A 72,089-nucleotide genomic window follows, 5' to 3' on the forward strand; every position below is an offset into this window, starting at 1 on the left:
TTTGGTGCACCTTTGTGATCTACCCAGTGCTTGATTACATTTAAACCCTGGTTCACACTGGTGCGGCTTTGCAATCCCACTACTAAAGCGCCATTTCAAAGTCGCAGATCAGTGCAATTTGCATCTCCAATTTCATTGCGGCTTGTAACTTCATTTAAAAGAAGTCTATGAAACTCGCAATGAAAGCCCAAAAAAGTAGTGCAGGAAACCATTTTAAAATTGCTGCTACTTGAGTCGCAATCATTTGAAAGGTTTCATTGCCAGCAACGGGGTGTGACTTGTCATGCGATTTTTGAACTGTCAAATCACATGACAAATTGCACCAGTGTGAACCAAGGTTAAATACATATTTGCAGTAACTCTTGTTCTCCACAAAGCACACAAACACAAATAAAAAATCTGACATTGTAATGTAAACATATTAGTAAGCTTAGGCGTGTTGCCTCGAATTTTACATCAACGTTATGGCGATACATGTGAATCACAACCCCTGGTTTGTTTTACAGAAATGACTGGGTGGTGTTACTATAGCAACCAGGAATAGTTTAAAGTGGAACTTTAGTCAGAAAATTAAGTCCGGATAGATCAGTTTAGGCTAACCCCTTTTGCAGGTATAGCTATGTAAAACCTTAAGGGTCTATATGGTTTTAAAAATCAGTAATGCTCTGTGTCACCCTGCTCTGCACATGCTCAATTGCTCTCGATTCTTGCCTAAAATCTGAGCCACTACAGATCGATCTGCTAACAGCTTTAAGATTTACTGTTCCTGGAGGGGGGAAGAAAGCAACAAAAATGACACAGACTGTGTTGAGGGAACACAGATTAGGGAAAGAGAAAGGAAATACAGGAGGAGAGCTGACAGGACAAACTGCTAGGGAAACAAGGGATGTACACACGGGTCGAATGATGGGCAAAATTGTCCAATTCAATAAAAACTGGATGACATTCAGTCCGTGTGTATGGCAGCTGGTCCGACGGCATGCTGAAAAACCACCACCCGTCCGTCTCCTGATCGGCGCTATTAGCCAATGACTAAGTCCAGCTCCAGACTTTATTTTTAAATGGACCCCCAGGTAAAAAAAAAAAAAAAAAGGGGGGGGGGGGGGAAGACGCTTAGGTTGCAATACTCACCTTTAAACTGTCTGCACTACTATCCTGCCCAAAAAAAAAAGCCAAGGCAGCGATTTAAACTCCTACCCTATTCATAGTTAAAAAAAAGGAAAAATTTACTTTTTTTTTTTTTAATATTCTCTTTTATGCCAATAAAATACAAATTATAATCTTGTTTGTAGATAGCTTCACCTTTAAGAGTGGGTCATCTTTAAATAAAAGGTTATGTCTTCTTACGTATATTAACCACTTGCTTACTGGGCACATATACCCCCCTCCTGCCCAGGTGAAATTTCAGCTTTCGGCACTGCATCGCTTTAACTAACAATTGCGCGGTCGTGCGACGTGGCTCCCAAACAAAATTGACGTCCTTTTTTCCCCACAAGTAGAGCTTTCTTTTGGTGGTATTTGATCGCCTGTGCGGTTTTTATTTTTTGCGCTATAAACAAAGAAGTGAGACAATTTTGAAAAAAATACAATATTTTTTACTTCTTGCTATAATAAATATCCCAATTTAAAAAAAAAAAAAAACATTTTTTTTTCTCAGTTTAGGCCGATACGTATTCTTCTACATATTTTTGGTAAAAAAAAAAAAAAAAATCGCAATAAGCGACTGGTTTGCGCAAAAGTTATAGCGCTTACAAAATAGGGGACAGAATTATTTTTTTTTAATTATTTTTTTTTACTAGAAATGGCGGCGATCTGCGATTTTTAATGGGACTGCGACGTTATGGCGGACACATCGGACACATTTTTGGCGCCATTCACATTTATACTGCGATCAGTGCTATAAATATGCACTAATTACAGTATAAATGTGACTGGCATTGAAGGGGTTAACACTAGGGGGTGAGGAAGGGGTTAAATGTATCCCTGCTTAGTGTTCTAACTGTAGGTGGAGGGGGGGGTGACTGGGGGGGTGACCGATCTGTGTCTCTATGTACAAGAGACACAGATCGGTCTCCTCTCCAGAGACAGCACCGCTGTCTCTGTGTAAAACGGCAATGAGAGATGATCTCATATGTTTACATATGAGATCCTCTCTCATTGGCCGCACAGATCGCCTCGCGAACGGCCACTCTGATTGGCCGTTCGCGGCGATCTGTAATTGGCTGTGTCCGAGGGACACGGCCAACACAGATTTTCCCCGCAGCGCGCTCTGGAGCGCACGCGGGGAACGCCCAAAGGGGCGGCCGTCAATTGACGGCAGTTTGGAAATTGGGATCCGCACTGTAGCCGTCAATTGACGGCAGGCGGATCCCAAGTGGTTAAGAAAATCATTACATACAGATTATTTTACATGAAAACCAATATCTTAAAAAAATGCCGTGTATACAAACACCACGGGAACAAAATCTCTAAACAGATGCCTGCTTTAAGTTAACAGAGGCAATGGTCATTAAAAATATAAAGGTCTCTCTGCATATCTCCTATGCATATAAACAGCAACAAGCACTGCCACGAACATATAAATCGGAACTCTACATGCCCATCTGCATGTCGGCAAAATTGTAAAAATTATCCACATCTTGAGAGGCCGATGACTTGCTTTCTGAAACAAACACCTGTTAAAATAAAATAAAAAATTAACATGACTATAGAAATAAAACATTAGACACACATTAGGCACATTGTAAATGTTGAGTGTTACACTATAAAGAAGAAAGCAGAAAATAGCGTTTTAAATTGGTTTAGAAAGACCAATCGGAATAGGACTAATAATGTTTAAAGGGTCACTAAAGGAAAAAAATTTTTTAGCTGAAATGACTGTTTACAGGGCACAGAGACATAATAGTTAACTGATTCCTTTTAAAAATGATTAAAAATAGATAAAAAAACAATCATATAACGTACCTGCAGTGTAGTTTCGTTTTTGCTGTTGTTTGCTGGTTCTCTGATGTACAGAGAGCCACTAGAGGGCAGTCAGCCAATAGAGAGCAGTGATACTTTGTCTAAAACTCCTCAGCACCAATCCAGTTTCGTTTTACACACAGCTCCTTGATTAGTGACCACCGTGAGAAATCTCCCAGTACTGTGGTTATCAGGAAACAGGCAACCAGGAAGTGTCCAGAACAGAGAGGATTTACAGCAACATCAAAGCAAAAACGAACCATGAGCACATGAAACCAGGACTGCAGCAAGGTAAAGGAAGCTATTTAGCTAAAAAAAAAAATTCCTTTAGTGACCCTTTAAGTATGTGTTTAAGTATGTCTAAAGTCTAACAGAATGTAATTCTTGAGAATCAAATAATTGAATTTTTTTTTCCATGACAGTAGTTCTTAACCACTTAAGACCCGGACCAAAATGCAGGTAAAGGACCAGGCCCCTTTTTGCGATTCGGCACTGCGTCACTTTAACTGACAATTGCGCGGTCGTGCGACGTGGCTCCCAAACAAAATTGGCGTCCTTTTTTCCCCACAAATAGAGATTTCTTTTGGTGGTATTTGATCACCTCTGCGGTTTTTATTTTTTGCGCTATAAACAAAAATAGAGCGACAAATTCTGAAAAAAAATCAATTTTTACTTGTTGCTATAATAAATATCCCCCAAAAATATATAAAAAAAAATATTTTTTTTCCTCAGTTTAGGCCGATACGTATTCTTCTACATATTTTTGGTATAAAAAAAAAAAAAAAAAAAAAAAAAAAAAAAAAAAATCGCAATAAGCGTTTATCGATTCTTTGCGCAAAATTTATAGCGTTTACAAAACAGGGGATAATTTTATTGCATTTTTATTAATATTTTTTTTTTTACTACTAATGGTGGCGATCAGCGTTTTTTTTCATGACTGCGACATTATGGCGGACACATCGCACAATTTTGACACATTTTTGGGACCATTGTTATTTTCACAGCAAAAAATGCATTAAAAGTGTGACTGTGAAAATGACAATTTCAGTTTGGGAGTTAACCACAAGGGGGCGCTGAAGGGGTTAAGTGTGACCTCATCTGTGTTTCTAACTGTAGGGGGGTGTGGCTGTAGGTCTAACGTCATTGATTGTGTGTCCCTATATTAGGGAACACACGATCGATGACAGCGCCACAGCGAAGAACGGGGAAGCTGTGTTTACACACAGCTCTCCCCGTTCTTTAGCTCTGGGGACCGATCGCGGGACTCCAGCGGCGAATGGGTCCGCGAGTACCGCGGCCACCAAGCTTTCGGACCGGGTCGTGGGCGCGCGACCCACGGCTGGGCTTTAAACAGGTACGTGATTGTGCCCAGCCGTGCCATTCTGCCGACGTATATCGGTGTTAGGCGGTCCTTAAAGCGGAGGTTCACCCAAAAATCCACTTTTTGACATTAGCTGTAGCATACTGCTAACATCTGCAGTATGCCGTTTTTTTTTTTTTTTTAACTTGTACTTATCGTTATATGAGCCCTTGCTTTCCGGCTCCGAGCGGGGAATCCTGCGGGGAATGGGAGTTTCTAAGCGAAGAGGAGTTGATTGACGGCTGCTAAGGCGCGTCTTGGCCTCTGTTTAATCTTCAACTGCCATGATGCTGCACATGTGATCAGTTATGACACCAGCCATTGGATGGTTTGACAGTTTGGTTGAGAGCACAACCAATGTGACAGTTAGCATTCCCGGCATGCCAGGAATGTAACTGCTTTTTCAAACTGTTAAATTGATGGGTTTACTTCCGCTTTAAGGATGCTGGAAAGTTCATTTTGAGGGTGAACCTCCGCTTTAATCAGAGAGAAAATTAATGTGCATTTTTTTTAACAATAAACAAACAGGTTATACTTGCCTGCCCTGTCCAGTGGTTTTGTACAGATCAGCCCGGATCCTCCTCTTCTCGGGTCCCTTACCAGGGACCCAAGCAGCTTGTTATGGGGACACCCAAGCTGAGCCACAGCTCTGGGTCCATTCGGCCCTGCCCTTGTTTCTCTCCTCATTGGCTGCTTGATAGCAGCAGGAGCCAATGGCGCGGCAATGCTGTTTTAGCCAAAGAGGAGGGGAGTCCAATGCAGCCGAGACACTCCTGCAGCATCATTGGATCTAGATGGGGCTCAGGTAAGTATTAGGGTGCTTCTGCACACAGAAGGTTTTTTATCCTAATGCATTTTATGCATTAGGATTAAAAACCTTCTCCATTTACAACCACTTTAATGAATTAGGAAAGAGATTAAGTACATATCTGCTCAGGGTAGGAAAGACGCAGCAACAGTGGAAAACCTTTCTGCCTGGATTTCAGCTTTAAGAAACTGAGAGACATAATGCCAAATAGACTGAAAATTGCTTTAGGGTTAATATACACTTTAAACCTTGAATACTTGTCTATCACTCCCATTATGTTTATTCATGAACAAAGACAGCAGGACTCAGACCTCAATTTCTATACTTACCATGGTGCCACTGAAGATGTTGCCAACTACTGACTGGCATGTCTGTACAGCTTCATCCCCATTAAACTCCATTGCAACAACAGGACCTATAGATAATAAAGAAATAATTAAAACTCAAGTGAAAGGGTATTTGCACTCAAATGGTTTTCATTTCTATGAGACAAATTCTTACTTTAAAAGTGCACAATTGTTTAATATTATTTTGACTGAATATTTAAATATTTGAGTGCTTTAAAAAACGTTATAAATAAATGTAAATTAAATCATGTTCATACCGTGTTCTATTCTAATCAGACAGTAGTAGCAATACTGGATTTAAAAAAAAGGGACAAAATCATGACAAATCAGCAGTTAGTCCCGTGTTATGCAACTCCTAATTTTAGCCCAGGGATACATAAAAAAAGACTGCTGAGCTTCCACCCACTTTCCATCTCTGGTACAATACCGTACTAAATTTACGACTTCCAGAGAAACAAGGTTTGCATATGAAGTCAGAAAACTGGTCAAGCAATCTCTGCTCAGCTTTTGATTAGCCAACTAAATACCTCTAGGCTAACTATAAGCTATAACCATAGGCCAAGGCAAGCCATACATGTTAAGATTTATCCTTAACGAGAGAAACCACCAAGGATGGAAGAATCTGCCAACTATTGCATTCAGATGGAATACCTGAGCAGTGACTGCATCTGACAGGCTGTCAAATTTTCTAACTGGCTCCTTCCATGTTTTTAGGCAAAATTAGTCAAGCCAATTTTGGGCAATTCAGCAGTAATTCTGAAAAATTGGAGCATTGTATTGCCAACTTAACCTGTGCTTTCAAATGTACTAGGTTTATATAACAGATACTTATGCACCTAAGGCCCCTTTTACATGGGCGGACCGATTAGATCCACCTGTCAGTTTTTTAGGTGGACCCAATCAGACTATCCATTGCCCTCTATGGAGCGGGGGGAGATGTCAGTTGACATCCAATCTGATCTTATACACCAAAAACATTCCCCATCTGTCTGGCGGATCAGATCGGATGATAGCTGGATGTAAACCAAGTTGTCATTTTACATCCGACCACCCATAGAGCACAGCGTGCTCTGTCTGTTCCCGCTTTGCCTAAGCTGCTGAGTGAACACGGACTAGCCAGCCACCTGCTCAGCAGGGATCAGCAGACAGCTTCCAGTTCTATCAGACACAGACAAGTAAATGTGTGTGTGTGTTTCTTCTGCTGCATTAGGAGAGTTTTTTCTCTCCCTCTCTCTTTTCACATATACAATATCTCACAAAAGTGAGCACACCCCTCACATTTTGTAAATATTTTATTCTATCTTTTCATGTGACAACACTAAAAAAATGACACTTTGCTATAATGTTTTGAGTGTACAGCTTGTATAACAGTGTAAATTTGCTGTCCCCTCAAAATAACGTAACACACAGCCATTAATATCTAAACCACTGGCAACAAAAGTGAGTACACCCCTAAGTGAAAATGTCCAAATTGGACCAAATTAGCCATTTTTTCTCACCGATGTCATGTGACTCGTTAGTGTTACAAGGTCTCAGGTGTGAATGGGAAACAGGTGTGTTAAATTTGGTGTTATTGCTCTCACTCTCTCATACTCGTCACTGGAAGTTCAACATGGCAAATTATGGCAAAGAACTCTGAGGATCTGAAAAAAAAGAATTGTTGCTCTACATAAAACCGAGCTGCAGCACAGTGGCCAAGACCATACAGCGGTTTAACAGGATACGTTTCACTCAGAACAGGCCTCACCATGGTCAACCAAAGAAGTGGAGTGCACATGCTCAGCATCATATCCAGAGCTTGCATTTGGGAAATAGACGTATGAGTGTTGCCAGCATTTCTGCAGAGGTTGAAGGGGTGGGGGGGGGGGGAGGGGGTCAGCCTGTCAGTGCTTAGACCATATGCTGCACACTGCATCAAATTGGTCTGCATGGCTGTCATCCCAGAAGGAAGCCTCTTCTAAAGATGATGCACAAGAAAGCCTGCAAACAGTTTGCTGAAGACAAGCAGACTAAGGATTACTGGAACCATGTTCTGTGGTCAGATGAGACCAAGATAAACTTATTTGTTTCAGATGGTGTCAAGAGTGTGTGATGGCAACGAGGTGAGGAGTACAAAGACAAGTGTGTCCTGCCTACTGTCAAGCATGGTGGTGGGAGTGTCATGGTCTGGGGCTGCATGAGTGCTGCTGGCACTGGAGAGCTACAGTTCATCGAGGGAACCATGAATGTCAACATGTACTGTGACATACTGAAGCAGAACATGATCCCCTCCCTCCAGAGACTGGGCTGCAGGGCAGTATTCCAATGACCCCAAACACACTTCTAAGAAGACCACTGCCTTGCTAAAGAAGCTGAGGGTAAAAGGTGAGGGACTGGCCAAGCATGTCTCCAGACCTAAAATCCTATTGAGTATCTGTGGGGCATCCTCAAATGGAAGGTAGATAAGCGCAAGGTCTCCAACATCCACCAGCTCCATGATGTCATCATGGAGGAGCAGAAGAGGACTCCAGTGGTAACCTGTGAAGCTCTGGTGAACTCCATGGTGGCCACACAAAATATTGACAGTTTGAGCCCAATTTGGACATTTTCACTTAGGGGTGTACTCACTTTTGTTGCCTGCGGTTTAAACATTAATGGCTGCGTGTTGAGTTATTTTGAGGGGACAGCAAATTTTCACTATTATACAACCTGTACACTCACTACTTTACATTGTAGCAAAGTGTCATTTCTTCAGTGTTGTTACATAAAAATATATAATTAAATATTTACAAAAATGTGAGGGATGTACTCACTTTTGTGAGATAATTTATGCAACAAGTGTCAGAAAAAGATTTGGTCTTCAAGTGGTTAAAGCGAAACTCAAAGGATCTGTAATTTTGTCCAGCCATGTGTGCGATTCATACACTTTTGCCAGAAAGCATAGCAAGGAGGGTGAAACCACTTTATCAGAACAAAGTGGTGGCTCCTTCATGCTGCAGCCTGCTGACTGGACAATGAATCAGCAGCAACCTCCTGGTAAGTCACCAATTCTTCTCACTCTCCTCTCTTCCTACCAGCATATTTCTTGTCAGTACATCTGTATAGCAAAGCCTAATTCCTAATGCTGACCTCCCTCCCTCTCGCATTCTCAGTACTTCTGTATACAGGAAGATAGAGCCCGATATCAATGCAGATTTAGGTACTTTACTAGCTGTACATAAAAGCACCTTTAACCCTTTTGCTGCCAGGTCTATACGGCATACGAACCTACAGAACCGCTTTCAGCAGACTAGGTCAGTATGCCATACATACCCAACATTCCTCCATCTGCTATAAGCTCATGGTCACTTTTGGGCTGGTAAACATGTGTTTACAAGCCCCCTTCCTTTCCCGAGTGAACACAGTGAGGGAACAGTACCGATTTCTACTGTGTTCATTCATCACTTAAAGTGGAGTTCCACCCATAAATATAACATTACATCAGTAGTTTTAAAAAAATGTCATTAGTCCTTTAAGAATTTTTTTTTTTTTAGATGCCTTCAAAGTGTTGTTGCTAGGCAGAATAGTTAATCTTCCCTCTTCCTGCACCTAGGTGCTTAAGCTTCCTAACCTACACCGCACAGACTCCTGGGAATGTAGTGGGTGTAACTTTCTCGAAGAATCATGTGACTTAGGTTTCAGATCAGGTTTCAGCACCTGTACTGTCCATTACACTGCTTGTGCAGCACTGAGCATGTGCGAGATCTGCAAGGCTGAAATCCAGGAAGTCATACAGTCTGGCTTCATGATGCCCACACTTAAGATGGCACCCGGTCAGTTTCTATTTTATAAAGTGTCAAAATGCTGTAACAACCTAACAAAACGGACCTTAGTTTACAGACTAACTTTACTAGAATACATTAAGCTTGTGTATTACAGGGGTATTTATATATAAAAAGTGAAATTGTGGCCGGAACTCCGCTTTAAAGCGGGGGTTCACCCTAAAAAAAAAAATTCTAACAATACATGGAGCCGACCTATGAGACCGACAGTATGCTGTTTTTTTTCCCCCCGTACATACCAGTATAGGGCTATTTTCACCCCCGGCTTTCCCTCGGGAGTGGGCGTTCCTAATCACAGGCTGTGATTGACGTTCTTCTGACCGGCGCATACTGCGCGTCACGAGTTGCCGAAAGAATCTGAACGTCGGTGCGCATGCGCCGTATAGAGCCGACGTTCGGCTTCTTTCGGCAACTTGTGACGCTCAGTATGCGCCGGTCAGAAGCACGTCAATAACAGCCTGTGATTAGGAACGCCCACTCCCGCGGGGAATATTGAGTGACAGGGGAGAAACTGCTGCGGTACTAAGGTAAGGATCGCCATTAAAAACAAACAATGGATTAGTTATTGTCTCTGCCTGCTAGTTTACTTGAGCCAAAGTCAAAATTTCGGGTGAATCTCCGCTTTAAGCACTGTAAACCATATTTACTATGCTTCTGTTTTTAAATGCATAGCAGCCTCTGTACAGAGACTTCTATTCATTCATTTGTGGAACAGCTGAGGCTGTAGACAAAGGGACCCATTCCTTTTCTCGGTCTTAAAAAAAAAAAAAAAAAAAAAAAAAAAAAAAGCAAAAAAAAAGCGGGATATACTACAGAAAGGCTGCATTTACTGCATGGGGGATGCACAGGTGTTCCATCCATCACTGTGCAGGCAGCCTTAGTTGTGTCAAGTGGGACACAGCCGCTGCCAATTTTGTTGATGTGTGGGTGCATGTCCCTGACCACACGGTCTGCCTTTGGGACTGTGCACCTGCATAGATGTCTGATGGAGGAACAGTGGCTCTGTCCATGCAGCTGCTGCGTCACAACTGACATAAGTGAAATTGACTGAACAGGGATACACAGAATACCTGTGCATCCCCATGTACGTTTTAGTACGCCCCATCTGAACTAGGCTCCAGTAGGAATTTGGCAGGAATTTTGTCAGTTATGTTGCGTTTATGTGCCCCAATAAGGAATTTAGGGTTTTTTTTTGTGAAAATTGAGGTTTGATAAACATTTGTACAGCTACTGTTGGCCCTAAAAATCATAGCACACTTTATTTTATACAGGTCATGTGCTTTTAAAAAAAAAATATAGTTTGGGGGCTCTTTTACAAACTCTGATAGCGATAAGTAAAAAATAAAAACCTCCAGATTTTTTGAGAAAGTCGTTTACAGTTTTGTGTACCTTTCATTTTTACCATTCCACAAAACATTTAGCAATGTACTTTTTTTTTTTTTAGGGGAGATGGAGAGAGACTGGTTTATTTGTGTAAACAAGCAACTGGATCGATTCCTGAATTCCACAAAATTCATTCAGGGTGCTACAGTACATATAAAACTGGATCAAATGTTTTACCATTCTCCAATAATGGAATGAATTCTGTGGCTTGGTCTCTAAAGACTCTTCTTGCATCTTCTGGTTTCATTGCAACTTCCTTTGTCTGGATAAGTATGAAACTTTTGCCAACCATCTGTAATTTAAGGAAAATGGTTAATAGAAGACAAAGAAATCAGTTATTTTTTATAATACACACACACACACACACACACAGAAAGGGGCAGAGCGTGTGTTTAGGGCCAATTCACACTGCAACACAGAGCAGAGATTCACCGCTTTGGCTGCGCTAGGGGGGAGTGTGGTGCGCGATTCATTGCACTGCTCCCTTTTTTTGGTATGAGCTTTATTTGAAATGTACAAAACGTATACTTCATTCACTGTCACACAGTGTGCTGTGCAACATTACAGTGCAATTCTGGGGGGTGTGCTGCGATAAAACGCAGCAGGTCTGCATTTTATCACAGCGCTAAGCTGTGTTGCATTGTCAATGGGACACATAGGAACCAATTGTTTCCTGCGGTGACAGAAGTTCTACCACTGCGCATAGTGTGTATTGGCCCTGAGGGTATTACAAACATGTCAGAAAAGTTCACAATCCACACAGAACTTTGTTGTGGGGCTTAATCATTTGAAAGCCTTCCCATAGGAGTGAATAGGGAATCCACTGCACTTGTGCTGCCAAACCAGGAGTGTTTCTGAGAAAACACTGTTCAGCAAGCAGCAGTCCCATGTTAAAGATCTTGAACAGGTAAATGGAAAATAAAGCAACATGACTGGGTGAAGCGCTGCTCCTACCAAACACATGAAAGTTGAAACTAACAAATAAACACTTTTTATTTCATAGGATGCCCAGATCTATCAAATCATATAAGATTTTGTGCAATCCAAAATAAATCACTTTATGCAATACCAGAATCCCTGTGCTGCATGTCTTATATGTGCACAATACAGAATGTGATGAATAAAACTTCACAAAATTATGGTTAGACTTTAATGCCACAACCTTGGTACTAAAAGTCCAAAATATAAGTATAAAACACTACAACTTATTAATGCGAGTCAGTGTATATAAATGTTTAAAAACCCATTCCACTTGTGACAAGTCTTCCAATGTGTCAAACAATGTCCATCCAACAGATGTTTCACCACCATGCACCCTATAAGACTGGACCCATATAATGTATATTATAGCCCAGATTATTGTGCTCTTATCCAGCCAATATATTGCTCCTTTCTCTCATGAACCTGCGATTGGCAATTTATCTATGCTTTATTTGGAGCACTACCCTATATATGGAGAGATGGCTAGGACATTTCAAAGGGTTCCATAAATTACATTTATACATCCTAAATAATAACCCGTGAGAGGCAAACCCACCCCGGACTGAAAAAAATAAAAAAAAATAAATAAAAAATCAAGCCTCAACAGTCTGTCTGGTTTGGAGTTAAAGTGGGCGTTCACCCTAAAAAAAAAATTCTAACATTACAATGAGCTGACCTATGACACGGACATCATGCTGGTCTTTTTTTTTCCGTACATACAGTTTTATCTGTATTTTCTCCCCGGATTCCCCGTGGGAGTGGGCGTTCCTATTCACAGGGTAAGTGATTGACGTTCTTCCGATCGGCGCATACAGCGCGTCGCGACTTGCCGAAAAAAGCCGAACGTCTGTGTGCAGGCGCCGTATAGAGCCGACCCGACGTTCGGTTTCTTTCGGCAAGTCGTGACGCGCTGTATGCACCGGTCGGAAGAACGTCAAATCACTTACCCTGTGAATAGGAACGCCCACTCCCGCGGGAAATCCGGGGAGAAAATGCAGATAAAACGGTATGTATGAAAAAATAAATAAAAAAAGACCAGCATGATGTCCGTGTCACAGGTCAGCTCATTGTAATGTTAGAATTTTTTTTTTAGGGTGAACCCCGCTTTAAGCGTCTATGACCTATATCATATACATTATATGGGTTCATGGTGGTGGAACATCTGTTTTATAACCACTTCAGGACATTGACACTTTGGAAGCGTTGTCACAAGTGGAGTGAAGAGGGTATCCAACAGATGTTCCACCACCATGCACCCTATAAAACTGGACCCACGTAATGTAGATCATATATTATAGGTCATAGGCGCTATGAGAAGAGAAGACCAAGACCCCTTTCACACTGAGGCGGTTTTCAGGCGTTATAGCACCTGAAAACTGCCTCCCATTCATTTCAGTGTGACTTTTCACACTGGGTCGGTGCGCTTGCGGGACATTAAGAAAAGTCCTAGAAGCAGCATCTTTGGCGCGGTTTGGGATCGCTGTATTTAGCGTTCCCAAAACGCTCTGCCCATTAAAATGAATGGACAGTGCCTGAAAAGCACCTCGGAAGTGCCGCAACACGGGTGCTTTTGATGCGTTCTTAGGGAAAAAAACACAGCTTGAAAAGCGTCGCTAAAGTGAGCAGCACTTTACCACTAACGCCCAGCGCTTTGAGTGTGAAAGCAGCCTTAGGGAAACTCTTCCTCCTGTCTGAAGCAGATTGCTGACATCATCTCAGCCTAGGCAAAGGCACTTGATTCCTGTTCAAAGATTGCGTTTTAATGATTACATTTTAAATACAGAACTTTTTGGGGGAAATACCGTAATACACAGCGGTGTCATTTGCTACACACTGATTACTATGAAATGTAGAAACTATAGCAAATGTTTGCATAAATATCCAAGCTGCCGGATTTAGTTGGCATTTCCCCAAGATCCTTTAGTAGCAATACAGAACATTCTAGGTGCTTTTCTAGTGAAAACTTCCTCATTACCTCATCAATCATCTTTCTGGCATTGGCTATGGTGTAATCTCCAGCAAAGAAAACCACCAAGCAGGACTCGTCACTTTTTTTCAGACGCTGTCCCCAAGTGACTGGCACTATGCTCCGGTTACCATCTGTAGAAATGCGCACTGCTTTCAGTTCCTCGGAGTCCGGGAGGGGCACACAATCTTGCACCGCACAGTCACTTGCAAGAAGACTCCAGTTTGTCTCTCCCGACACGGGGGTGAAGTCGTGGATGTTGCTCCAAGTGTTGTTGAAGATGCTCAGCCCCGCATCCTTGAACTGTGCTGCCAGTTCTGGGTAGTAGAACTGGAAACATCCAAACTTCATTCCAGTGGAGGACTCTATGATTGGCTGTGTGGTGCAGCATAAAAATATATCCATTTTCCTGCAGTCTCTAGTGCGGAACTGCTGACAGGCCACAATGCATTTGCAATCTTTACAGTCACGAAAGAACACGCTGCCCTTTACAGGCCCTAAGAAGATGCGGCAGTTTGTACAGTCATCAATAGTGATGGTTGCAGAATGGTCCAGTATATAGATGTTGCAGTTCTCACATTCCTGTATTACAAATTGTTGGCCTGCGACTTTATCTGGCAACCGTCCTACTGTCTGGTCCTTTAAGCCATTAAACATGTAGTCCTTTGGATCTACCTGGAATGCAAAAAGACAAAACACAAAAGTCAGTGAAATGTTATCAGTAACATAATATATCCACAGGACATAGTGGAGCAAACAGCTTTTTCCCTTAGAAGAGAAACAGGCAGGAATTGGGAAAAAAGTTTGTTAAAAATGACTGAAATGCATACTGATCACCTACAGGAGGGTTGTTCCCCTTAGTGTGGAACACTTAGGCCGGGTACACACGAACAAACATGTACGGTGAAACCGGTCCGTCGGACCGTTTTCACCGTACATGCCTGCCAGAGGGCTTCTGTACGATGGTTGTACTAACCATCGTACAGAAGTCCGCGCGTAAACAATACGCGGGGCGTGTCCGCGTCGTCGCCGCGACAATGACGCGGAGACGTGGGCGGGCCTGCCATTTAAAGGCTTCCACGCATGCGTCGAAGTCATTCGACGCATGCGAGGGACGGCGGGCGCCTGGACATGTACGGTAGGTCTGTACTGACGACCGTACATGTCCGAGCGGGCAGGATTCCAGCGGACGGTTTTAAAACACGTCCACGAATATTTGCCCGCTGGGAAAAGGCCCGGCGGGCAAATGTTTGCTGGAATTCGGCCCGCTCGCGCCTACACACGACCGAACATGTATGCTGAAACTGGCCCGCGTACATGTTTGGTCGTGTGTACGGGGCCTTACAGGTCCCGTCTTCCCCCCTTTGATTGGACAGTGAATGGAGAAGCAGTACACTAATAAACTGATCTCTCACTAAGCTGGTCACGCTACTTCTCCTCTTGGTTTGCACAAGGGTGACATCAACTTAAAGTGTTACTAAACCCAGGACCCTGCATTCACTATATCTGGTCTCCCACAGTACACAGAACATGGAAATGCAATTGAAGTAAAACCTTGGATTGCAAGCATAATTTGTTCTGGAAATGTGCCTGTATTCTAAAGCACTTCAAAGAAGTGGCGGACACATCGGACAATTTTGACACATTTTTGGGACCATTGTCATTTTCACAGCAAAAAGTGCTATAAAAATGCATTGTTTACTGTGAAAATGACAATTCCAGTTTGAGAGTTAACCACTAGGGGGCGATGAAGGGGTTAAGCGTGACCTCATATGTTTCTAACTGTAGGGGGGCGGGGCTGGACATGTGACATCATTGATCGCCTTTCCCTATATCAGGGAACAGACGATCAATGACAGCGCCACTGTGAAGAACGGGGAAGGTGTGTTTACACACACCTCTTCCCGTTCTTCAGCTCCTGTGACCGATCGCGGGACTCCGGCGGCGATCAGGTCCGCGGGTCCCGCGGCCTCGGACCGGGTCGCAGGCGCGCACCCGCGACCCACAGCTGGACATTTAACAATCACGTACAGGTACGTGATTGTGCCCAACCATGCCATTCTGCCGACGTATATCGGCGTTAAGCGGTCTTTAAGTGGTTTAACGGAATTTTATTTGGAAAAAAAAAATACACTTTTTTAAATTTAAATAGAAAACAGTAAAGTTAGCCCAAATTTTTGTATATTGTGAAATTGTTACGCCGAGTAAATAGATACCAAACATGTTACTGTTAAAAATTGCGCCCACTCGTTGAATGGCGACAAACAACGGTGCTTAAAAATCTCCAAAAACATCCCTTGTGACAGTAATAGGCAGCGACAGGTACTCTTTATGGAGAGATCTGGGGTCTACAAGACCTCAAATCCCTCCTTTGCCCTTCAAGTATTCAGATCGCCAAAAGCGGCGATTCTGAACAATTTTTTTTTTTCAAATCAGTGCCATTGGCAGCCGAGTAAACCGGAAGAGACATTGTGACGTCGCTTCCATAATTTTACAAATAAGACCCGATCGATGCCGAATCCGGCCACGTTCGTGTGACAGCCTAGCCGAATCGTGGATCAGGTCTCCCGGTGAAGAGCGGCAGACGGTTGGGGAGGGAGCACATCCCCTCCTACTGCTTGGGATAACGGCTGTGCCAGATCGGCTGTTATCACCAGATAGCCGCCCGCCCGCTCTGAAAAAACGGTAACGGCTACACCCCGATACACATCCACTTCCTCAAGCCGACGTACTACAGTGATTTGCGTGAAGTGGTTAAAGTCTATGGGCACAAGTCAGATAGAAATCGTCTTGAAGTAGTACAAGATTCTTTTCTAAAGTCGGAGCAACTCATGAAGACCGCTCATGAAGACCAACATGGGATTTCACATGTCACGCAAATTGGAGTGTCACAGTCCGTATTCCCGCCGCATACGTTCCTGGAATAAGCTCTAAAAGTTTTGGGTGCGGTAGCGGCAGCCAGCTGGATACTGGAACCTATACGATATGTAGACATTCACCAGCACACCAAGGATCAATTACATCACAATGTAGTGTAATGATCACATCACAATGTAGTGCGATGTTTCGGAGCCACGCAGGACCCCTTCATCAGACTTATATCTTTTTATTGATTTTGTATTAATAAAATTTGATATCATTTTTTTATACATTTGCTTATACAATTTGAATTTATCTTGGCCTAACTTGTACCGAGAAAGTCCAATTACCCTTGTTCTTTAAGGAAGTTTGGTTGGGGACCAAGCTCCTCATCCCTATATCTCTATATACCTGGATGATGGTACAAATTTTCCATACTCTTTTTACTACTATTATAGTCATAGAGGCTACATGTATTTCTCTATGCACTACCATGGAGAAATATACATTGTTTAAAATAAATACAAAACAAAAAGATCTCTATAAATCTTAATTATGCTCCAGTTAATGAAGACCTAAGGGTTACGGAGATTATGTGCCACATACAAAAACACCCAAGTTGGCTTGCTAACTGCTTAGGCAGTTTGTATGTTATTTCTTAAAAGTATTCTTATGTTTTATGCACTCGGTCAACAGAGAAAGGCGACATCTGAAAGTGTGTAAACTTGAGGTTTAGACACAAGAAAGCCACTATTGAGCGAGTTTGGTTGCCAACTTCCTTATAGACACTCCGGTTAAATCTATGGGAGCTCTGCAACAGCAGCTCTGTGTTTTGTGCTCAGTTTCAGCTGCCCCGATCGACTTACACAAAGACAACATTCACCAACTCAGAGTTGTGACTAGACCAGAAGCATTCCTTCATAACGGAAGATTATTCAAACATCGGACTAGATGAGATACAACTCTGGGGAAAACAACAATATTCATGGTTTCTGTATATACATCGACCTTTAATGTCTACATCTCAATGTCCTTTGCTAGATGTTCAACACAATACTAAGCATGAATCACACACCTGGATGGAAAAGATGATCTTCAGGAAAGTAAAGTGAAATAAGGAAACCTATAGTCAGCCTTCGGGCTCATTCAGATGGCAGATTACTGCTGTTCTCTGTGCAGAGCCACTGGCAGATGTGTGCCTTGGAACCACATGCAGGCAGCCCATAGAAGTGGATGCACACAGAGAACCGACACGGACACAACTGCATGTGAAAATTTGACATGTGGGCAGGAGCTGGTGCACAGAACTGAACACATCGCCTCTGCACTACATGTTAAATATCCCTGCACATGACAGAGCAAGAAATGATTCTAAGGCCATTAGGCCTCATTCACCCTTGTACAACTCCTCATACCACCCCATATTTCCCTATGAGTATTATTCATACCTGTGTGACTTCAAAGTACTTCCTGCACTACTTTGGCCCGACTTTCATGCTACTTGAGGTTCATACACCTCCTCAAAAGTCTCATGAAAGTGGCACCTGAATTTTACAGATGTAATTTTGATGCAAATTTGAATGAGTGCAACTTGTACAGAACCAAAAAAGTTTTAGGTTTCTTTATTTTCTAACAAATTCAAAATTTTCATTACAATTGGAATTCGAATTGATTGGAAATTGATCCACTAATTCGAATTCTGTGTGATAAATAGCTGGTTGTTAAGGAGCGAACTGGGAAGCCGGCCGTTGCATCCTTAACAACCAATGGTTTCCCCACTGACAGCTGAATGTAAAAAACGGCATGGAGTCCACCCCCACATGCATACCAGACCCTTGTTCGAGCATGCAGCCCAGCAGGTCAGGAGGGGTGAGCACCTACCTCCCCCTCCTTAACAATACCAAGCCTTATGCCCTCAACATGGAGGGGGGTCTGTGGTAGGCATGCCCCCTTTCACATCAGCAATGCGGCGGGCGGAATGTACGACAATGGATCTACACCGGGGGATTTATTTTTATAAAAGAAATTGTTAAAAACTTGTGTACGGTCTTCACTCGCCTTTTAGGTGAATAGGGAGGGATTAGGGGTCCCTCTTGTTAAAGTGGGCTTCCAGATTCCGATAAACCCCCACCCAAAGACTCCCACAACCACCGAACAGGGGACCCCAAGGTGCTTTGGGGTGGGGGCAGAGCCCCCCCCATGTTAAAGGCATGTGGACTGGTATGGTTCAGGAGGGGGGGGGGCGCTTGCTCATTCCCCCACCTTTCTTGACTTGCCGTGCTGCATGCTTGGACAAGGATCTGGTATGAATTTTGGCATGGGGTTCCCCCTACAAAACTCATACCAGACCCAAAAGTTTTTTTTTTTTATTGCCGGTATTTTTTTTTATTTTTTTTACATTTAGCTATTAATGGAGAAGCTCGCTGACAGCTGATGACGCGTTGGTTGTTAAAGACACGGTGGCAGGCTTCCCATCCCACTTCTAAACAGCCATCTATTTTGTCACATTCTTCACTGGATCAATTTTGACCGATTTGAATTGCAATCATTCTAAATATTTGGAATTTGTTGGAAAAGAAGGAAACCTAATGATTTTTTCCATTCTGCACAAATCATACTCATGCAAAGTCGCATCTAAGTCACAGCAATGTCCCATCAAGTCGCAATGGAAATCACACCATTTTTAAAGTTGCACAAGTGTATTTTAACAAAAATTGGGTAATATACTGCATGTGTGTACTAAAATTAAGCACCTTTCGGGGTGGGGGGGGGGGTCAGTGGAGTGGATACCCGTATTTTACATGTACCCTGTCAACACTTCCATTAGACAGGGCTCTGGAGAATTACATCAGAAGCGCTGTCCCCCTCTGTGATGCAATTGACTATATGCTTCAGTCTAATTCTCTCCCTGCTAACTTAATGCTGTGGGTTAGAGGTAACAGGTGTTCATGTGTGATTCATCTCTCTCTGTAAAGACTGTTCATATGTTAAATAAGGCTAGCTTTTGAAAGGCCTTTAATTGTGTGACAACGCTGTCTACAACCTAGTGATTCTCAGAGGTGTTAATAGGTGTCAAACTGGATGCAGACGAAACGTCTGCTTAGGAAACTCAGTGTGTGAAGGTGGTTTGTTGTTATGCTGTTTAAGGAATGTGCAGTGATTAGACATGATAATTGTCGGTCGGTGCCGACCTGTGTAGAATGTTTTAGTAATTAGCCTTAGTGTGTGATTAGGGGGGGGGTGGAGATTTCATTGTTGCTTCAATGTCTTGGACTGTATAAAAAGCTGAGAAGAAAACCATTAAAGTCTGTGTTGTTCCAGCAGTAAGCTTGTCTCATGTGTGGCTTTCTGGGCAACTCCAGGAATATCCCTCCTCGTGGAATATTGGGGTGATTTTCGTTATGGGAAGAAGGGAACGTTGACGGGGATATCATTGTAATACCGTCACACCCTCCTTCTCGATTCCCTTCTGCCGGGCCAGTAAAAAGGGAGCAGTGTGCTTTGCGCATGCACAGTAGGGACCTGGTCGCGGAGTCGAAAGGCTATACTGACAGGTTTCCTTACCCGCAATAGCGGCGGCAGCAGCACCCAACCAGCCGATGGAAACATCAGCTGCGGTGCCAACATCGCTGGACTCCAGGACAGGTAATGTAAAGTATGTGTAGCTGCTGACTTAAAATTTTTAAAGGGACGGGCCTCAGCTTTAATAAAACATGTATGCCAATATCATGGGTCATAAAAAGTTTAACTACCAAAATTTTTTTTCCCAGGGTCTCTACTTTTAGAAAATACATAATGGTTGAGGGTTTTAACTAATCACCCACCCACCCCCCCCCCCCTCAAAAAAAAAAAAAAAAAAAAAAATACTGCATTTTTAACGTGTGCAAAAAAATGGCTCCAGGACTAAAGATGGTTCCCCTTTTCATTGCAGAAAAATGAAATGATTATTTCTGTATTACTGTAAAATGTCCAATACTACCCCTTTAAAACAGGACCATGCATCCTCACAGCATGATGGCTGATAAATTCAATTGCACAACAGTAACACATGTCAAAAGGACAGACCAGTTATGCAATTATTTCAGGGATAAAAGATCTACTAAATGCTCCTGCGCGACAACCTAATCAAGTACCAAATTCATTTTACACTAGCCCAAAAAAGGAAAACTTTCCATAACAGAAGCAGTGCTGTCAACCCAGAAAGCAGTGGGCAGAGCGACTAGGTGCGATTTGACAATCTATAGGGTGGCAATGGTGCCCCAAATTCAAAAGCAGTGCAGCTTTGTTGTCCCCCCTCCCCCCCATCACAGAAATCTTCATTAGGTGGACTTCACTGGTAGAATCAACTGGTGTTTGTGGGACTTTGCAAGGGGACTATGAGGAAATCAAAGTATAATCTACAGCAATTGAAGATATAGTTTCTATTGCATTTCTTCTGCAAGGAAGCCTTTCACTATCTTCAAAAACAGCCCATGTAGATTATGCAGTGCTTTCCTGGTCAGTAGCAGGGTCTGTGTTGATTTTAGGGTCAGGGATGGGGAGCAGTTAGGTCTTCAAGTTCTGTTTTCAACACACCAAAGCAATTAACAAAGACCATGTTAAATAAGTAACTTTGCTTGGTATGATTATCTTGTTAGGAATAGGGTAGTGTAGTGAAGAATGGGGTATGACAAAGCACGACTTCCTCAGCTGAAGTCACAATTTGCATAGACGGACTGCTAATCGAAAAAGTTACATGCAGACAAGGTGTCTGCTTTGTAGTCTGCCAACTATTAGGCTTCATTTCCACTGGCGTTTTTACAGCCACTTTTCTGAGCGTTTTTTACAGCTTAAAAACGCCTGTCCATGTTATTCTATGGCATCATGCCCACATAGACGTTTTTGAGCTGCAAATGGCATAGGCGTTTTTGAGCTGTAAAAAAAACGCAGGACCAGGGCGTTCTTAAGCTCCAGAGTAGAGCTGTAAAAACGCCAGACGTTAAAAAACGCTCAAAAACGCGCAAAAACGCTCAAAAACGCGCAAAAACGCTCAAAAACATGGACAGGCGTTTTTACAAAATAAACATGGACAGGCGTTTTTAAGCTGTAAAAAAGCCTAACAACAGTGGCTGTAAAAACGCCAGTGGAAATGAAGCCTAAAAGTCTCCATTGGTTTGCTTTCAAGTGGAACTAAAGTCTCTCGGAAAGAAACCTACAAAGAAGCCAAGATGAGACACGAGATACTCCAAACATCTTTTTCCAGAAAAACCTTTGTGCAATGCACACCCTGGCTCATTCTCAGCATGTGTAGAGCGATTTGACAGGGACAATTTATCTCCTGTGTACGTGCACGGGAGTGACATCATCAGCCGCCCAAAGGTTTGAAGAGTATCACGGGACCAGGAAAAAGCATCAGAGGTGATGGCAGCTGTGTCAGATGGAGCTGCATCTTCAGCCTTGACTTGTCACCACCGGAGAATGGTACACAGAGGGATGAGTGTCATAATATGCATGAGTCCCTCACTGTCCGTGCAATATAGTTCTCCGTTAAGCCCCTTTCACACTGAGGCGTCTGCAGCATCGGCGGTACCGTCGCATTTGCGGGGGTATTCGGTCGCTAGTGGGGCGCATTTAACCCCCGCTAGCGGACGAAAAAGGGTTAAAACCACCTGCAAAGCACTACTGATTTCAATGGGCAGGAGCGGTATACACACCGCTCCAAAGATGCTGCTAGCAGGACTTTTTTTAAACAAAGAGTGACAATTAAAAATAAAAAATTGCAATCAAGAAAATCAAAATAAGCATATATTGATTGGTTTGGGCAAAAGTTAATTCGTCTACAAACTAGGGGATAGATTTAGGGACTTTTTATTGTTTTTACTAGTAATGGCTGCCATTTTTAGCGGGACTGCGAGATTTCAGCGGACAAATCTGACCCCATTGGGTCATGTCAGAGATCACTGTTCCTGATCCCGGTGAACAGTGGATCTCTCTCAAGTCTCCTTTCAGAACAGTTCTGCCTCTTCTGTTCTGCAATCATGGGTCGCCGGCAGACATCGAGTCCGCCCGACCCGCATGCTCGCGCAGCCGCCATACAGGTACGATGATTTGCGTAGGAGAGCCGACCTGGTTGCCGACGGCAAGTGGTTAAAGCATAACGAAACCCATCAATTTAACAGGTTTAAAAAATAAAATAAATGTCGCATTGATTGTGCTCTCAACCAAACCGTCAAACCATCAAACAGCTAGTGTCATAACTGATCACATGTGCAGCACCATGACAGTCACAGATCAAACAGAGGCAAAGATGGCAGCTTCCTTGTCTGAAAAGGAGAGGAGGGTTTAGTTCCACTTGAATTTTCAACTCTCACATCTAAACTCTGAGAGGCATACATCCAAATGACCATCAGTGGGAAATCCATGCTTTACAGTGGCTTTTTTTACATTTTTGTGTTAGTTTTACATAAGGTGTGTTGTCCCATCAGCATGTTGTAATTACAGTATAATAAACATCTGCACGGACAAGCACTAAAATGACTCCACAACCAAATGCTACTGTTCAAATGTATTCTCCTTTCAGCATATTTGTAATTGGTATTTATGACACCCTAATTGCCTACAGTAAAATGTACCTAGAGAAAATGATAATTACTCACGACAAATGCCTGGTATTTTCATGTCATTATTACAATGCAAGCTATTTTATTGTAGTCATTCTTGTTTTTTTACAACCCTACAGTATCTTTTTTTTAAAAGCAAGTTTGTATAAATGTAATTGTATTTGTACGATATGGTTACATAAATGTGAATAAAATACAAGAAGCTTACATTACAGGAAATGTTACCATTCAAAATAAGAACATAAAAGCATAATAAAACTAGTGTTTGAGTACAACTCTCTGAGGTTCTTGGAGCGAATGTCAAGAGGTTTTAATGGATTTTATGAACTAAAAATAACATTTTGTTTCGTTATTAAACTGCACCAGTGGAAGACACCGATTCTGAAAAGTTTATGATGTCTTTTCATAACAGCTTAACCAACAATAAAAATGTTACACAAGTCCCTATGGTTTTTGAGCAAACAGTTTTGGTCAATTACAAAAGCCATAATACATTATGCAATTCTGGAATGATGAAATTCAGTCTTGCTGAGCGGATTACATTGGGTCCACTTGCTGACAATCCACAAGCTATTCCTTGAATGTTAAAAAAACACAAAAAACAAATAGCAAAAAGGTACCAGTACATGGACAACTTCAACTGCAAGAAAGACAATGCTGGACTCAATGGAATATTAAAGTGTTCGTGAACCCATTTTTATTAGTCTATGCCAGCTCCTCTATTAGAGACTGGCATAGCACACTACGTAAGTGGTTTTTAAAAAAAACAAGTGTTCTAAATACCGATTCTGAGCTGTCTTCAGGCCAGCCACATGACCTGTGGCCGCTTTCCAGCTCCGATGGATGTCTTCTGCAGGAGGAGCCGTGATCTTCTTCTGGGGAGATCATGTAGTTGCTCGTCTCCTTCTGCAGAAGCTCTGTCTCGTAGCTGTAAAGCAGCCACAAGTCACGTGACTGGCCTGAAGACAGCTCAAAAATCGGTATTTAGAACACTACAGCTACGGTATTTAGAACACTCATTTTTTTAAAACCACTTACATAGTGTGCTATGCTTGTTGTGCACTCCTGTGATCCATTTTCAGCCGACAGTGGGCAAAAGCCCGTTGTCGCTGACATCACTCAGCCAGTCCAGGCTTGGGAAAAAGATCTTGACCATATGGTTGAGATCTACCCAGATGCCTGGATTGGCACCTGGCTCAGCCTCTCAGTGATTCGCTGAGAGCCTGAACCAGCCCCTTGTGTCCCCTCCACAGCCCAGCGATCCAGCGAGTGCTGGAGGAGAGAGGAGAGAGCAGAGAGTCAGTGACTGACAGTCACAGCTCTGCTCAGAGTGGAGGGAGGAGAACTGAGCGATCAGCAGTGTTTGATCGCTCAGTTTTCACTGCAGAGCCTGCGGGTGACAGATGCATCGGATCAATGCTGCACCCCCCTAGGTGAGCATAAATGTTTTTATTTTTTTTTAAATCCCAAACTTCTCTTTTAAATTATACGTGTACAATGAACACAAAATTAATTATCCTATTATTAAAGCCCTACTATCCCTATCAAAACACCCTTTAGTTATACAATCCTAAATGGAAAATAAATGAGGAACCCAGCTGACCAAAAATCTAAAACTCCCTCATCCTTCCGATATGCTAGTTGGATAAGTAGCCATACTGGCCAATAGAAAGTCTTGGAACATGAAAATGTGGAGCCAAGCTCCACTTTTTCAGGTAACCCCTACTTACGAGTTCTTTTATCATATGCTGTCAACCAGTCAAATTTACGTTAAAAGAAACATGACAGAATAGAATTATGGGAACGAACAATGGTGACTTGTTTTGAACATGAAATTCCATGCCCGTCATCATTATCCTGCCTTTATTACCTGGTAGGTCTCTAACTTGGAACAAGCACGTGCAATTTGGGAGATTAAACATGCACATGGCACGTCCTGAGAGAGTTACTAACAGGAAAGTAATAAAGGACAGCTTCACATATCATTCCTATAGTTTCCCTTTGAAGTGGAACTAAACCCTCTCATCAAGTTAGCTGCCATCTTAGCCTCTGCTTGATCTGCAACTGCCATGATGCTGCACATGTGATCAGTGACAGTGTTTCTCAGCTCCAGTCCTCAAGGCGCACCAACAGGTCATATTTTCAGGATTTCCCTCAGTTGAAACGGCTGTGGTAGTTACTAAGGCTGGGTTCACACTACTACACTACTTTCATCCTACTTTGCTCTGCTACATTGGTCCTACATTTATCCTACATTGGTCCTACATCCATCCTACTTTCATGAACAGGATACTACTTTGGTCCGACTTCAATGATATTCAATGGGCCTGAAAGTAGTGTAGTAGTGTGAACCCAGCCTGAGGCTGGGTTCACACTACTACACTACTTTCATCCTACTTTGCTCTGCTACATTAGTCCTACATTGGTCCTACATCCATCCTACTTTCATGAACAGGATACTACTTTGGTCCGACTTCAATGATATTCAATGGGCCTGAAAGTAGTGTAGTAGTGTGAACCCAGCCTGAGGCTGGGTTCACACTACTACACTACTTTCATCCTACTTTGCTCTGCTACATCGGTCCTACATTTATCCTACATTGGTCCTACATCCATCCTACTTTCATGAACAGGATACTACTTTGGTCCGACTTCAATGATATTCAATGGGCCTGAAGTAGGATCAATGTAGGACCAAAAGTAGTACAGGGAGCATTTTCAAAGTCGGACCGACTTGTGTAGGACGCTACAAGACGCTCTCATAGGGAAACATTGAACACAGAGCAAAGTAGGATGAAAGTAGTGTAGTAGTGTGAACCCAGCCTCAGGCTGGGTTCACACTACTACACTACTTTCATCCTACTTTGCTCTGCTACATTGGTCCTACATTTATCCTACATTGGTCCTACATCCATCCTACTTTCATGAACAGGATACTACTTTGGTCCGACTTCAATGATATTCAATGGGCCTGAAAGTAGTGTAGTAGTGTGAACCCAGCCTGAGGCTGGGTTCACACTACTTTCATCCTACTTTGCTCTGCTACATTAGTCCTACATTGGTCCTACATCCATCCTACTTTCATGAACAGGATACTACTTTGGTCCGACTTCAATGATATTCAATGGGCCTGAAAGTAGTGTAGTAGTGTGAACCCAGCCTGAGGCTGGGTTCACACTACTACACTACTTTCATCCTACTTTGCTCTGCTACATCGGTCCTACATTTATCCTACATTGGTCCTACATCCATCCTACTTTCATGAACAGGATACTACTTTGGTCCGACTTCAATGATATTCAATGGGCCTGAAAGTAGTGTAGTAGTGTGAACCCAGCCTGAGGCTGGGTTCACACTACTACACTACTTTCATCCTACTTTGCTCTGCTACATTAGTCCTACATTGGTCCTACATCCATCCTACTTTCATGAACAGGATACTACTTTGGTCCGACTTCAATGATATTCAATGGGCCTGAAAGTAGTGTAGTAGTGTGAACCCAGCCTGAGGCTGGGTTCACACTACTACACTACTTTCATCCTACTTTGCTCTGCTACATCGGTCCTACATTTATCCTACATTGGTCCTACATCCATCCTACTTTCATGAACAGGATACTACTTTGGTCCGACTTCAATGATATTCAATGGGCCTGAAGTAGGATCAATGTAGGACCAAAAGTAGTACAGGGAGCATTTTCAAAGTCGGACCGACTTGTGTAGGACACTACAAGACGCTCTCATAGGGAAACATTGAACACAGAGCAAAGTAGGATGAAAGTAGTGTAGTAGTGTGAACCCAGCCTCAGGCTGGGTTCACACTACTACACTACTTTCATCCTACTTTGCTCTGCTACATTGGTCCTACATTTATCCTACATTGGTCCTACATCCATCCTACTTTCATGAACAGGATACTACTTTGGTCCGACTTCAATGATATTCAATGGGCCTGAAGTAGGATCAATGTAGGACCAAAAGTAGTACAGGGAGCATTTTCAAAGTCGGACCAACTTGTGTAGGACGCTACAAGACGCTCTCATAGGGAAACATTGAACACAGAGCAAAGTAGGATGAAAGTAGTGTAGTAGTGTGAACCCAGCCTCAGGCAGTGAAACTGATGAAATCACCTGTGCAAAATAATGAAAAGCCTGGAAACATGACCTGTTGGGGCGCCTTGAGGACTGGAGTTATGACACCAGCCAATTGATGGTTTGACAGTTTGATTCAAAGTGCAACCAATGAGACTTGCTGGAATGTAACAATTTTTATATATATAAAATGAGAGAAGAGGGAGTGTCCATGACAGGAAGTGAGCAGGAACCAAAGGGTCTGAGCCAGAGGTGGTGGAACTGAGTTCCCCCTGAAAAAAAAAAAGAGCCATATATATATAAAAGAATGAGAGAAGAGGGAGTGTCCATGGCAGGAAGTGAGCAGTACAGATGTTGGTCAATAATTCTTCCATCATAGGACTACAGTCATCACAATTTAAAACAAAAATAATTCCGTTCTGCATTCTTTTAAAGCAGCTACTTTACAGATTGCAGTTATGAATCACCTTTAAAAGCCTAAGTAACAAAAAAAATAAATAAAAAAAACAGCACAATGTGTCCCTTGGGTTTCCAACGCCTGCTCCCCTTGAAATTGTTATCCTCAAACCCCACCCCCATCACGGTAATCTTCTAGAACAAGGGTCTCAAACTGGCAGCCCTCCAGCTGTTGCGGAACTACAAGTCCCATCATGCCTCTGCCTGTGGGAGTCATGCTTGTAACGGTCAGCCTTGCAATGCCTCATGGGACTTGTAGTTTTGCAACAGCTGGAGGACCGCCAGTTTGAGACCCTTGTTCTAGAGAAACAGGGGTTAAAAGAGCTGAGGGAGTTGCGATGGGCGCCGACTATGCCCGCACTTTTCTCCCACACCCTCCATTCATAGTAGCCATACCACAGATTCTATGAATGAAACGTGATCTATGAATGGAGGAGGCAGACCTTTTAATCAAATCGACCATCCTCCATTCATAGAAGCTGTAGAAGTCCACGCTTTCCTATGGTTAGCCATCTGAGGGTGAACACTAAGGCCCCTTTCACACTGGGAACTGGGGCCCTTGATGGCGGTAAAGCAACGCTATTCGCCCGGTTTTACCCCCCCCCCCACTAGTGGCCAAGAAAGGGTTAAAACCGCCCGCAATGCACCTCTGCATTGCCGGCGGTATAGCTGCAGTGTCCCATTGATTTCAATGGGCAGGAGTGGTGAAGGAGCGGTATACACACCACTATTTCACCGCTCCAAAGATGCAGCTAGCGGGACTTTTTTTTCCCTCCTGCCAGCGCACCGCTCCAGTGTGAAAGCCCTCGGGCTTTCACACTGGAGAAACAGCAGCCACTGTTTTAGGACAGTTTTCAGGCTCTATTTTTAGCGCAATAGTGCCTGCAAACCGGCCCAGTGTGAAAGGGGTCCAAGGCCACACTGGGGCGGGAGGTGCGGTGGCGGTAAAGCGTCGCTATTTTTAGTGGTGCTTTATTGCTAATTTCGTGTCGCTATTCGGCCACTAGCAGGGCGGTTTTACCCCCACTAGTGGCCAAGACAGGGTTAAAAGAGGCGCATTGCCAGTGGTATAGCCGCGCTGTCCAATTGATTTCAATTTGCAGGAGTGGTGGAGGAGCGGCACACACACCGCTCTTTCACCGCTCCAAAGATGTAGCTAGCAGGACTCCCCCCCCCCCCCCGTCCTGCTAGCGCACCGCTCCAGTGTGAAAGCCCTCGGGCTTTCACACTGGAGAAACAGCAGCAGCTGTTTGGGGTCGGTTTGCAGCCACAATTATTAGCGCAACAGCGCCTTCAAACTGCTCCAGTGTAAAAGGGGTCAAACCAGGATTCCAGGAAGTGAAGGTTGTTCAATTGTGCATATGACTTGCTGCTACAAAACTAATATAAAAAGTTAAAAACAATCTGAAATTACGATTTTTGCTTGGAATTCTGCTTTAAAGTGCGTTACCCCAACATTTCATATTTCTGGTATGTGCCTGTTGTACTATGTACTTGTGATAAAAAGTATCCTTTTCTCCTTTTGTTGTTTCCTTTGTGTGAAATACTTGGTGATCCTGCTAGTCTCCCTGTTTTTCCCATTTTAAAACGACCTCGCTAGGCATGGAGGCACATTCATCCCAGAATGATCAATTTTCTTCTGTGCATTCTACTTGAGAGTACCGCCTGCCTGTACCCCATTGGTCAGGCAAACACCCCCCTGCACAGCTCATTACTGGAAAAATCAGTGTACTGCTCTGTTTATTTATAACATTCTGTATACACACACGTATATCACCCAGGAATTACTTCTAAGCAATACTAATTATTCTTAATATATATATATATATATATATATATATATATATATATATATATATATATATATATATATATATATATATATATATATATATATATATATATATATATATATATATATATATATATATAAAAAAAATAGAGCGCAGCGAACCTTTGTCCTTTGCAGAAATATAACAGGATATGACTAGTGAGCGTTTAAGTCACTAAATATTCACTTCAGTATTCTGGGAGGAACAATCTTTTTAAAAGCAGAACTGTAAAATGTAGCAACTAATCTTCCTGGAATCTAAAATAAGAAAGAAGTCCGTGGGTCTTTGTGTAGTCCGACGCCTAAAAAGAGTTAGAAGAAAGCACACATACTTCAGAATTTATATCTATCTATCACACACATATACATCCCTCAAATTTTCCCTGCGCCTACTCGTCAATGGCTCCCGCTGCTGCCAAAAGGCAATCAGAAGTGTGAGTCCCCAGAGAGGCTCTTCTGGACATCGCTGGTCTGAGTGGAGAATAAGGCAAGTATTAGGGTGGTCTGCTGCACACAGAAGATATTTTTACCTTCATGCATAGAATGCATGAAGGCAAAAGACACCGTGCCTTTAAACTCTGTTTCACCGACACCGGAAAGTACTGGCAACACCATACTTGCAGAGTTGTGAGGATGAAGAACTGCACCTGCAGAAGAGAAGGGATCCAGTCTTTTTCTCTCCCCTTTCTTCTCCCTCCGTCCATTCAAAAAAAAGCCTTGCATCTGTTGAAGGCATTCTGATAATGGACAAGGGTAGATCCTGTTTATCTGCCCATACTCTTCTCTTCTCTTGTCACTGAATGCCTTTAACAGATACAAGGCCTTTTGTGAATGGATGAGGAGAGAGGAAATGGAGGGCAGATGATAGAATCCATCACTGTTGAGGCTGCAGCTCTCCACCCCTGCAGTGCCAGAAGTATAGTGATGCCTGTATGCTAGGGCATCAGTGAAACTACAAGTATGTATCGGCACAGCAGGGATCCAGATCTTATATTATTAGGGGTATTATGTTTTAGGGGGCACATGTCAAAATGGTTTGTCTCAAACCTCTGTCACTTTTGCTGGACAGCTTGATCTGTTCAAGGATGTAAAAAAAAAACAACACATGTACTGGCCAGATCAGAAGGTGGAAGAAAAAAAAATGAATAAAAAATAGTGTGGTTTTGTTACAGTGACAAGCACTCCATTGTTCCCAATAAAAAAAGGACATCAGAAATGAAGCATGCCCAGTCTCCCCTTCCAGCAAGGAAACGGTCTCGCTGGCTAAGCAAGGAGGGGTATGATTTCCTAGACTGGCATAGAATCTTGGTGATCCTGATACAACGTAAAGATTGCCTGTATGATACGGTTCTTATAGACGACAGCTGAATCACATGGACAAAACTGGCATTTTGTACTAAAGCTACCTTTAGCTAAAAGCTCTACACAATTTTAAATAGAAATATTTTCAAGGAGAAACTTTCAACATCTGTAACCATCCATAAAAATCACAGAAAAAGGACATTTATATCATTTCTACCTTCATAAGACCCCTTTCACACTGGAGGCGTTTTTCAGGCTAAAGCACATGAAAAACGCCTCCAGTGTGAAAGGGGTCTTGTATACAAACATAAAAGTAACACTTTTTCAAGTTTTGGATAGAGTATGGAACAGTTAACCAAAACCTCCTCTGCATAAATTTGCCTTCACCAACAAGAGAAAATCTCTTTAAAAAAAAAAGTGAAGAAAATGCCCTCCTCTACAGTTCATAATCAAAAAATGTGCCTACATGGGAAGACCCAAAGGCACCACATCCCTGTAACTCGCATTAAAGAACAATTACACAACAAATAGTACTTTTACCATGCCAAAAAGATTCTGAACAGATCACATATAGAATAGGAAAACTTTGCATTTTCTCTAATGAACACAATGTTTTTATATATGTGATCTGTTCAGATTCTGTTTGGCACAGTAAAAGTCCCTTTTGTTATGTATGAAGAAATAGGTAGAGGGCGCTAGACCACTCAGTGATAAGTAAATATAGTGATCCTGTGGAAGAAAATATGTATTAATATTAAATACAAAATCTGCGATAAATTTAATTATAAAGTTTCAAAAAAATGTCTCTATGTCATGACCACATGACATTATAGTCCCAAATCTTGTGAATAATGTGTAACAACAAAGTACACAAAACGTGAAAGAAATTCTTCTTAGTTGATATAATCTTGCTTTTTAGTGAAAAAAAGGAAAATGCCACCACCACATTCCAGTCTTCTTAACCACCCAATATCTGTGCTGATGAGAAAAGGATGCTCTTACCAGAAGAGGTAGACTACTTTAGTTAAAAAGTTAGTCAATTGAGCCTATGCAGGATTGTGCCTGCATACACAGCGGACAGAAAGCAGATAATAGCCTCATCCCAGGACGTCCCAGTTAGGATATGCAAAAAAACAATGGAGGTGCCAATAGTGTAATACTGATAAAAATGTATTAAAAATACAAGGTAGAAAAAATATAAAACAAACAGCCGAAATGGCCTCTTACTGTAGGGGTGCCTACCCGGCACTGGGGCTGCGAGCCTGTCACCGCTACCTTGCGGTACGATAGGTGTGTGGGTCGTTTCAGTAGAAATGCTACCCCCGTAGCATAGCTTGGCGTCCCAGCTAACAGCTCCACGAGCAGGGAAAGGCACGTCACGTGATCGGGTCCGCCTCCGACGTACGTTTCGTTGGATAGAACGTCTTCAGGGGGTTTTCTTCCACAGGATCACTATATTTACTTATCACTGAGTGGTCTAGCACCCTCTACCTATTTCTTCATATATTACAATCAGTATTGTTTATGAGGTGCAGCTTATTTTGTATTTTATATCTATTTAATTATACTTATGCCGCTGAATTTCACTCTTTTCCCTTTTGTTATGTAGTTGTCCTTTTCTACAATTGTCATTAGAATGTCCGCACTGAAAGATTTCTATTCTAATGCTGTTCTGGTGACACTTAAAGAGGACCTCCTCCCCCTCCTCCTCCTCTTTATATAAAGAGGACCTCCTCCTCTTTATATAAAAACGCCATCATTGCCTCATTTCTTTGTGTTCCCGTATGCTAATGCTCCGTTCCATCTCCTTATAAGACCTTAAAACAAGAAATGTCATCAGTGGGCAGGATCTTCTTCTGTGCCGGCCCACCAGTGACATCAGCGCTAGATCTTCTTTACACTCTGAATGAGATCTGGTGCAGTTTGATATTTTTTATACATTGCCAAGGCTTCAGCAACATGTGCACCATTAAGCTACTTGACTCACAAGTAGCTGCAGCCATGGCAATGTATAAAAAATAAATAAAAAATACCTGAAATCTTGCATTTTACACAAGATCTACCTAGAAGACACTGTTGACTTAGCCTTCCCAGGGCTAGGTCACCAGTGTCCATTGGTACTGAAGACATAGCGCTCCTCGGGGGCAGCTGAAAGGCACTGGTGATGTAGCCTTCACAGGGGGGGGGGGGCAGCTACAAGGCAACTGCGACGTAGCCTTTCTGGGGGGGGGGGAAGCTACGAGGCAACTGTGATGTAGCCTTCCCGGGGGGGGGCAGCTACGAGGCAACTGCGACGTAGCCTTCCCGGGGGGGCAGCTACGAGGCAACTGCGCGTAGCCTTCCCGGGGGGGGGGCAGCTACGAGGCAACTGCGACGTAGCCTTCCCGGGGGGGGGGGGGCGGCAGCTACGAGGCAACTGCAACGTAGCCTCCCGGGGGGGGGGGGCAGCTGCAAGGCAACTGACGTAGCCTTCCCTGGGGGGGGGCAGCTGCAAGGCAACTGACGTAGCCTTCCCTGGGGGGGGGCAGCTGCAAGGCAACTGTGACGTAGCCTTCCCGGGGGGGGGGGGCAGCTGCAAGGCAACTGTGACGTAGCCTTCCCTAGGGGAGGGGCAGCTGCAAGGCAACTGTGACGTAGCCTTCCCTAGGGGGGGGCAGCTGCAAGACAACTGTGACCTAGCCTTCCCTAGGGGAGGGGCAGCTGCAAGGCAACTGTGACGTAGCCTTCCCTGAGGGCAGCTACAAGAGACTAGTGACAGACACTTCCTACAGGGCAGCTGAAAGAATTGGTGATGTCACCATCACCCAAAAAACAAACAAACAGGAAGATGAATGAATGAAATCATGGAATGTGTTTGATATCATCCTGCGTGTTACATTCCCCTGCCCTTTTTTCAGTAACACTGGAAAGATCTGTGTTAACATTTCCCTCACTTCCCTGATGACGTGGTCACAAGTATAGTAAACATCCCTAATAGGGACACAAACAGCAATACAAACCTAACAGGGGCTCTATACCCTCTCCACTATACCCATATATTATGAAAGAAAAGGAGTGGGCTTTAGATACACTGACACTTATGACAGATTTGAGGATAAGCATTAGAAGCACATAGGTGAAGACACTTCCCATACAATGGTGCACTGTGTGTCTTCCTAACCTGGAGTGATCAGGACACACCTAGAAATCTGGGTACACCTAGGCAGGGTAGAGCACCAGTCAGGGGCACACAGGAAGGTCTGATCCTCCAGGATGTACACATTCAATCAGAGCACAGCCTATACATAATCTCAGCTAGAACACCAATCACAGCGCTCACCTTCTCCCTCTTGTCCCAGCTGTACTGCTTGCTCTCCTGCCCCTCCTCAGGTTGCGGTTGCTCTGTGGGTCCCGAGTCCTTGGCGCTTCCCTTCCTCTTGGCTTTCTTAGAGAAGGCACAACCCATGTCTAAGCAGCAGGGTGCTGACACTAGGTGTTCAAATCACACGGGGAGCAAGGGAACCTAAAGCTGCAGCTCCCGCTAGTACTACACACTCAACACGCACGCGCAGCGCGCCCTTGACAGACTCAAAGTAGTTGCGCGGTCACGTGACAATGCCAATGCAGCTGCCCAGCAACAGAACTGTTTCTTGACGTCAGGGGCAGCCGTGCGCGTTCACAATCCGCCCCTCCTCAACTTCCGGTCTCTGGCTTTTTTTTTTTCATTGCACAGCTTTATTGGTAGTAAGAGAATTGTCGTTAGCTGCTTACCAGTGCTTAGATGTGGGGGGCTTAGTTTTTTATTTGGATAGTTTTCCTTCTCTGTCTTCTTTTTGTGCTTTAAATATTTTTTTTTAAATATAAACAATTAATGCACATATATTGCAAAAATGAAAAATGTGCATTGATTTTTTTTTTTGCCTAGGAGAGTTGTGCGCAGACTCCTCCCCAGTGTTGCCAACCTACCAGATTGAAATTTACTGGCACGACACCGGAAATTTACTGGAGCAGCCACGTTTTTTACTGGCATTTCACAAAAGTTACTAAATTAAATTTTTAAGTGCAAATTTCAGTATTTAGGCTACACACAAGTAAGCAAGGCAAATAGCAATGTGATGTAAGGTAGATATTAAGGTAAAAAAAAAACATATTTTAGTTATTTTCGATATAATAAGGGCAAATTATTTGATTACATCACCCCCTGCCTCCATCCCCCTCTGCCACCAACACCCCCTGCCTTCACCCCCCTCTGCGGTGCCACAATCTCCCCCTGCTTCCAATCTCCCCCTGCCTCCAATCTCCCTCTGCCTCCAATCTCCCTCTGCCTCCAATCTCCCTCTGCCTCCAATTTCCCCCAGGCCCCCTGCCTCCAATCACCCCCTGCCTCCATTGTCCCCTGCCTCCATCACCCTCTGCGGTGCCACCAACAACCCCTGTCTCCACCCCCCACCCTCTGCAGTGCCACCATCCCCCTCTGCAGTGCCACCAACACCCCCTGCCTCCAATCACCCCCTGCCACTAACACCCCCTGCCTCCAATCTCCCCCTGCCTCCATTCCCCCCTTCTCCATAACCCTCTGCAATGCCACCTCAGCCACCATCACCCGCTGCCTCCAATCACCCCCTGCCTCCAATCTCCATGCGCAGTTCCAAGCCGAACCGATCTCTGCTATTTTTACTGGCACATTCCCGCAACTACGGACATTTACGAACGGGGGAAAAAAGTGCCCGTTTTTACGAACTGTTCATAAAAATACGGAAAGTTGGCAACACTGCTCCTCCCCCAGCCCCAGGTCTGTATGGAGAAACAGACCTGGGAAGTAAACAGTGGACTACAAGTACATGACTTCCATACCTCCCAACTTTCTGAGATGGGAACGAGGGACACCTATTAGAAAAATTATGCAGTCATGGGACACACCCCCTGCCACGTCCCCTTAAAATGAAAATTATACAAAAAAAATTAAACAAGGGATTTTCTTTTTACCCACGATTATTCCTTTATATTGGCTTTTACATTTACAAATTCAGCAATTTAGAATTTGGATGAACAGTTTAGCACTGGGAAACACTTTGAAAGATAAAAAGTGCATTGTATGTACAACTTTATAGATCAGACCAAAATTAAGGACAAATGAGGAGGAAAGAGGGACAGAGGGACTTTGTTCCAAATCAGGGACAATTGGGAGCTATGAGCTTCTAACTGTCACTGATTACAAGGGACTGTCCCTAACTTGGAACAAAGTCCATTTGTTTCTCTTTCCTCTTCATTTGTCGCTGTATATAGCTGTATATACTGTAGCGATGAGCCGAACACCCCCCGGTTCGGTTCGCAGCAGAACATGCAAACAGGCAAAAAACTTGTTCAAACACGTGAACACTGTTAAAGTCTATAGGACACGAACGTAAAAAATCAAAAGTGCTTATTTTAAAGTTTAATATGTAAGTTATTGTCATAAAAAGTGTTTGGGGACCTGAGTCCTGCCCCAGAGGACATGTATCAATGCAAAAAAAACTTTTAAAAACATCTGTTTCTTCGGCAGGAGTGATTTTAATAAAGCTTAAAGTGAACCAATAAAAGTATTCCTTTAAATTTTGTACCTGGGGGGTGTCTATAGTATGCCTGTAAAGGGGTTGCATTTTTCCGTGTTTAGAACAGTCCCTGCACAAAATGACATTTCTAAAAGGAAAAAAAATTATTTAAAACTACTCGCGGCTATTAATGAATTGTCGGGTCCCGGCAATACAGATCAAAGTCATTGAAAAAAAACGGCATGGTCCTTTACCAGGCCCTTTGGGTCTGATATGAATATTAGGGGAACCCCGAACTGAAATTCCATACCAGGTCCTTCCGGTCTGGTATTGATATTAAGGGGAACCCTGCGCCAATTTTTTTTAAAACATGGTGTAGGGGTCCCCCTCAAAATCCATACCAGACCTGAAGTCTGGTATGGATTTAAAGGGGAACCCCATGCCAAAATAAAAAAAATGGTTCCCCCAAAAAATGCATACCAGACCCTTATCCGAGCACGCAACCTGGCAGGCCGCAGGAAAAGAGGGGGGGACGAGAGAGTGGCCCTCCCTCCTGAACCGTACCAGGCCACATGCCCGCAACCCTTGCCCGGTGGTTGTGGGGGTCTGCGGGCAGGGGGCTTATCGGAATCTGGAAGCCCCTTTAACAAAGAGAAAACCCCAGATCCCGTCCACCCCATGTGAATTGGTAACGGGCTACATTGTACCCCTACCATTTCACCCAAAAAAGTGAAAACATTTAAAAAAAAAACACACACACACACACAGCTTGGGACAAGTCCTTTAATATTATAAAAAGTAAATTCCAGTGATGTAATCCTTCCACAACCCGATGATACACACCGCCACGATTGATTCTGCCTCCATGGGAGACGCCCGCCGAATGACGCGAGACCCGCAGTGACACAGCCGATGACAGATCAGTGTACCGGCCCGTTGCCGGTGCCATGTGACTGCTGCACTCATCCACAGCAGATCACATGACAATTGTACAGAATGAAAGGCTTTGATTCATGCCTTCACACTGATTGGTTACAGTGATCACATGGTTCAGACAGGGTCATTCACAGCCAATCTGCACCATGTGATAAGCTGTGACCAATCACAGCTAATCACAATAGTAAACACTGAATTAATTTTCATTCAGAAAAAATGGTTGCTTATAACTGTAAAATTCACAGTTATAAGCAATCATAGTACATAAAAAAAAACCCTGATCAGGTTTTAGTTTAAGTTTTTTTTCAAAATGTTATAACAGAAAGAAAGAAAAACAATTAGGATTCTTTCACATTTCCCCACTGCCTAATTCTGTATAATGGGTATACGACACTTCCCTATTTGTCACAAGTGCCAGAGGTCCAATAGAGAGATTCTACATATGGTTTGGGGAGGATCTAATGTCAGAACTTTTTTTTTTGCAAGTTACTGTTTTATCGATCATAACTTTCTAATCCCTAACATATGTACTGCCCGGTACACACAATCCGATTATCGGACGAATGATCGTCTGGTTTTTTTTTGTATGCTAATCTCATGTCGAATCTGATGAGTTTACTAAAGTCACGAAAATTCTCGTACGGCAGAATAAAAAATCGGAAGTGATGTCATGTGTTGTAATGCATTTGTATTGCATTTTCTAACGACAGCAATACTGATTAAACGAAAATCGTACGATCTGGCATCTGTACGAAAAAAATTCATGTCCGATAGAATAAAATCGGAGGAACTGTCCCGATCAGCTCTCGAAAGCTCTGTACAAACGACTCGATTATTGTACGATCGTTTCGAAAGCGGCGTTTTTCGTACAATTTTCGGATCGTGTGTACGGGGCTTAAAGAGGAGTTCCACCCAAATTTGGAACTTCCTCTTAACCCACTCCTCTCCCCCTTACATGCCACATTTGGCATGTAATTTTTTTGGGGGGGAGTGGGGGCTTCAGGAGGAGTGGGACTTCCTGTCCCACTTCCTCCTTCCGGGTAGACAATTAAGCCTAATCGCCTAGGCGATTAAGCTTAATCACCTACAGAAGGAGCTGCTGTAGGCGATCGCCCAGGACACGTCACAGGTCCTCGGCGATCGCCTGTCCAATCAGATGGCGCCTCGCCGGGCCGTGCCGCTCGCGCATGCGCAGTGCCGCTCGCGCATGCGCAGTGGGTGCCCGGCCGTGAAGCCGAAAAATGTCACGGCCGGGTGCCCACACTGAGCATGAAGACGCCGGCCGGCGAGGGGGGCGAGGAGCGGAGCCCCGTCCGGCGCGTCGCTGGAGCCGTGGAGCAGGTAAGTGTCGGTTTATTAAAAGCCAGCAGCTACACTTTTTGTAGCTGCTGACTTTTAATAAACTTACAAAATGGGTGGAAAACCCCTTTAATGCAAAGTGGTGTCTTTTCAGTAATTTTGGATATGTTCACAGCTAAACAAATGTTTACTTTTTACTTTGGTATGCCAGGAAAACCATAGCCCTTAATTGGATGTCTACTGAAGTCATAAAAATGTATGTTTTGAAACGTTTAGTGAATAAGATGCTTCCTCTTTATAGAATAACTTATGAAGCTCGAAAGTGTCCTCATGCATGACTAGTTTACTAACAGACATATTAGTATGCTTGTCACACCACTTTCTCACACTCAATCTATCCAAAGCTGAGCTCATAATATTTCCTTTCCCATGTGCCCCTTTCCCTGACTTCTCTGTCAAGACTGGTGGCTCAACTATCAGTCCATCCCCACATGCCAGGGTGCTAGGTATAATCCTGGACTCTGAAAAGCTTCTCCTCCTCGCTACGGGCTCTCGCGCAGGGGAGCCGACCTGCCGCCGTAGAACTGCGGTGGCTGGTCGGCAAGTAGTTAAATGTGAAGATGATATGAAAATGAAAAGTATATACACAAGCTGAAACACTGTAATAGTTATGTAATATGAGCTGTAGACATAACAGCCAACATTTTTGTCTCCCTATGGTGGAAATGCTGTCTCCAGAACATTTTGCATATGTTTTGGTGTGCCTTTCACACAAGTGTCACTGCATATAAATCTTTTCTTATTGGGTAAGGCAATTCCTATTGTTAAAGCGGTGGTTCACCCTCCTTTACAACAATGCCCACCTTCTTTCCTGCTGCCTCTCATCTATCCAGACATGGATGAAGGACAATCGTTTGGCCCTGAACGTATCTAAAACTGAGGTACTTCTTACAGGTCCAACACAAAGTTTAAACCTGCTTGCAGAGTGGCCCGTATCAATGGGCCCGTGCCCCACTCCATCCAGCCAAGTAAGAAACCTGGGCGTCATATTTGACAATAAACTTTCATGGATTCCACAGGTGAGGAATTGTACCAAGAATGCCCTTTACTATCTTCGGATGCTGCGACGGGTAAAACATCTGCTCTCCCAAACACACAGAAATACACTAGTACAGGCCTTAGTCATCTCACGTCTTGACTTTTGCAATGTGGTATACCTTGGACTCCCTACTAAATGGCTCTCCAAGCTGCAGCTGGTGCAGAACCAGGCAGCTAGGTTGATTACGGGGACCTCAAGATGGGACAATATATCACCCGTTCTCAGACTACTTCATTGGCTCCCATGCGCAAGGAGGATTGAATTCAAGGCTTTGTGTGTTATGTTCAGGGCCTTCAAACAACATGGCCCACTGTTCATTAATAACATGGCCATACATTACCACCCCCCCAGGGCACTGAGATCGGCCGATCAGGACTTTGCTGTCATCCCTCTAGTAAGGTTGATTTCGTTTGGTGGCCGATCTTTCAGAGCCAGAGCCGCCTCGCTTTGGAACCTTCTCCCGTTGTCTTTGAGGAAGTACACTGTTCTTATTACCTTCAGAAAGGCTCTTAAAACCTTCCTCTTTGGGGCAAGTTGATTATGACCACGCCTAATTAAACTGACCTGGCCCCTCCTTCCCTCACCCTATGTCCCCCTCACTCCAAACCCCCTTGCTACCGTTTGTTTTTATTGTTGATACTTTATATGGTTTCTCTTTTTATTTATGTACACGAGCCATCAGTTCGTCTACGAAGTCTTTTTTCTTTCTTCTCTTGGATTGCTTTTTGGTCCAGAATAGACCAGCGGACCTCCTTCCAGCGCTTAGACACACCCTTCAGGGTGTATGTGGCGCTGTAAAGAAATATTAAAATCAATCAATCAATCAATCAATCAATCAATGCAGCATAAAATCCGGCATAGTAGCGCGAGCTACACTATGCCGGTCTTAATTTTTTTATCCCCGTACTCACGGTTATATCGTACCTAGACGATTCCGTCTGCCGCGGGGAATGGGCGTTCCTAGCAAGAGGGAGGGTGATTGACGGCCGGCTCTGGCACGTCACGCTCCCCGAAGACAGCCGGAGTAGGTCTCGGCTCTTCACGGCGCCTGCGCACAGGCTATGCGCAGGCGCCGTGAAGAGCCAAGCCTATTTCGGCTATTTCCGGAGATGCGTGACGTGCCACGGCCGGCCGTCAATCACCTTCCCTGTCCATAGGAACGCCCATTCCCCGGAATCTTCTATGTAAGCTATAACAGTGAGTACGGGGAAAAAAAAATTAAGACCGGCATAGTGTAGCTCGCGCTACTATGCCGGATTTAATGCTAGAGGGAAATTTTTTTTTTTTTTTTATATAGGGTGAACCCCCGCTTTAAGCAATTTAATTAATTATAAATATTTCACTTGTGCGTGAAAGTAATAATGAATCCATTAATGTAAAAGCTGAGTGCATAGGTTTAGTGGAACAGCGTAGTAGTTTTATGAATGCATAGTTCCTATGAATAAGTCCATTGACAGAGGTGCATGCTCATCATAGTCATCTTAGGCAATATTCCAAAAGCCACATCTGGACTTGGAAAACTGTTTCCAAAGTGCTAATGTTGTAATATATGTTTGGCATAACTGTAATTGTTTCTATGCCAACTATAAAAATTACTCTACTAAGCATTATCTGTTCTTAAAACATAAATGCATTTATGGTTCATAGTGCCCCTTCCCATGTTCAGTTTTTTTAAATAGAATATATTTCCTGGTGATGCTTTCCTCCAGAAGTCTTAGCTGTGTGATCTGCCCAGTATTTCACAGCCTTATTTCAAAATCTTCCTATTTGATTAATGCACCCCACACCCACACATGGTCTAAACGCCAGTCACTTTAAAATGGACCTTCGCCTGTTTACAAAAGTTTTCTTTTGAACCCTCAGGCCTAGTACACACGAGAGGATTTCCGCGGATTTTGATCCGATGGAGTGTACACACCAGGGGATCGAAATCCGCGCCGAAATCCCATCGCGATGACGTGTCGCGCCGTCGCCGCTATGATGACGCGGCGACGTGCGCGACGCTGTCATATAAGGAATTCCACGCATGCGTCGAATCATTACGACGCATGCGGGGGATTCATTCGGACGGATTGATCCGGTAAGTCTGTACAGACCAGCGGATCAATCCGTTGGAATGGATTCCAGCGGATAGATTTTAAAGCATGTCTTCAAATTTTTATCCGCTGGAAATCCATCCCAGGGGATAAAAATCCGCGGAAACGGATCCGCTGGATTGTACACACCAGGGGATCTATCCGCTGGAGCCGGTCTGCGGATCAATTCCAGCGGATGGATCCTATCGTGTGTACGGGGCCTTACCCCCACCCCCTTCCTTATTAACACATTTTTTGTTCAAGTATAGCCAAGGCAAAACTTTTTTACATTTAGAAGAGATTTAGAACACCTTTTGGGTTTTTATTGATGTCTGTGCACCCACTAGGGGCATTGACCCTCTTTATTTGTCTTATTTACCATTATCACAGAGAGTGAAAGTTAAATAAAAAGTTTTGGGGGTGTCTTTAGAAGAAAAATGTAATGAAAATCTTCCAATGAGAACCAGACGACAACCATGAATTCCCTCACTTTGGAGAGATTTGCTCTCATATTCTGTTTTGGCTATGGTAGAGATGGCACACAAAAAAAAATGCCTCTGTTACACTATCCAAAATGAAAAAAAAAATAATGTTTACTAGTTCTAATTTAAGCTTAAAGCGGGGGTTCACCCTTAGAGGGCACTTTTCCCCCTTAGATTCCTGCTCGTTTTTACTAGGGGAATCGGCTATTTATTTTAAAATATGTGCAGTACTTACCCGTTTACGAGACGCATCCTCTCCGTCGCTTCCGGGTATGGGCTTCGGGAATGGGCGTTCCTTCTTGATTGACAGGCTTCCGAGAGGCTTCCGACGGTCGCATCCATCGCGTCACGATTTTCCGAAAGAAGCCGAACGTCGGTGCGCAGGCGCAGTATAGAGCCGCACCGACGTTCGGCTTCTTTCGGCTACGAGTGACGCGATGGATGCGACCGTCGGAAGCCTCTCGGAAGGCTGTCAATCAAGAAGGAACGCCCGCTCCCGAAGACCCATACCCGGAAGCGACGGAAGAAGATGCAGCTCGAAAACGGGTAAGTACTGCTCATATTTTAATACAAATAGCCGATTCCCCTAGACCGAACGAGCAGGAAGCTAAGGGGAGAATTTTTTTTTTTTTACAAATGGGTGAACTCCCGCTTTAAAGTGGAGGTTCACCCTTTAAAAACATTTCTGACATCACACGGAGTCGAGCCATCCTACCGACAGAATGCCGGTGTTTTTTTTTTTTCTCGGAACATACCTCATTATCACGATTTTCACCTCACGGCAAAACCGCGGGAGTGGGCGTTCCCAAGCACTGCCTGTGATTGACAGGCTTCCGAACGGCGCATACTGCGCGTCACAGGTTGCCGACAGAACCCGAACGTCGGTGCGCAGGCGCCGTATAGAGCCGCACCGACGTTCGGGTTTTTTCAGCAACCTGTGACGTGCAGTATGCGCCGTTCAGAAGCCTGTCAATCACAGGCAGTGCTTGGGAACGGCCACTCCCGCAGGATTGCCGTGAGGTGAAAATCGTGATAACGAGGTATGTGCTGAGAAAAAAAAAAACACCGGCATTCTGTCGGTAGGATGGCTCGACTCCGTGTGATGTCAGAAATGTTTTTGAGGGTGAACCTCCACTTTAACCACATGCTGACCGCTTACCACATATTTACTGCAGCACTATTGGCTCTATTGCGAGAAATCACATACCTGTATGTCATTTAGTGCAATAGCCACTGGGCGGCACACGTAAACAAGGCAGATCGCTGTTCTGACAGGGAAGAAGATGGAGATGTTGTGTTCTTTCTAAGCAGGAACACAGTTCTCTGTCTTCATCCACTCAGAGCAACCTCTACACAGTTAGAAAGCACTCCCAAGGAGCACACTTAATCCTTTGATCGCCCCTGGTGTTATCTCCTTCCCTGCCAGTGTCATTAGTACAGTAAAAGTACATAGTTTTAACACTGATTACTGTATTAGTGTCACTGGTCCCCCAGAAAGTGTCAAAAGTGTCAGTTAGGTGTCCGATTTGTACGCACCGCTATAAATCACTGATCACCTCCATTAATAGTAAAAAAATAAAAAAAAATACAATTACATAAAAATATCCCATCGTTTGTAGATGCTAAAACTTTTGCGCAAACCAATCAATATACGCTAATTGGGATTTTTTTTTTACCAAAAATATGTAGCTGAATGACCTAAATTATTGAAGAAATTTGATTTACATTTTTTTATTAGATATGTTTTATAGCAGAGACACCTAGGCCCAGATTCTAAAAGGGCCTACGACGGCGCAACGCAATGTGCGCCGTCGTAAGTCCTAATTTGGGCCATCGTATCTATGCGACTGATTCGTAGAATCAGTTACGCATAGATAACCATTAGATCCGACAGGCGTAAGGCTCTTACGCTGTCGGATCTTAAATGCAATTTTTTTTTCGCCGCTAGGTGTCGCCTCCGTCGTGTATGCAAATTAGCAAAATACGCGAATTCGACGCAGTGAAGTTATGATGTTTACGTTAGATTTGCGATGCGTAAAGTTGCCCCTGCTTTGAGAATAAAGCACTTGCCTGTAAAACTTGCGACGGCGTAACGTAAATGACATACATTTCGCCGCCGCAGTTTTACGCTCAGATACGAGAATCTGGGCCAGAGAGTAAAAAATATTTTTAAGCATACAGTATATCCATTTCCAAAAGGACGACTGCCATCTTTGACATTGCATAGTCTCTTGTTTCAAAAGAAGGAAGTTGGCAAAGAAATGTTTCTGAATTTCCATGTTTTGTTGATTTTGTTGAATTTGTAGCTTTCATCAGTAATATCTTCCACATTTTCTCACAGCGGTGGCGAGGAAAGGAGGCAATTGCAAATGAAATGAAAGGTCATATATTTAAACAAGTTTTCTAAAAACTCCCTCAAGGGATTTTGATGTTGAAACAGAGTAGGTGTGCCCTGTAGCTTGGCACTTTGTCAAAAAAGCCAATAGCAGAACCTGGGCAAAAAAACAGGAATCCCCACCACTAGACCATATGGAAAAAGAAGCTGCTGCCAGGTGAAATTACATATGATTTTTTTTTTTTTTTAAACGCCTAGCTATTACTTTCCAAGTGCTAAAACCACCAGTGACTAACCAGCTGGTGGCAGTGTTTAACCTCATCAGCACAGCTGGCCATGCATTAAACTCATAATCTGAAGGTCATGAGTTTGATCCTTACACAAGGCAGTGTCCTCACTGAGCTATGTGTCTTTAAGAGCAACCTTAACCATTTCTCATCCATGCTATAGCAGATTGATGGCTACAGCACAGACCTACTTTGCCGGGAGGGTGTCAATACACGTCCACCCATGCTCAAGTGGTCTGCGTGCCCCCTGAAGGGCACGCGCGGTGTGCGCTGTGGTCAGTGAGTCTATGAGACTCGGGTGATCACAGATCGGAGTAAGGGGTCGACCCCTTACCACGTGATCAGCTGTCAGCCAATGACAGTTGATCATGTGATGTAAACAGAGCCGGTAATCAGCTATTATTTCTCCTTACGCCGATCACCGGCAGCTGTCAGAGGGACATTGGTCCCGATCAGGGAGAGCAGCCGCAGAGTCATCTGTGCCCACCAGTGCCACCTAACAGTGCCACCTACCAGTGCCCACAGTGCCACCCATCAGTGCCCACAGTGCCACTTATCAGTGCCCACAGTGCTACCTATCAATGTCACCAATCAGTGCTGCCTATCAGTTCCCCCTACCAGTGCCCATCAGTGCCACCAATTAGTGTCCATCAGTGCCATCTATCAGTGACACCAATCAGTGCCACCCATCAGTGACACCTATCAGGGCCAATCAGTGCCGACTTATCAGTGCCCATTAGTGCCGTCTTATCAGTGTCTATCAGTGCCATTGTAGTGTCACCGTTTGCTCCCTATCGCAGAATGCAGCCTAAGTCACGTGGCGTCAAACTGCGCATGCGCAATGCGTTCCAACGCCAAATGCGTTGCGTTCCAGGGGATTCACGACACTACCGTTCAGTCAACCCATCACAATTTGTGACGGAAGTGACGAGGAAGCATACACAGAGCGGCGGGGGGGGGGGGGGGGGGCCGGAGAGAAAGACATACAGATGTAATGAGAACCATACAAAGAGCGGGGGGGGGGGTGGGAAAAAAAGAGACATGCAGATATAATGAGAACAATACACGGAGCGGGGGGAGAGATAAAGAGACAGGCAGATACAGTATGGTTCTCGTTACATCTGTATGTCTCTTTCTCTCCCGCCCCCCGCTCTGTGTATGGTTCTCGTTACATCTGTATGTCTCTTTCTCTCCCGCCCCCCCCCTTCCCCGCCGCTCTGTGTATGGTTCCTCGTCACTTCCGTGACAAATTGTGATGGTTCACTGAAGGGTAGTGTCGTAAATCCCCTGGAACGCATCGCATTTGCCGTTGGAACGCATTGCGCATGCGCAGTTGGCCGCCACGTGACTTCCGCAGCATTCTGCGATAGGGAGCAGAATATGACACTGCACCGTCTTATCAGTGCCTATCAGTGCCGCCTTATCTGTGCCCATCAGTGTAGCCTATCAGTGAAGCCTCATCAGCGCATATCAATGAAGGAGATTTTTTTTATAACAAACTATAAAACATGTTTTTTTTTTATAAATTTTCTGTCTTTTTTGTTTGTTTAGCAAAAAATAAAAATCCCCAGTGGTGATCAAATACCACCAAATTAAATCTCTATTTGTATGAAAAAAATGATACAAATTTAATTTGGGTACAGTGTTGTATGACCGCGCAATTGTCATTCAAAGTGTGACAGCAATGAAAGCTGAAAATTGGCCTGGGCAGGAGGGGGGTTTAAGTGCCCAGTAAGCAAGTGGTTAAAGAGAAACCCCTCTGGGTGATCAATGAACATTGCAAGGGTTTTAACAAACTCTGTGGCAGAGTCCTACTTGTTCTAATAAAAAGCTGTTTGTTCCACTTTGTGTCTATGAATTGTAATTCTGAATAGAGGGGACTTTTTCATTATTAAAGCGGAGCTCCGCCGTAGAAAAAAATATTAAAAGCCAGCAGCTACAATTACTGCAGCTGCTGACTCTTAATATATGGACACCTCTGGAGTCCTGGAGTCCAACGACGTCGGCACTCACTGTTCCCCGCTGTGTTCTGGGAGGCGTGTGTTTCCCAGAACACAACGGGGCGGGGGGTGACGGGAAGTGGCGTATTGCCTGCAGTTTCCCGCAGGCTCTAAGCCTGGAAGTGGGGGCAAATACCACCCTCCTCCACCCTAAAAGGTGCCAATTGTGGCACCGCAGGGGGAGGAATCCGATGAGCGGAAGTTCCACTTTAGGGTGGAGCTCCGCTTTAATAAGGTGATGCGCTTGCACCCTTCTAATTAGAAAAATTGGCAGTGTCAGCATCCCTTTAAAAGTGTTTAACCCTATCTCACGGAAAATACATTTTTGGATGCATTTTGCATTTTTTATGCTTTTTGCTTTTAAAAAAGTCCTCTTGGAAAATCAGTGAAACAATCACACAAGCAGGAAATTACTTTTCTGTGGACGTTCTGTGTACCAACGGTGTACAGGAGACCTCCAGGTTGCCATGTTGTATTGAATTCTACAGAAAAATTATAGCACTGCAGATTAAAAAGGAAAGGTCATTTTTAATAACATTCAATTACATAAAGACTTGTGTTGAAATTGTATATGCTTTACAGTAAAACCTTGGATTGTGAGCATAATTTGTTCCGTAAGCATGCTTGTAATCTAAAGCACTTGTATATCAAAGAAAATTTCCCCATAAGACATAATGGAAACTGAAATGATTTGTTCCACAACCATTTATTCATAAATCTTTCAGTTTATAGTCCATATAGATTATAGCAATGTGATAGGTTGTGTAACCATAAAATGTTCATTCACAAATGGAAGCCTCCCCAAGGGGATTAGAAGCAAAATCCAGCAGGCCCTACAGAATATAAAAGAGAAGGGACACCTGTAAGTGTAGTAATACGGTTACATTTAATGAAGGTACAACATTTAGCAACTCACATGGTTACTGATTAAAAGAGGCACATCTAAGTATGCAGGGAGCCGGGGTAAAGATGTCCACATAGACCATCCTCCGCACCGCCCGCTCTCATCGCTGTCAGTCTGCAATCGTGTCCGGGAAGACTACCCTGCAGTAGAGCGATCTCAAAGCGTGGCTTACTGAGGACAGCTTTACCCCGGATCCCTGCATACTTAGATGTGCCTCTTTTAATCTTCAACCATGTGAGTTGCTAAATGTTGTACCTTCATTAAATGTAACCATATTGCTACACTTAGAGGCGCCTCTCTTCTCTTTTATACTCAGTTGTGACATGAAGCTACTTGTATATCAAAACATTGCTTGTATAACAAGTCAAAATGTATTTAAAAATGTTGCTTATACATATTTTTTATTTTTTAGTTTGCTACTTGTTCCCCTATAAATGTGGAGGCTGATTTCCATATTTCCATATTTCATTTAAATTTAAAGTGGAAGTTCAGCCAAGAAAAAAGAAAAAGAAATCGCTATACTTACCTTTTCTGAAGCCAATCGAATCCAGTCTCCAGTGGTGGCTGCTGTGTAGAGAGAGACAGCTGATAAATGCTGGGAAATGTCTGGGAAGTGACGTCACCCATAGAGTTACTATGGGGCTTCCGTTGTCGGCTGCCTCTTGTTGTTGGGTGGATCACTCCCACACACTGAAGCCACCGCTGACAGCTCAGCCTAGGACAGAACAGGTACATATAGCCATCTGTTCTTTACAGGGTTAGATAGATTAGGCTATCTAACCCTGTAATGCCGCATACACACAATCCAAAATTCCGACAAGAAAACCATGGATTTTTTTCCGACTGAACTTTGGCTCAAACTTGTGTTGCATACACACGGTCAAACAAAATTCTGACTGTCAAGAACACGGTGACGTACAACACTACAACGAGACTAGAAAAATTAGGTTCAATGATTCCAAGCATGCGTCGAATTGATTCCGAGCATGCGTGTTTTTTTTGGGTGTCGGAATTGCATAAAGACGATCGGAATTTCCGACAAGAACTTTTCCCATCAGAAAATTTGAGAACCAGCTCTCAAATTTTTGCTGTCGGAAATTCCGACCGAAAAAGTCAGATGGAGCCTACACACGGTCGGAATTTCCGACCAAAAGCTCACATCGAACTTTTCTTTCAGACCGTGTGTACGCGGCATAACATTTGTAGCGGCTGTGTGCTGCATGAACTGTATCAGTCTCAGCTACACACAATATACAGCGATGTGTTCCAGCAGCGAGATGGGAACTTCCCATCCATCTACCGTGCACTGGTTCCTGTGATTGGCTGAGGTGAAGTCCAACTCGGTTTAGTTCCAGAAAGCTATCATCCCGCTGCTGGAACGCAGCGCTGTATACAGTATATAGCTGAGGAGCACAGCTTCTGCAACCATGCAACCATTTGTGAAGCTAAAAAGGTAACAGGGGAGTTTCTCTTTAATGCTATTGACAGATGAAATTGTGTCCACATTTTTTTGCCCATATTGCAACTTAAAATATAATGTTATTTTTAGTAGCATTTCATTTATTAAAGTGGATGTAAACCCAACATTTTTTTTTTTATGTCACAATGTAGAGTATAAGAGTTCCTATCCTCTGTGCTCAGTCTTGCCACACAGAGTTAATCCAGCTCTGAGCAATCCTCTTTTATTGTTCAGTGAAAATTAACAGACTTCCAGATAAAAACCTGTCTAAATAAAAAGTCTGTTCCTCTCTCATTGCTTTGAGTGACAGGTTATTTACATATCTAGCTTGGACATGTTTATCATATGTTATGTTATGTTTATCATAATATGAGGTGATTCACAGTATAAAAAGTGAGAAATCCACCCCTCCCCCACATAACACATCCTGGTAATATACAATGACCTGTGGATCACCTCATATTATGATAAACATAACATAACATATGATAGATATGTAAATAACCTGTCACTCAAAGCAAGGAGAGAGGAACAGACTTTTTATTTAGACATGTTTTTATCTGGAAGTCTGTTAATTTTCACTGAACAATAAAAGAGGATTGCTCAGAGCTGGATTAACTCTGTGAGGCAAGACTGGGCACAGATGATAGGAAATCCTATACTCTACACTGTGACATCAAAAAATGTCACTTTAACCCACTGCCTGTACTCCAGCCACAAAGCTTCTTCAAAATCTTCACTGTCAGTTCCAGCTACTTCTACACATGCAATCCCCACTGCCTTTGTTCATCTCCAATACGTGGTGGCTGGTTGGATTTGTAGTTTACAGGAGAAATATATATTTTTTTGTCTTCAGTGCAGGAAACTCAATTTCTGGCAGAGTCAACCAGATATTTTTTACTTGCTTAAAATGTTTTTGAAAAAAGTAACCAATGGAGCCACCACTTCTAAGGACCGGTAAGCTACAATGTATTACATTTTTGTTCTTGTTATTAGTATTAAAGTGTGTTGAGCGCAATGAAATAAATATTCCACAGTAAACTATTTGTTTGAAATTCAGTTTACCACTTTCAATGCTACTGACACGTTCTTTCTCAGTGCTGCTTCCCTGAACATCTGGTGCCAGTCCGGTGTGGGGAGCAGGACGAGGTTCATTTTTCTTATAAAATTGATACAGAAGAGGTGATTATTGCAACTCTATCTAGCGGAAGTGATTCACCCCAGGAGGGGTGGATACCCCAGTGTTTGCTGAGCCAAGGTGGAAATGTCTGCTCCGGATACAGCCAGCAGGTCCGGCCTTTGGGGTGTGCGAGGTGTGCGGCCGCCCAGGGCGCCATGGGCAACAGGGGCGCCGTGCGGCCATCACAGCTCGCAGAATGTGAGTCGCAGTCAGTTACTCACATGATCATCACAGGAGTCCGACTCCTACAAGTCACAGCAGCAGGTGCTGCCAGGTCCCCCTGAGCGCTGCCAGGTCCCCCTGCCCTGGGACTGGGTGATGAGCAACGCATCGGCTGCAGCACCTGAAAAAAAAATGGCTGCTGCCGGCCCCGACAGGCACACTGCGCATGTGCTGCCGCTGTTTGGGAAAGCCCAAAAACGATTGGTTATTCTCAAGCAGACGGCGCATGCGCAGTGGCATCTAAGCGCCGGGCGGCCCCATTTTAAAATGCAAAGCAGCACCGTCCACCGAAAGATAAGTCACATTGAGCCCCTGGCCCTGCATGCATCTACTTTTTCAGATAAAAATAAAAAGTATTAACTTTTTATAGCCAGCCTACGCACAGAAGGGGAGGAGGATATAAGGGATCTCTTTGTGTATGTATAGGTGACCAGGGGGCGAGGGGTGAAGATGGGGGGGCGCCACAGGATTAGCTCGCACAGGGCGCCTGAACACCTAAGGCCGGCCCTGACAGCCAGTACACTCACTCACTACAGGCGTTTTACCCCTGTAGGGGTGCAAGAATCTGGTGAGTGGGGAACTGAAGGGGAGCACGGAAGTCACTTGATTTACTGTACACCTGTGACTAAATTCAGGCACGAGTCACTTTGGACAAGCACAAGTCACCAGAAATTTTGCTATTTTTGCACTACTTGAGATTGAACTTTACTGTTGATTTTTCTCTATCTTTTATATATTTTCCATTTTTTGACACTTTTTTCACTGGACTTTTTATTTTATTCATTTTCATGATAATCAATTTTTTATCATTTTATAATATATGAATTTGCAGAAGTATTATATATTGTTTTGGATGAAATTTGGTGGATCTAGATGATCTGATGAGATCACTACTACCTTTTGCACATGTATTTTAGGACTGGGTGTTGGATATATGGTTTCAGCACAATTAACAGAGCAACAATAGTACACTATCCAATATAGGTCACAGGGTGAGCACACTCCCTATGACATTTATCTCACTATTGGGAAATCGCTCATTACCAATTTGAGAAGAGTGACCCATCAGGGAATTACCCTAAATACACACAACCTCTAATACGGGAGCTTTAAATTAAAACATTCCACGAAAGGCAGCAGCCTATCTTAAACCCAAGCGTGGAATACAACAATTTATATATTCCCTGAACATCCAGTCTTCACAAGACAGAGTTAACAGTGGACAGTGCAGTCTCCAGTCAGTCTGTTAGCTTGAGGAAGGGAACAGGGAGCAGGAAGGGACAACAGTGGAGTGCCTTGCCATCCTATACTAAGGAGCTGTGTGTTTCAATTGATGCACATAGTGTAGGGAGACAGAAATCTATTCCCTTCATGCAAGGGAGGCTCCATAGAACACTACAAGAGAGAGAAGCTCACCCTGAAATAGGAAACCTGGGGCAGGGGTCACGGAACCAGCTTAAAGTGATTGTAAAGTCTTGTTTAAAAAAAAAGAAATAACAAACATGTTGTACTTACCTGCTCTATGCAGTGGCTATGCACAGAAAAGTCAGGATCCTCCTCTTCCCGGGTCCCTCTTCTGTGCTCCTGGCCCCTCCCTCCTGTCATGTGCCCCCACAGCAAGCAGCTAGCTATGGGGGCATCCGAGCTGAGTCACAGCTCCCTGTGTCCATTCAGAAATGGAGCCCCGACCTGGCCCCACCCCTCTCTCCCCTAATTGGCTAGCTGACTTTGACAGCAGCGGGAGCCAATGAAGTGACTGCTGTGTTTCAGCCAATCAAGAACGAGAATCTGGCCAGCTGAGACACTTGTGAACATCCCTGGACAGAGAGGGACCTAAGGTAAATGTTAGGGGGGGGGGGGGGGTTGCTGCACACAGAAGGCTTTTTTTCTTAATGCATAGAATGCATTAAGATGAAAAAAACTTCTGCCTTTAAAACCCCATTTAAACTGTATTATAGGCAAGGATAAAACTATAAAGATGCTTCAAACTCAGTGTGTGATTAAATTGGCTGCTGAAAGAACTTAAAGATGTTAAATATTACTTTAAGGCATGGGTCTTCAAACTACAGCCCTCCAGTTGTTCAGGAACTACAATTCCCAGCATGCCTAGTCATGTCTGTGAATGTCAGTGTGTTATAATGCCTCATGGAATGTTTAGTTCTACAACAGCTGGATGGCCGTAGGAGTTTCACCGATTCAGAAACGAACGACCGCCTGGCGCTTTTTTTTACGTCGTTTGCGTTCGGCTTTTTCCAGCGTATAGTTACCCCTGCTTTATGAGGGGTGTGTGCGGCGTATCCTATGTTAAGTATGGCCGTCATTCCCGCGCCGAGTTTTGAATTTTTTACGACGTTTGCGTAAGTCGTTCGCGAATACGGCTGGACGTAATTTACGTTCACGACGAAAGCATGACGAGTTGCCGACGTCATTTGGAGCATTCGCACTGGGATTTAGTCACGGCCGGCGCGTACGCAGTTCGTTCGGCGCGGGGACGCGCATTATTTAAATGATACACGCCCCCTACCCGCCAAATTTGAATTCCGCCGGGTGGATTTACGCTACGCCGCCGCAACTTTACTGTGCTTTGTGAATAAAGCACTTGCCTGAAAAACTTGCGGCGGCGTAACGTAAATCAGATCTAAAGATCTGCTCACCTATCTGAATCTAGCCCTGTGTGTTTAATGTCATTTCAAGCTTCATTCTCAAAGTAGCTGTACAATAAATGAACTGAAGGTGGCACTGTAGACAAAAAAAAAGCAAAATCAGTAGACAAGATCTAATTCCGCATATGCACCAACACTTTAGTATTTTACCTATTTGATCATATGTTTATAGTAAAAGATTTTTTCGACCCTACTAAAATAAGGTATTATATATAATCGTATGCATTCATAAAAAGAGTTGGTTAGAAACTGTTACCTATAGATAATAGGAAAATTCACTATTTTCTTTTAATGGAAACATTCTTTATTACATTGACTTAAAAAATAGTGTTTATTACCTTTGAGCTATTGCACCTATATAAGAGCATATTTTTGTAAGTCCCTTTTTATTTTACCTTCGTTCATGAATGGAAAATACAGGAATAAATGGCAATCCTCAATGTTACACACAGGCAACAAGTACTAATACTTGCAACTGTAATGCAGCTTTTGAATTCAGCAAATGTTTATGTATCCAGGTGATCGTAGATGCCTATATATTTTCTACTCCTTACATCACATGTCCCTTATCACATGATGTCAGTACCTTGGTGGCCTGGCAACACGGATAGTTTTATTAGCATTTTGCATCCTTTGGGAAGTGAAAAAAATGGGCCAGATTCACAAAAGAGATACGACGGCGTATCTCCTGATACGCCGTCGTATCTCTGTTTTAGGGGCTTCCTAACTATGCGACTGATTCATAGAATCAGTTACGCATAGATATCCCTAAGATCCGACAGGTGTAATTGTTTTACACTGTCGGATCTTAGGATGCAATACCGCGGCCGCCGCTGGGGGGAGTTTGCGTCGTAAACCAGCGGCGGGTATGCAAATTAGTACTTACGGCGATCCACGACGGTTTTTCGCGTTCGCTACGTCGCTGCTAGTCTAGTTTCCCGTCGCAAAGTTAGTCGTCGTTTTAGCTGCCCTAACTTTACACAGCCCATGTTAAAGTATGGGCGTCGTTCCCGCGTCAAAATTCTAAAAAAAAATTCTTGCGTAAGACGTCCGGGAATACGGAAGTACGATACGCACGTTGCCGTTCGAAAAAATGACGTCCCTTCGCGCAAAGCACGGCGGGAATTACGAAACGGAGCATGCGCAGTAGGTCCAGCGCGCCTAATTTAAATGGCACACGCCCCTTTGAATTATGCGGCCTCCGGCGTAGGTTTTCATTGCAAGTGCTTTGTGAATCAGGCACTTGCAATGAAAACTTGCGGCGGTGTAACGTATCTAAGATACGTTACGCCGCCGCACTTCTACATGAATCTGGCCCAAAGGCGGCAAGTCACAATGAATATACAGTTTGAATAAAGTCCTGGTATAATAAATATGATTTTAAATGAAAACTTGCAAATGTGTGCCTGTTCAGGGCATTGGAGCAGTCATGATGATGAAGGCAATCCAGTGTCCTATGACTTTGAAGGAGCAGCAGTGTAATAAAAGTGTGCCCTTTTCTGTTACATAGGGTAATGCATACAAAGGTACAGCAATATGTCCCCACAACTTACATCTGTGTATATAATACTGCATTTTTAAGTGATTTTACACAGGTCATATGTTATATGCAAAGGCTGCCTCTCTTAGCTTGCCAATAAGGTACGGAAAACAATACAGTAAACATCAAGGGTAAGTAAAATGTAATACATATTTTTTTTAAATATACTAAAATCTTATGAACACACATAGATAACTCAATTAGCAGAGCATACAGTGGGGATCGAAAGTTTGGGCACCCCAGGTAAAAATTTGTATTAATGTGCATAACGAAGCCAAGGAAAGATGGAAAAATCTCCAAAAGGCATCAAATTACAGATTAGACATTCTTATAATATGTCAAAAAAAGTTAGATTTTATTTCCATCATTTACACTTGCAAAATTACAGAAAACAAAAAAATGGCGTCTGCAAAAGTTTGGGCACCCTGCAGAGTTAATATCTTGTACTGCCCCCTTTGGCAAGTATCACAGCTTGTAAACGCTTTTTGTAGCCAGCCAAGAGTCTTTCAATTCTTGTTTGAGGTATCTTTGCCCATTCTTCCTTACAAAAGTCTTCCAGTTCTTTGAGATTTCTGGGCTGTCTGTCACGCACTGCTCTTTTAAGCCTCGTACACACGATCAGTCCATCCGATGAGAACGGTCTGAAGGACAGTTCTCATCGGTTAACCGATCAAGCTGACTGATGGTCTGTCACGCCTACACACCATCGGTTAAATAACCGATCGTGTCAGAACGTGGTGACGTAAAACACAACGACGTGCTGAAAAAAATGAAGTTCAATGCTTCCAAGCATGCGTCGACTTGATTCTGAGCATGCGTGGATTTTTAACCGATGATTGGGCCTACTAACGATCGGTTTTGACCTATCTGTTAGGAATACATCGGTTAATTTTAAAGCAAGTTGGCTTTTTTTTAACCGATGGTTAAATAACCTATGGGGCCCACACACGATCGGTTTTGACCAATGAAAACGGTCCATCAGACCGTTGTCCTCTGTTTAACCGATCGTGTGTACGAGGCCTTAAGGTCTATCCATAGATTTTCAATTATGTTGAGGTCAGGAGATTGTGAAGGCCATGGCAAAACCTTCAGTTTACGCCTCTTGATGTAATCCTCCGTAGATTTTGAGGTGTGTTTAGGATCATTATGCATTTGTAGAAGCCATCCTCTCTTTAACTTCAGCTTTTTCACAGATGGCATCGAGTTACCATCCAAAATTTGCTGAAATTTTATTGAATCCATTTTTCCTTCTACTCGTGAAATGTTCCCTGTGCCACTGGCTGCAATACAACCCCAAAGCATGATTGATCCGCCCCCATGCTTAACAGTTGGACAGAGGTTCTTTTCATTAACCTCTTTGCCACCGCGCCATAGACAAAAGACGTCTACAGCGCGGTCGAGTTGTTCTGGCAGGACATCCATGAGCGCCGGGTCTAGAAGACCCGGCGCATCACAGATCGCGGTAAATTGCCGCTGATAGCGGCCGTTTACCACATGATCGCTCCGTCAAATGACGAAGCGATCACTTGTAAACAAACCGGCGTCATGTGAAGACGCCGGTTCCTCCCTCTCCTCTCTGTACCGATTGGTACAGTGTGAGAGGAGAGGATGGAAAGCGGAAGCAGCAGTAGCTGCTGTGGGCTGGATCTGTGACAAATGCAGTCACAGATCCAGCCATCCATCCCTCCCTGTGCAATACTCTGCAATAACACCAATACTCTGCAATACCCCCCATACTCTGCAATACCCCCCATACTTTGCAATACCCCCCAAACTCTGCAATACCCCCCAAACTCTGCAATACCCCCCATACTCTGCAATACCACCCATACTCTGCAATACCACCCATACTCTGCAATACCACCCATACTCTGCAATACCCCCCATACTCTGCAATACCCCCCATACTCTGCAATACCCCCCATACTCTGCTATACCCCCCATACTCTGAAATACCACCCATACTCTGCAATACCGCCAATACTCTGCAATACCCCCAATACTCTGCAATACCCCCAATACTCAGCAATACCTGCTAATATGACAGAAACAAGATTTTTTTTTTTTTTTACAGAATTTTCAGTGTTTTTTCTTTTATAGCGTAAAAAAAAAAAACCCAGAGGTGATCAAATACCACCAAAAGAAAGCTCTATTTGTGGGGAAAAAAGGACAAAAATTTCAGATGGGCACAATGTTGTATGACTGAGTAATTGTCATTCAAATTGTGAGAGCACCGAAAGCTGAAAATTGGTCTGGTTAGGAAGGGGGTTTAAGTGCCCAGTGGTCAAGTGGTTAAATTATGTGCCCTTTCTTCTCCAAACGTACCTTTGCTCATTCCGGCCAAAAAGTTCTATTTTAACCTCATCGGTCCACAGAACTTGTTTCCAAAATGCACCAGGCTTATCTATATGTTCATTTGCAAAGTTCAAACGCTGATTTTTGTGGTGAGGACGTAGAAGAGGTTTCCTTCTGATGACTCTTCCATGAAGACCATATTTGTACAAGTATCTCTTTATAGTGGAATAGTGTACCACAACTCCAGTGTCTGCCAGATCTTTCTTGAGGGATCGTGCAGTAAAACGTGGGTTTTGAATTGCTTTTCTCACAATCCTGTGAGCTGTTCTGTCTGATATTTTTCTTGGTCTTCCAGATCTTGCTTTAACTTCCACTGTTCCTGATGACTGCCATTTCTTAATTACATTCCGAACAGAGCATATTGACATCTGAAAACGCTTTGCTATCTTCTTATAGCCTTCTCCAGCTTTGTGAGCGTCAACTATTTTCAGTTTCAGTTTTCTAGACAACTGCTTAGAAGAACCCATGGTGCTGATTGTTGGGGCAAGGTCAGATGAGTCTGGGCATTTAAAACCTTTGAGATTCACATCACCTGGTCTTCCCAGATGATGATTGAGAACAATCCATGGACACTGGCAGGTCTCAGCTTTGCAAAGGGGGCAGTGCATGCTATAAATTCTGCAGGGTGCCCAAACTTTTGCAGACACCATTTTTTTGTTTTCTGTAATTTTGAAAGTGTAAATGATGGAAATAAAAAACTTTTTTTTGACATATTATAAGAATGTCTAATCTGTAATTTGATGCCTTTTGGAGATTTTTCCATCTTTCCTTGGTTTCGTTATGCACATTAATACAAATTTTTACCTGGGGTGCCCAAACTTTCGATCCCTACTGTATATACTGTATATAATGCATTAGGTGTAGAACCTCCTAGTAGCGGTTGATTAGCCAGTTTCCATGCCATGAAGGCCTACTGTAGTGCATGGGATACCTTCTTCTTACAGATGGAGAACTTGCCGTCACAATGTGACTTCTAGTTATATATCAGACAGGAGGCTCATATCTTATGCATTATCTTTCCTTTAATAATGCCCACAGCAGAAATACAACTTTAGTGGATTTTAGTAATAATAAAAGAACTTTTAAAAACAAACTACAAGTCCCAGCAGCCCCTTGGGCCTATCAGCCAATCACGTGGTCTCTGCCAGTATATAAGGGGCTGCCCCTTTAATCACTTCCTCTTTCTTTCTGCTCACAGCAAGAAATCAGATAAGTACTATTCAAATGAGTACTAATTATAGATTTATATATTATTTATTCATAGATTGTAATTTCACTGGGATTCGTGGATGGGACTTGTTCCCTCCACGCTTCTCATCCATTTAGATATTGTTTATATTGTTTATATTATGTATTTTTTCCCATTTATGGTAAATAATATATTTTGTCTATCATCATAGATCTGGGGAAGGTAGTGAACCTCTATTATTAACAACGCTCAAACGACCAGTTTGCGGCGTTAACAGTAAACTTCCTAATGTTGTTTTTCCCCTAGACCTTTATCCCTCCAGGCAGCGCCATTACTCACTGGCTTGGCGCCTTTCCTACCTCCTCACACGCTCCGCGCGCTTCCCCTCAGTCGCTCGTGTCTCTGGGGGGGGGCGTGTCGAGCAAACCACACAAGCCTCCTATCAGCGATCAGTACGCTGCGGGGGGCGTGCCCGGCGGAGCTCCGCTCCAACCTACCAGCATGCAGGAGACGTAATCTCGCGAGATTACGCCCTCCTGAACGGGGGATCTTCCTATCGTACGCCGCGGCTCCAGTGTGGAGTGAACAGGCTGTACGGTAGGACGTCCTAGAGTATCCCCTGCGGCCCACAAATATACATAGATAGATTCTTAAAAATCGATTAACCCCTTCCGCGGCTTGCCTTCTGACAGATACTCACAGTATCTGTTGATACCGCTGAGCGCATAGATATATTTATATATATACCCTTCCTAATACTGCACTTCTCAGATACATTAGAGACACCATCATGGCTGATGAAGATTGCTCTGAATTCACTACCATGCCAGCTGAGGGAAATATTACCCCCCAGAACCCTATTTTCCTTACTGCTGCCCAGATACAGGAATTAATAAATCACTCGGTGCAAATAGCCATGGCTTCCGCCCCTGTATCACAACTGGCTGCACCTGTCATGCCTGGACCCCCAGGCCGTGGTGAACCGCCCACAAAGGGCAAAGCGACACACAAGCGCAAACATGTTCCCACAACATACGACTCCCCGGCAGGGGAAGTAAATAATGTGCCCCAGGCAGCACCCAACCCGGTCTGCCGACCCACTACCCTCCCAGACTCTCACCGACCCCTGAGCCTCGGGGAGCAGCAAAAGCAGAGGCAGAAGTCCGCCAAACGGACCAAACCAGATTCCTTTGTGGACACATCAGATTCGTCCACAGGATCTGAGGCGTCAGACGCCTACGAGTCTGATGAAGATACGGATTATGAGGGTAGTGGGCATATGGCGCCACCTGACAACGCCACCCCTGTAACCCAGGGCGAAATTATCCTAGACGCCAGGGGAGAACCCTTCTTCGACCCAGAAGGGATTTCTCACCCCCGCTCTGGCGAATGGGCCCCCCTCCCGGAGGTGGCCCAATATATTCAGTACTGGGCCCGTAGGTCCGTAGATAAAAATAATCGCAGTAAGCTGAGGGCGGAGTGCCCCCGTCCCTGTATTCCGAAGAAGACGGTAGTCACCCCAGAGGTAGACCCGGTACTTCTCAGGTACCTTACCAAACAAGGTAAATACTCCAAAAAGGGGATTGAAAGATCCTTCCGGTCCATTCAGGATCGAATCCTCGACCTGTTTGGCCCAGTCACCAAAATACTGAACATTGCCGAACAGGCCTCCTCCACGGAGACCCCTGTAGACCTGGACCAACTTAGAGGTTGGGCCCAGAGAACAGTATGTCTACTAGGCTGCGCCAATACCATTTGCTCCACGGAGCGTCGCCGCTCCATCCTGATGAGGTTGGACCCTCAATTGGCCCACCTCGCAGACTCAGAACCGGGCCCTTCAGCCGAAGGTATGCTCTTTGGCGATTCACTTATTAAGGACATTAATAAGATGGTAGGATTATACACCAGTCTGGACAAGGCCCAATCATCCCTGAAAAAGGCAGGGTCAGCCAAAATTTTTCCTAGGGCCGGCAGAAACAGGGGCCGTTCTGCCGGTCGCTATTCCGCAGGCAGGCAGTACTTTAGAGCTCCCGCTCAGTATAGCCAGGCTCCACAATCCTATCCAATCCCGGTGGCACAACCAGCCCCCTTCTTCCCACCTCGCGGACGACCCTGGAGAGGACGCGGAGGGAGAGGCTACCCCCGCTCAAGACCTAATACCGGTGAGTGTCACACACCCGAATTCTTGTCACATTCTCTTGGGGGGAAGGTTGAGACATTTTATCCACGCTTGGTCTGCGATTACGGCAGACGCCTGGATACTCAACACGGTGGCAGGATATCAGATAGAACTGTACTCCTTGCCAGAAATGAATGTAATGCCTCAACCCATCAAATTCTCAAACAAAAATTCAACACTCATAGACCTAGAACTTCAGGCCCTTCTTACTAAACAGGCCGTGATAGAGGTGGACCCTGTCTCCCCAGGGTTTCTCAGCAACCTTTTTCTAGTAAGAAAAAAGGATGGCGGATTTCGCCCCGTCATAAATCTAAGGACCCTCAATCAACATGTCGTCTACCGACATTTCAAGATGGAGGGGATCCACTATTTGAGAGACCTGTTACGCCCCGAGGACTGGCTAGTAAAGGTGGACTTGAAGGACGCCTACCTCACAGTCCCCATTCATCCTGCTTCCCAACACCTCCTGCGGTTCCTTTGGAGAGACAGGCTGTGGCAGTTCACTTGCCTCCCCTTCGGACTCTCCTCCGCCACGTGGTGCTTCACCAAATTGCTGAAGCCGGTGGTGGCGGCCTTACGGAGCAGAGGCGTTCGGTTAATCATATACCTAGACGACCTCCTCATAATGGCCCGATCTCACCACCAAGCGATGATCCATGCCACCTGGACCGTCAAATTGCTCCAGGGACTAGGTTTCGTCATAAACCACGAGAAATCCATCTTGACCCCTTCACAGGAGATGGAGTTTTTGGGGTTCTTAGTGGACACCAAACACTCTATACTTCGCTTACCCAAAGCCAAACTAACTACTATCCGCAAGGAGATTCGTGCCGTATTGTACAAACGGCGAGTATCCTTACGCGGTTTGGCCCGATTAGTAGGACTTTTATCGGCCTCTATTTAGGCCATCTTCCCGGCTCCCCTCCATTACCGAGCCCTTCAGAGACTCAAAGCGCTCCACCTGCGACAGGGTCTTCGCTATGCAGACGAAGTACCTCTGGATGCAGAAGCAGTAGTAGAATTGCGTTGGTGGCTGAGTCACGCCATCGATTGGAACGGGAAGACCATCTTCAGCTCCAATCCGGATTACATTATAGAATCGGATGCGAGTCGACACGGCTTGGGCGGCTCGCTGCGGAACATCCACCACAGGAGGGACCTGGTCCGCAGGGGAGTCTCTGCTTCATATCAATGCGTTGGAACTCATGGCGGCCTTCTTCGCCCTCAAGAGTCTCCTTCCAAACGCCTCCAATTGTTGCGTATTGCTGCGGATGGACAATGTAACCGCAGTCCAATACGTCAACCGCCTAGGAGGTTCCAGATCCAAAGCTCTGGCAAATCTGGCAAAGGAGTTTTGGCACTTCTGTCTGGAACGCAACGTCGTTCCCCTGGCGGAATACATTCCGGGTGCCTCGAACTTGATCGCGGACTGGAATTCCAGATACCTCACAGATTCCAGCGATTGGCGGCTGGATCGGACGGTATTCCTTTCTCTGGTCCGGTTGTGGGGGCCCTTTTCCGTGGACCTGTTCGCATCCCGCCTCAATTGTCAACTCCCTCGCTTTTACAGCTGGAGGCCGGACCCCGAAGCCCTGGCAATAGATGCTCTTCGCCAGACTTGGCCGCGAGGGACACACTATGCGTTCCCTCCCTTCTCCATGATCCTCAGATTTCTATTGCAGGTGGCAAACCTACAGGCTTCAGTTGTGCTGGTCACTCCCTGGTGGCCAACACAACCGTGGTTTCCCCTTCTCCTGGGAATGACTGTCGATCTTCCCAGGCTGCTTCCCCGTGTCCCCCATCTCCTTTCCAACCCTGCAGGAGAACCCCACCCTCTGGTCGTGGATCACAACCTTCACCTCCTCGCTTGGCTGATTTCGGGGTGTCAGGCGCAGATAGCGACCTTTCACGAACAGCTAGGGACCTTCTCGCCCTGGCCTGGGCCCCCGGGACTAGATCGGCATACCGATCGGCCTGGGGAACCTGGGTACGTTGGTGTGATCAATGGAAGATTGATCCCGTTCACGCACCTGTAGCAATGGTTGCTAACTATCTGGCGGATTCCTTTGCATCCGGGAGATCTTATAGCTCCATTAACGTGCATCGCTCTGCGATTTCGGCCTACCACTCCCCGGTAGATTCCCTTCCAGTGGGTAAACACCCCGTGGTGTGTCGTCTCTTGCGAGGCGTTAGGTTCCAACGTCCTCCTCGCCCCAGATATCAAAACACCTGGGACGTCTCCAGGGTATTGAACATGTTTTCTACATGGGACGACAACGACGCTCTTCCGCTAAAACTGTTGTCTTTTAAGCTTACGATCCTTTTATGCCTTGTCTCCATCAAGCGCATATCCGATGTCAGAGCCCTGGACATATCCAGACGCCAATTCTCACCTCAAGGCGTGCAGTTTTCGGTAGTTCGTAGGACAAAAACAGGGATACAATCTGTATTCTATCCTTTTTTCCCATCGCACCCACGTTTATGCGTGGTTCGCTGTTTACAAGCGTATGAATTGCAGACGGCCCCGCTTCGGTCTCCGTCTCTATCCCAACTCCTTATTTCTTACGTCGGCCCACACCTGCCGGTTTCCTCGGCCACTCTGGCCCGGTGGGTTAGATCCACCATGGACTTGGCTGGGATTGACGTTACACGATTTGGCGCACACTCTTCCAGGGGTGCAATGGCTACGAAGGTAATCACCTCGGGAGGTTCGCTTTCGGATCTTCTGAGAGCGGCGGACTGGTCTTCCGAAACCACCTTCCGCCAATTCTACTTTAGACCGGAGGAACACGTATCTATGTCGGTTCTGTGACTCGGTTATTAATTAGACGTTGTGACGGTATCAGTATGATATCCCCGTCAACGTTCCCTTCTTCCCATAACGAAAATCACCCCAATATTCCACGAGGAGGGATATCCCTGGAATCGCCCAGAAAGCCACACATGAGACAAGACTGGTTGCTGGAACCAAGACACTTTATTGACACAAAAACTCAGCTTATATGTGGTTACAGCCTGTTAGGAACGCCCCCCTCACACAGTGGGGTTTCCCATACAGATTATAGGAGACAAGTCGGAGCCGACCATGCAGACACATTTCTTTAGATAAAGACATCAGGGGAGTTAATTAATACACTGAAGCAATCAGAATAATTAACATACTACTTCTCTAATCATTTAGCCTGATGATACAATACTCATCTTTTAAGGGTAAACACAGATCTTCTTTACACAACACAATAGATCAATTAACCTTTAGAATAGTGAGGGGACATTAGCACGTCAATAACCTGTCAGAGGAATGAATCACACATGAAATTCCTTTCTACCTCTACAGACATGGCAAGCAGGGAGCAGTACACTGAGACATATAGGCAAATGTATCACAATGGTCCCCCTTTTGCTCCCTGCTCCGGCAAATCCGGTTGGACCTTCCCTGGTCCAGTAGGGTTGACGGGTTCAGAGCTTTTAGTCCGAGGTTAACTCCGTTTGGCATGACTGACCTCCCTTGGCAACTGCTTCAGACTCAGGTATGTCACCGGGTCGTCAGATCACACGCCGGTCAGTCCCCAAGTCTTTGTGCGATCTGCAGAGTCACCAGAAGTCAGTGTGAAGACAGCGAATGGGTCTGTGCGCCGCCATCTAGGTGTCCCGCTATGGGAGGGGCAGGTTATGGCTCTGAAGTGACAATCACAGGAGATTCATAAAAAGAAAAAGTTATATTTGTTGAAATGCTGTAGCACTGGTGCTCAGAGTCCGGGGGGGGGGGAGAGGGGACTCAGAGCCCCATAAGGTCAGCCACCCCCTGCTCCCTCCGCAGCCGCCGGTTCTCCTCTTTGAGCTTCTCCAGCTCCATCTCCAGTTCATGGAGCCTGGGGGGGTCAGCCCGCTGTGACCTCAGGTGGTTGTTCTCCTCCTCCATGCGGCTTATGCACTCCTCCAGCTCTATGTACTCACGGATCAGATCCTGCTTGCTCATGTCCTGCAGGCTCTCCACGTGGTCCTTCATCATCAGGAACTGGGTGGTGGTGTAAGGGGCCACCGGTGGGCCCTTGGCGAACATCTCGGCCCGCATCTGGGGCACCCGCTGCGATTCCATCTCCTCCAGTCGCTTCTTCTCCTCCCAGGTCCACTGGTTATATGACTTCCAGGACCTCTTCTTCTTGGAGGGTAGCTGGCGGTGCCTCTTTCTGCCCAGCTCCCTCCAAGGCCCCTCCGGCTCATGGCGGTCGCCCATGACCAGCTGACAATGGTGTTCCCTGTTGTCCGTAATAACAGATTGTACCATGAGGGCTTCGTAAGGGGTGCCCAATGGTTCTTCCTGACCCAGCTCCTGGGGATCCCAAGCTGAGTCTACACAATGGGCTGCTGCTGGTGGGCGGTACCCAGGTTGAGACCAATTTGACCTGGTGTTGTCATTCATGGGGCAATTCTGCTTGAAGTGACCCAACTGTTTGCACCGGAAGCAGCGTTGTTCGTTGTCCTCCTGGCGTGGGTAGCGAGGGCTAGATGTCATCGGTCTGTTAGGCGGTTGGTATCTAGCGGCTGGTGGGTGTGAGGGCGCCGTTGGTTGTGGAGGTTGTACCCGTGGTGTGACCTGGTTTGTCTTGCGAGTATCCGCATATTCATCCGCCAACTTCGCGGCCTCTGGTAGAGTCATGGGCCTGCGATCTCTCACCCAATCTTTGATATCCGTCTGGATGTGATTGTAAAATTGCTCCAGGAGCATTAGTTGCAAAATGTCCTCTGCGGTGGTGGCCTGGCTGCTGTTAATCCAGTTAGAGGCCGACAGGGACAGCTGGCATGCCCATTCTGCGTAAGAGTCTTTCGTGGTTTTGCGTGAGTCCCTGAACTTCTGTCGGTGGGACTCTGGGGTTACTGCATAACGAGCCAGGAGCGCTTCTTTAACCCTGGCGTAGCTATGGATATCCTGATCTGGCACGGTCCGGAAAGCATCAGAAGCTTTGCCTGACAGTTTGCCTGACAATATTGCAACCCACTCTCTTCTAGCTATTCGGTGCAGGTTACATTGTCGCTCAAAATCCGCCAGGAAGTTATCAATCTCACAGTCCTTTTCATCAAAAGCTTTAAAAGCGCTAAACGGAATCTTCCTTGCGTCTGCTGTGCTGTACTCACTGTTTGGAGAAGGTGCGGCTGCTTGTTGGACTGCTGCCAGTTTTAACTGTAGCTCTGCGTCCCTTATTTGTTTGGCCTCCTCCGCTAACAGGTCCATCACTTTCAGCACCACATCTGCCGTTGGGTTCGGGCCGAACCACGCTAGCTTCTCTCTCATTAGCTTGTTGGCTGGCGATTCCTCCTCCTGAATCACTGGTGTCTCCATCTCTTGTACTGCTGGCGTTGCTGCAATCCCGTCCTCCTGGTCTAGCTCCATTGATTCTGCTATGATGACCCGCTTGGTTTTGTTGCTAGCAATCCTTCCACGAACTTCCAGTAGTTCTTCCAGTGTCTGCTTGGAATCCGGGTGTAAAGGGGAATAGAAGGGAAGATCCCGCTGCTGCCACCAATTGTGACGGTATCAGTATGATATCCCCGTCAACGTTCCCTTCTTCCCATAACGAAAATCACCCCAATATTCCACGAGGAGGGATATCCCTGGAATCGCCCAGAAAGCCACACATGAGACAAGACTGGATGCTGGAACCAAGACACTTTATTGACACAAAAACTCAGCTTATATGTGGTTACAGCCTGTTAGGAACGCCCCCCTCACACAGTGGGGTTTCCCATACAGATTATAGGAGACAAGTCGGAGCCGACCATGCAGACACATTTCTTTAGATAAAGACATCAGGGGAGTTAATTAATACACTGAAGCAATCAGAATAATTAACATACTACTTCTCTAATCATTTAGCCTGATGATACAATACTCATCTTTTAAGGGTAAACACAGATCTTCTTTACACAACACAATAGATCAATTAACCTTTAGAATAGTGAGGGGACATTAGCACGTCAATAACCTGTCAGAGGAATGAATCACACATGAAATTCCTTTCTACCTCTACAGACATGGCAAGCAGGGAGCAGTACACTGAGACATATAGGCAAATGTATCACAGACGTATACTTGGTTGTTACTGTATTTATATCCATGTATGACTTTGAACTTGCATAAGATATGAGCCTCCTGTCTGATATATAAATTGAGATTTTCCTAGCTTGTGACGGAAAATATTAGTTATATGAAGACAGGAGGCGAGTATCTTCCCTCCCGACCCAACCCTATCATGGTCTTTCTTCTCATATTGTTCCAGGTTATTGAGGACCGCAACACGCGAGCCACAGGCTGAGCAGTTTTCCGGAGGGATCTCCTTTGTTGTCCCCGTTGGGACCTCTACTTACTCGGCTCACCGAATCCAAATCGTTGATGGTCAGAAGACTAGTTGGAATTGAAGTCGCGGTTTCAAGTCTTTGGCAGTTCGCTCCAAGAAAGAGGAAGTGATTAAAGGGGCAGCCCCTTATATACTGGCAGAGACCACGTGATTGGCTGATAGGCCCAAGGGGCTGCTGGGACTTGTAGTTTGTTTTTAAAAGTTCTTTTATTATTACTAAAATCCACTAAAGTTGTATTTCTGCTGTGGGCATTATTAAAGGAAAGATAATGCATAAGATACTCGCCTCCTGTCTTCATATAACTAATATTTTCCGTCACAAGCTAGGAAAATCTCAATTTCCTGCCAGATTGTGGATGGCCACATGGTCCAATAACACAAGCAACCTTACAGTCCATGGGTGGTTCACCAGCAAATGTACAGAGCTAATGTGTACCCAGCTTCCACAAAGTAGCCTTTCACTCTCTTATAATTCCAGTACAGCAGCGGAGTCCTGAACACTTCACCTGGTATCCTGAAAGCCACTGGGTATTATACCTGTATACCTGCCTTCCCAGTTCCTAGACCCCCTCAAGGGTATCTGAGCCCTCCCCGCCATGCTCCCTTGTTCCAGCTTGCTCAGTAATGGAATGTCCAGTGAGGAAACAGTTTTTTCTGGATTTCTACTGAATAGTTAAAACAGTACTACAAGGTCTAAAGCCTTCAGTGATTGAAGTCTATCCCACTAGCCATTGGCTACATCCATGTTTGTTGTTTACGTTTCTGACTGGGGTTGTAGAGTTCCAATAACCCCCAGGTTGCGTTTGAACAAACTGTAAAGTGGAGCAACGTTGGATTTGGGATGCTTTAGAGTGCATAGGTAAAGCCATCTTGTGTACAGCCAGGTAGTGTGCAATATTTTATATATGCCGCAGTATATACAGCTGAACAGTGTCACATATACAATATACAACACAGTGTATGCATTCTAGTAGTGTGAAGTTTATCATGTAAAGCACAATGTATACAGCTTAGTAGTGTGGACTTTATAATAGGCACTTTGTATACACCAGTGTTTACAGCCAAGCAGTGCAGAATATACAGTGACTGGGAAGTGCACTGTAAAAGGTAAATTTACAATAGATTTAAAATGCAAGAAAATCTTTACCTGTTAAAATAAAAATAAAAAAGGCAACAAAATGTTCAATGTGTAGATGGAAAATAGCCAGAAAAGGGTTAAAATAAAGCAAAAGTGATAAACACATTAAATAGTTATTGCACGATAAATAAAAATGTAATAACCATAAGTAAAATGGTGGTTACAAAGGGCCAGATTCACATAGAATTACGTTGCTCCACGGCAGCATAACGTATGTGATTTACGTTACACCACCACAGGTTTACAGCGTAAGTGCCTGATTCTCAGAACTCTTACCTGTAAACTTGCGGCGGTGTAGCGTAAATGCGCTCGGCGCAAGCCCGCCCAATTCAAATGGGGCGGGCACCATTTAAATTAGGCGCGTTCCCGCGCCGAACGTACTGCGCATGCTCCGTCGGGTAAATTACCCGACGTGCATTGCGCTAAATGACGTCGCACGGACGTCATTTGTTTAGACGTGAACGTAAATGGCGTCCAGCGCCATTCACGGACGACTTACGCAAACGACGTTGTTTTTTAAATTTCGACGCGGGAACGACGGCCATACTTAACATGGCTTAGGACAACTAGGGCTCAGCCCTAATTTTCCGCGGCCTAACTCGACGGAAACAACTTAAAGTTAGATTGACGGGCATCACGGACGTTCGGGAATCGCCGTAACTATTCATTTGCATATTCTACCCTGACCGCAATGGCCTCGCCACCTAGCGGCCGGCCTAGAATTGCATCCTTAAGATCCGACAGTGTAATTCAATTGCACCTGTCGGATCTTAGGGCTAGCTATGCGTAACTGATTCTATGAATCAGTCGCATAGTTAGGACGGCCCTAACACAGAGATACAACGGCATATCAGGAGATACGCCGTCGTATCTCTTTTGTGAATCTGGCCCAAAGAGTGGCTATTTATGGATCGAAATTCGTTCAGCAGGCACTGGACAAATTGAGATCCATATATGGGCAGGCTGGTTGTACACAAGTCAAACTATTGATCAACTTGTGTACAACCAGCCTGTGGGGTTTTTCTGAACGATCAGTGCTATACCCTGCCGCACTGATCATTGTATTCTGACAGCAGGGAAGTCTCCAAGCAAAGCAAAAGTGATTCCCTCAATCACCTCTAATGTGTGGATGGGGGAATCAGATCTTTTATTTTTCATTCAACTCGCTGGTTGAATGAAAAAAAAAATATTATTGTATGACCAGCCTAAAGGGACAAAGGGCTAATGTATGCAGAATGATAAATACAAGCAATTGATGTACAGTAAGTAGAAAGTGTACAGTTAACAATGTGCGGATGCAGAATAATGGTACAATGTACATTCATAAAAGAGTGTACAATAAATGGCTAAAGTGTACAGTAACCAGATAAAGAGTTAATATACAGTGGCTTGAAATTATACAGTAATAGATAAAAGTCGAGTAAATTGAAAGTACACAATAAATGCTTCAGTGGTGGGTGCTTGATAGCAACTCAATATTGCACGGTAATGATATGGTAGAACTTGGATGGAGACTTTGAACAGCTCATGAACAAATATTGCTTTGTGTATTGTCAATGGACACGTTATACTCAATTTTTAACACTACAAGCACATATTTGCCAACACTTATATGGTATTAAAACTATATTTTGCTTTGCAAAATACATGGGGCTAGATTCACATAGCCCGCCCTAACTTTGCGGCGGCGTAGTGTATCGTGTTTACACTACGCCGCCGTAAGTTAGAGAGGCAAGTACATGATTCACAAAGTACTTGCCTGCTAAGTTACGACGGCGTAGCCTAAAGCAAGCGGGCGTAAGGGCGCCTAATTCAAAATAGGCTGAGGGGGCGTGTTCTATGTTAATTTGTGTTGACCTGACGTGATTGACGTTTTTTTGAAACGGTGCATGCGCCGTCCGCCTACATATCCCAGTGTGCATTGTGGCAAAGTACGCCACACGGACGTTTCACGGACGACTTACGCAAACGACGTAAAATTTTCAAATTTCGACGCGGGAACGACGGCCATACTTAACATTGGCTACGCCACCTAGGGGGCATGTTTATCTTTAGGCGGCCTATCTCTTAGGGAAACGGCGTATCTTTACTGCGTCGGCCGGGCGTACGTTCGTGAATAGGCGCATCTAGTGATTTACATATTCTACGCCGACCGCAATGGAAGCGCCACCTAGAGGCCAGCCTAAAAATTACACTTTAGGATACGACGGTGTAAGACACTTACGCCGCTCGTATCTGAGCCTAATTTAAGCGTATCTGGTCACTAGAATACGCTTAAATTAGCGCCGACGCAAATTCAGACTTAGGCTGGCATATCTACTGATACGCCAGCCTAAGTCTCTCTGAATCTAGCTACAAATGGCTTTAACAGTCTTAAATGACTTTTTTTTCCAGCCAAACTGTCCAAAATCTGATTCTGGGAAAAATAATAGAAAAACATGTTTTCCATTTTATATAGAAAACAGCAAAAGAACAAGAACTTTACTCTGATAAAATAAAAGCATGCCAGCAGGACTGCTGATCCCCAGCTAGATATGCAAAAAGCAATGCAGAGCATAGCTCATTTCTCACCCAGCCTCAGGCTGCGGAAATAGCAGAATCCAAGCTAAAGGAACAACTTTAAGTCTCAACTGAACTTTTAGTTTAAATCAGCTAAATCCATTCCAGGTGCATCAAAACAAAAAGTGTGCAAAGTCTTACAATTTGTATTCTTTAGAAAGCAGCCGCAGTCGGGTAAAAAAGCCTGCCCCCTGCCAGCATGCAGAAAAGTAGGACTCATTTTCATTCAGCATAGCTAATGTTCTCTGCTGATTAGAGAGCTCTAGTATGGCATCTGACTTAGCAGGGCATGTGACTTCTAAAGAGAGACCACTGCTTCCACAAAGAGAGCAAGAGTCTTCTTCTGCAGGATGCTGGCAGGAGCAGGCTTTTCTACAGAAAATGAAAGCTTAACCAAACCCATTGATTAAACCGTTCCCCGAACCAGTTACATTCAAAACACGCGCATATGATAACTGTCTCTTTGCTTGTACACTGAAGCAAATTGTCAAGCCATCAAATGACTGATGTCATAACTGATCACATGTACATCACCATGACAATTGCAGATTAAAAACAGAGGCTAAGATGGCTGCTTCTTTGGTTGTAAAAGATAGGGGGGGCTTAGTTCTGCTTTAATTTTAGGCTTTTTTCACACGAGGTGGACTCCGTCACTACAGAGTCCGCCAGCTCAGCGGGAGATCTCTCTGCTGATCTCGGCTGACCCGGCGGATGACAAGTCCCTTTCTGCTCACTGAGCGGGGAGGGGATTGTGCAGCACCTCTGTCTTCTATGAAGAGATCTGATGAAAACGGATAGCATGTCCATTTTCTTCAGGTCTCACTCGATCCAATCCGCCATCAATGGATGGGGACATATCGCCATACGTCTGATTTTGGCAGATCAGATCGGGATGGATGTCAGCGGACATGTCTCCGCTGACATTCAATGCTCCATAGGATTGCATGGAGCGGCCGTTCAGGTCCGCCGGCAAAACTGACAGGTGGACCTGAACGGTCCAACCGTGTGAAAGGGGCCTAAGAATTTTCACACCATTTGTTTTGATGCAACTTAAATCTATTTACAGATACGTAACCAGAACTTTCAGATTGCTGGTGCAAGAAATCATAAAGGGCCCCCTGAACCCCCATCAGGTGGCCCTTCCCTTCGAGCCCAGTGGCGGAATATTTGCGAGTGCGACAACCCTTGTAGTTCTGCCACTGGTGTCAGTAGCTTTTTATTTTTATTTTATTTTTTATTATTCTTTACCATTTTATTTTATATACATTTTTTTTTTTTTTTTTACAATATTATCCTTATTATTTTTTGCAATTTTTTAGGAGCCCCATTGGGGGGCTTTGTGAAATATCTGGGGTCTAAATAGACCTCTTATGTTCACCTTCTGAGGCAGAGAAAGTAGATTGAGCCTCAGCAGCACAGAATGAATGGACAGGAACAGCTCTGTACAGAGCTTCCCATTCATTCACAAACTAAAGCATAGTAAACACAGTTTGCTATTCTTCATTTATGAATGGACAGAATCCGTGATCTGTACTGCTCTCCATCCTGACACATCCCCTGCAGCAGCCAGCAGTAGAA

General features: G+C 44.4%; 1 protein-coding gene across 1 annotated transcript; it reads right to left on the bottom strand.

Moving 5' to 3' along the window:
* Positions 1-2,384: 2,384 nt before the first annotated feature.
* On the bottom strand, positions 2,385-34,401 carry RP2 (RP2 activator of ARL3 GTPase). The gene is made up of 5 exons (XM_040336294.1): positions 34,064-34,401; positions 13,616-14,281; positions 10,837-10,951; positions 5,459-5,544; positions 2,385-2,675 (listed from the first exon to the last, which is right to left on the bottom strand). The coding sequence occupies exons 1-5, from the start codon at positions 34,187-34,189 to the stop codon at positions 2,592-2,594; spliced, it is 1,077 nt and encodes a 358-aa protein (XP_040192228.1). The 5' UTR covers positions 34,190-34,401; the 3' UTR covers positions 2,385-2,591.
* Positions 34,402-72,089: the final 37,688 nt, after the last annotated feature.

Source organism: Rana temporaria, chromosome 2, assembly GCF_905171775.1.
Source record: "Rana temporaria chromosome 2, aRanTem1.1, whole genome shotgun sequence".
In the NCBI taxonomy this organism is placed as follows: domain Eukaryota; kingdom Metazoa; phylum Chordata; class Amphibia; order Anura; family Ranidae; genus Rana; species Rana temporaria.

What these genes read in the sequence shown, in the direction of transcription:
- RP2 (XM_040336294.1), bottom strand. Translation starts at nt 34,189, where the DNA reads ATGGGTTGTGCCTTCTCTAAGAAAGCCAAGAGGAAGGGAAGCGCCAAG. An exon ending in GCTGGGACAAGAGGGAGAAG is followed by an intron (nt 14,282 to 34,063) that starts GTGAGCGCTGTG and finishes TTTGCATTCCAG; the next exon opens with GTAGATCCAAAGGACTACAT. An exon ending in CCAGAAAGATGATTGATGAG is followed by an intron (nt 10,952 to 13,615) that starts GTAATGAGGAAG and finishes CTTAAATTACAG; the next exon opens with ATGGTTGGCAAAAGTTTCAT.